We start from the raw sequence: 72,089 nt of genomic DNA, 5'->3' as shown, positions 1-72,089 counted from the left end.
ATTCGAAGTTTCTTGGGATTGGCCAGCTATTATCGTAGGTTCATCGAAAACTTTTTTCGAATTGCTGTTCCCTTAACTTCTTTAACTCGTAAAAACATTAAGTATGAATGGGGAACGAAACAACAAGAGGCGTTCGAAATACTCAAACAAAGGCTTACCCAAGCTCCTATACTGGCTTTGCCAGAAGGTACTGAAGATTTCGTTGTCTTTAGTGATGCATCTCATTTCGGCTTGGGATGTGTACTTATGCAACGAAAGAAAGTAATCGCTTACGCCTCTCGTCAACTCAAGGTGCACGAAAAGAACTATACGACTCACGATCTAGAGTTAGGCGCCATAATATTTGCACTTATGATATGGAGGCACTATCTTTATGGAGTAAGATTTATCATGTACACTGATCATAAAAGCTTGAAACACATATTTGAGCAAAAAGAGCTTAATATGCGCCAACGACGCTGGATGGAAACTCTCAATGACTACGACTGTGAGATCGTTTATCACGAAGGTAAGGCCAACGTTGTGGATGATGCCTTAAGTCGTAAAGAACACGAAAAGCCAAAAAGAGTCCGAGCGTTAAGGCTAGAACTTCAAATAGATCTTATCGACCAAATCAAATATGCTCAAGCTCAAGAAATAAATGAAAACAAGATCTCGGATGAAAAACGTAACGGCACCATTGACTCGCTACTCAAAGGTGACGATGGTATCTTTAGAATGGGAAACCGAATTTGTGTACCAATCACTGGGGACTTGCGTGAAAAGATTATGAACGAAGCCCATAAGTCCAAATACATGATGCACCCCGGTAGTGACAAAATGTATTAAAACCTCAAGCCAAACTACTGGTGGAATGGAATGAAAAAGGACATCGCTTCGCACGTTGCGAAATGTCTAACTTGTTTAAAGGTTAAGGCTGAACACCAAAAGCCTTCGGGATTGCTACAGCAATCCGAACTTCCCGTATGGAAGTGGGAGTTAATAACCATGGATTTCATAACTAAACTCCCGAAGACGACTCGACAACACAAGCAATTTGGGTGATCGTCGATAGATTAACCAAATCCGCACATTTCATACCTATCAATGAGTCGTACTCAATGGATAGATTAGCGCATATATATGTGAATAACATTGTTGCTTTGCATGGAGTACCGCTATCTATAATTTTTAATCGAGACAATCGCTTTACGTCTTACTTTTGGAAAAGCTTCCAACAAGCGTTAGGCACAAAGTTAAACCTTAGCACCGCCTATCATCCACAAACTGATGGGCAAAGCGAAAAGACAATTCAAACGTTGGAAGATATGCTCCGCGCTTGTTTGATAGACTTAGGTGGAATTTGGGACGACCACTTACCCCTAATGGAATTTTCATATAACAATAGTTATCACACGAGTATTCAAGCCGCACCATTCGAGGCGTTATATGGTCGAAAATGTAGGACGCCCGTGTGATGGTCTAAAACTGGAGATAATCAGTTGTCTGGACCCGAAATAGTCCAAGAAACCACCGACAAAGTTCTTCAAATTCGAGATCGACTTAAAACGACACGTGATCGCCAAAAGAGTTACGCCGATGTCCGTCGTAAGCCATTAGAATTTGTTGTTGGTGACAAAGTTCTGTTGAAAGTCTCTCCATGGAAAGGTGTAGTTCGCTTCGGCAAGAAAGGAAAGCTAAGTCCTCGATTCGTTGGACCCTTTGAGGTACTTAAACGAATCGGCACTGTTGCATATCGTTTGCGACTACCCGAGGAAATGCAAGGGATACACGACGTATTCCATGTTTCGAATATGCGTAAGTGTTTAGCCGACGAATCTCTTTCGATGCCATTAAAAGATGTAGAAATTAATGAAAACTTAAAATTCATTGAAAGACCAATTCAAATCGATGATTCGAAAACAAAGAAACTTAAAAGACGAACATTGAAAATTGTGAACGTGAGATGGGACTCACGAAGAGGGACTGAGTATACTTGGGAACTCGAGTCCGAAATGAGAAAGAAATACCCCCACTTGTTCTCGTAAGCAATCTCGAGGACGAGATTTATTTCAAGGTGGGGAGGATGTAACATCGCGTAAATTTCGGGCCAAAAATGTCAAGAATCAAGGTCAAGGGACCAAAATTGTCAATTTCCAAACTACAAGGGCTAAAATGAAAATTCTGAATTTTCCTGACCCATCGCGCTACGCGATGGATCAGAAGAGAGCCCCATCGCGTACCGCGATGGGGTATCTAACACAACGTGACACGTGTGCCACGTGGCACACGGTGGCAACGTCTGCCGCCACGTGTGTCGCCACGTGGCGCGGCGCCTACCACGTGTCGCCACGTGGCAGGTCTAGTGTATGACTGGCCAGGCCTACGCCGCGGTACGCGATGGGCTTGCCAAGGGACCCATCGCGCGATGGGGTCCAAAATGGGCTCTATAAATAGCAGCCACGGGATTCATTCCCAACACACCAAATTTCACACTTTACTCTCTCTCTAACTTCTCTCTAAAACCCCGAGAACCCAACCCTCGATCCACCTCGAAATCCGTGCCTGATTCCTCATTTCCGTACCAAATACCTCGATAATCGTGCCACTCCCAACGATGTCATAAGCAAGGAAATAATATTGGTGTGACGTCCCGACGACTATCTCGAAGCACGTGCCGTGAAGAGTTGGTGTCTCGATAAGCGTGTCAAAGGGTGGATCAAGCGTGTGTTGATAAGGAGGATAGAGTCGAAGTGCTGCCCGAGTGAGTAGGGAGTATTGAGCCAAGAAAGGTAGGCATAATGCGCCCCACTTTTATAAACTTGTTATCAAACAATCAAACGTGTTATGTGTAAAAAATTTACATGAGGCTACGTGTCTCTAAAAACATTGTAAATAAGAGTATAAGCCTAGCCCTCAGGCTGTGGTATACGTTTGTTTGGATCCTTACATATGTGGTAAAATGCGGTGGGCACATCGCACCACGCTTGGTCACGACATCCAGTCACGATGGGCCGGACCTAAGTTACGTCCGAGTGAGACTGACCATGTGTATATTTATGGTACCTAAGTTATGTCGAAACGCTGCGGTGTTTTGCTGAGGTGACCTAGTGTAGAGACTCGAGTTTATAATGATTGTTTAACTTGATTATTCCTAAGCCATGATGGGCCGAGGCTTACGTGGTCTCGAGGGGTGATTAAGAAAGAAAATATTTTTGCGTCAGCATATTCACCAGCATTCGTTGCTGACGTATTTTATAACATTTTGCAGGTAATCATGATTAGAGCTTGTGAAGACGAAGAAGCTCAAGAATCCGATGGCTCAGAAAATTTTGTTTAAATATTAAAATATAATAGTTTTGTAAACTTATATACATGTAAATACTAAACGAGACTTTCGTCTCGTCCTTTTGTAATGTAAATATTTATAATATCGATCCTTATGTTTTTATAAGATTTCCGCATTAACCCGCTACCCTGATTTATTTACAAACTTGGTACCAACTGTCGATCACACTCCTAGGCCTGAGATGAGGGTGTGAAAGCCTGGATCCTTACATATGTGGTAGTACGCGGTGGGCACATCACACCACACCTGGTCGTAGGACGCTTTCCTATAGGAAGCACGACCATGTGTATACATACGGGTACTTAACTAAGTCGAACGCTGCGGTGTTTGGTGAGGTGACCTAGTGTAGAGCTCGAGTTTATAAATGTGTTATTTAACTTTGTTATTCCAAAACCACGATGGGCCGAGGCAGGCGTAGTCTCGAGGGGTAATAAAGTAAAAGACAATATTTTAGCGTCAGCGTGTTCACCAGCATTCGTTGCTGACGTATTTTATTTACATTTTGCAGGTGAACAAAGATAGAACTTGGAGTGACGAAGTGCTATGAATATCCGATGGCTCGGATTTGTTTTGTATAAACTTAATTTATTAAATGGTGGTTTTGTAATTAATAAACAAGTAATCTTTTATACTTAATCGGGAATCTTTAAAATCCCGACTTTTGTGAATGTAAATATTTACAACTTAAATCCACATGTTTATAAGTCTTCCGCTAATTGAACGTAACTCAGATTTATTTACAAATGTGGTACCAACATATGTGTCACACTCCTAGGCCGTGGTTTGGGGCGTGACACAACCCATGTTATATCTCATTCTCCACAATTATATTATTTAATAAGAAAAAAATGAAAAATAAAAGGAAAAAAACAAAAAAATTGATTGGAGGATGGACCAAAGGATGAGAATGCCCGTGGTCGTGCGCATCCCGTCATGCGTGGTCATCTGGTAGGCAGCTAGGCATTTCTTAGTAATCCTTGCGTGACGAGCAGGCCACGCAAGACCCTTGAAGGGTGTTGAAGGATGTAAACCCAGTGTTGCAAAAATCCCGACTAGGCACCAATTAATCCCCGATTAATCGCTAGTATCCCCATCACTGATTAAGTTTGGGCTAGTCGGCCAATTAATCGGTCAATGGTCAATTCCGGCCAAAATCGATGGTTTTCGACGATATTCCGACCAAAATTAGTGGTTTCCGGCGAGATTCCGACCCAAATCAACTATTTTCGACGATATTGTAGCAAAAACTAGCGGTTCCCAGCGAGATTCCAATCAACTTCCGGTCAAAATATGTTTGTGTATGTCTAAAACTGAAAATTACAGATAAAAATGTGTGTATGTATAAAATTGAAAAATATACATTAAAGTCCGATCTGATTAATCCCGATTAATCTCGACTAATCCCGATTAATCGCTAGTCCCCACACCACCGACCGACTAGCGACTTTTGCACCACTGTGTGTACCACATAGCTTAATGAAAAAGAGGAAACGTGATGGACGAGGAATGGACAAGGGAATTAAATGCATCATTACCATTCCATTGTTTTATTTGATTAACATGTAGGAATAAAATAACTCATTATCTTGTGTTGTTTGGTAGGCAAGAAAAAAAAAATGAACGAATGCATTACAAATGAACAAATACCCCTACCTCAAAATATATATATATAACAAAATTAAAAAAGGTAACGGTAGGTCGTGAGGGAAATGGTGGTGTAGAGTTGACGATGGTGGTGGTGGTGGCAAAAGCATTGTCAACAATGGTGGTGGCGAAGGCGCTGGTGGTAGTGGTGACAATATTGGTGGCAGCGCTGACGACATTGATGGTGGTGGTGGCAGCGGCTGTGACGCTGAAATGGATGTTGTTAGCGTGACGACGCTTGCCATGTGGTGGTGGTGTTGAGAAGATAGGATGAATGTGGAATAGAATGAAAAAATCAAACAAAATAGGTGTGGATAAATGATTTCGAAGGAATGAGATTCCTTGTGTAATTGGTTATACCATTCAATTGACCGATCAAACATTTTTTTCTCATTTTCTCATAATGGTACATTCCATTCCACTTTTCATTTCTACTATCAAACACTACCTAAAAATGCTGATGATGTTGAAAAAGTGACATTGGCAACGACTTTGATGAATGTATTGATAACCACACAGTTGCAAATTATGTGATTTTGGACGATAATTTTAGCGGAATTTGAACAAACCTTTGGTGTAACAAATTGCATGGAACATCAAATCAATTCAAAGAGGAGGCATTTGAAACCCAATGTTACCAAATTGAACGAACTTTTTAACCACACACTTGAAGGACAGACGAAGGTTAAGGCCATTCGCGTGTACAGAACACTACCATAGACATGGATGCAATCACTTGGCCTCGTGGGATGTTCTAAAAAATCATCCCATCATCTAAGTAGTTTTGTTGCAGCGTGACAGTTCTAACACTGGCTCTACCGATATTAACTATTATCATTATTTTTTTTTTGTAATTTTAATATTTTTTTTATGTTTGGAAAAATTTTGATTTGAGTTCTTAAGCTTAATGGCCAATGCACTATTAGAGGCTGTTTGGCAAGTGCTGAATCATTAAGTGCTGAATGATTAAGAGGTCTGAATGATTAAATGGATCTGAGCCAGTAAGTGCTGAACCAGTAAGTGTTGTTTGGTTGGACGTCTGAATGGCTATGCAGAATGACTATTATACCCCTCTGAACTATTTCGTGCAAAATAAACTATCAGATTTTTTTGTTTTTATTTTTATTGAAACTCAATATACAAAACCCAATATATGCAAATATATATACCTAAAAATGAAATCAATATACAAAGATGTTTCAAATATACCAAAAAAATCACAGTAACACAAATATATATGTTTAAAAATGAAAGTTATATACAACAGCTAAACCAACGTCTTCATTCCGAACCAATGTCTTCAACTCTTCATACATGCAACCTGAACCGAGATCTTCACCCGAACCGTAGAAATTTCCTAACAAAACACAGTTACATTAATAAATGGGTTCGACCCGTGAAACCGTCCCGCGCGAAACCCATGAACCCCATCCGTGAAACCGTCCCGCGAAACATAGTTACATTAATAAAATGAACCTTAACAACTATATCAAAAACCCGCAAACCCGTGATATAATGTTCCCACCCCGTGTAGAGCCGGAACCAGCCCTTTATTAACGGTCCGATTTACAGGTACGACATTTGCCCTTTTAAGATTTCGGTCCAGTCCACTTATATATATGCATTATTATATATTTTTTATACAACATACACATATATATACATATATTTACACTACATACTCGTATATAAGCGAGTTTTTAGTTGGCCCATTAGATATAAATAAACATTGAATGGTTGAATTTGAGCGAACCTTGAGACGCTTTTATAGAGTTCAAGTTCAGGCCTCAAACATCAATGTACATGCCTCTTGACCAATCGTTGCCTACGGTTCATAGAAGGCGATCCGGCCCGGTGTTTGGGCCAATCATCTTTGCTTCATAGTTGGCTATGAATCGCCCAAAAGTGTCTGTTGTGTTTTCAGATTATACCTGCAATTCATGAGACTCCACGTGTGGTTTCAGTCAACAAAATATTCGATTGAAATTCACTGATTTTATAACAGAGTTCGTGTAAAGAAAATGTTGTTTATTAAGGTTTCGAATGAATTCAACCCCAGTTCTGTAATCGAGTTTTCTGCAATTTTAGTAGCATTTGACATTTTCGCATAAAGAATACCATCTTAATAGTTTCCATGGCCCATAGTTGGAGCACCACCAAAAGTTGCTACACAACTGATCACTCCATGACCCATAAACTGCCTTTGTAAACTTCTTGCAATCCAACTGATCACACCACAACCAAACTGTTTTTTTATATCACTTTCTTTTTCTTGAATTAAAAAACCAAATTCTTTTTCAAACATGTCATCTTGATTAGGAGTGTTCGCGGTCCGTTTTTCACGGTTTTTATGTTAAATCGCGAACCAAAGCGTTCGTAACGATTTTTGGTTTTTGCAAACCAAAACCAAACTGCAGAATTTTGAAACCAAACCACTAAAATGCTATGCATAAACACAAAATATATGCATAAACACAAAATATAAGTTGCCGAAGTGGTAGGATTGAAAAGGGTTTTTAGGTTTTTAATTTGAAATCACAAAAAGTTGGATTGAGATGTTCTGCAATTGTGTTTAGCCCATTTTGTATGAATACAAGTATTTTTACAATTCATACAATTTTAACTTTAATTATGTCTAATAATAACATGTGCATATATATAATATCAAATATTTTTAGAAAAAATATATGATTAATTTATACAGTCCGGTTCGGTTTTATACGATTGGTTTTTTGTATAAACCATAAACCGAATCGTTTGCTATGGTTTAAAATTTTTGAAACCGAACGACTAAAAGATAAGAAAAAAAACCAACCGTTGTACGGTTCGGGCGGTTTCACGGTTTCAAACCGAACCGTGAACACCCCTAATCTTGATCACAACTCTCTTGAGATTGGGTTTCCGATTCATATTCGTGATCAATGGATTCTTGAATTGATTATGAACGTAATTAGACGGATTTCACGAATTAGAGTTTGAAACCAAGAACTTCTGTGGGAAAAAAAAGTGGTGAATATGGGTAGTGAATATTGATGGTGGGGTTGAAGAACGGTGGTGAAGAAAGAGGAGGAGGGTATATTTGTCTACTGAACGATCTGAATCATTCAGCAAGAATTTGGAGCTGAATGATTAAGAGCTGTATTGAACCATTCAGATGTGTGGATATTAACGCGACGACGACGGGTGGGGGTGGGTGTGTGATGGTGATGGTGACGGTGACGGAATGTGCATTGGGTTTGGGTGGGTATTTAAGGCATATGAAGTTGATTAGAATAAGCAGGTAAATGGGAAAGAATATGAGTGGAAGAAGAGTACAAAATAATAGGGGAAGAAAATGTGTGAACTAGATTGATTAAATTTACATTTCAAAAATCGAGGTTGGTACTTGTACGTTTGAACTTAACTACTAGAAGTACTAGCACCTCTTATCCACTATATAATTATGAAAAGTCAAAAATACTCCTCATTTTTATGGTGGATAACTGACGAAGGGACTAAGGATCCCGCCTGAAAAGTACCAAGACTAATACTACAGATTTTAGCTTTCAGTGAGTAAATCATGCATTCACTCATTAATCACAAGGACTCAAATAAGAATTTTTCCTTTATGTTTTGATGAATTTAGTATTTTATTTCATCCTTTTATTAACTTTTAATGGATTTGTATTTATTTATTAATGATTTCGTAAGTTAAAAGAAGAAAAATAAAATGATTTTAGATACTTGAAAAAAGTGACATCATCAATTTGGTACTTTAAGGTAAAAATAAGATGATAGTACAAGATTGGTAAGGTGTTAGAGTACATCAGGGCACTATAAAGAAGCGTCTCTACCTCCCTTAGTGTGTGTCTTTGATCCCATTTAGTTGGAGGGAAACTCGATCCATGACTTTTCTCAAAGATTATTTTAAGTAAAACTAGAACGAGACATTGGTTAAAAGAGACATTTAATTGAGTTGTTACGTAAGTGGAAATTTTGGATATGATTAGCCTATAATTTACAAGATCTTCTTGGGTTGCGAATTCTCCATTTTATGGATAATTAAGTGATCACTTCGGACTTAAATGCTATTTGGGGTTACACAAATTAGGTCAGTGCTAACAATGTTCATTGATTTATCTGCTTAGAATGGACACTTTGTTAGTGATTTTAGTGTAATTAAGGATTAACTTGTTGATCAAGTTAATTGTAATACGAATCTAAATAAGTCGGGTGCGGAGTGCACACTTATTTGATCTTATTATAATTTATAATTCTATTGGTACTTCGCCCTTAAGTCATGGGGGTGGCGGGGGTCCGGGGGCAGCGCCCCTGGTGGCGGGGTGCGAGGGGCGGTAACCCCTGGTAGGTCCAAGGGACAGCGCCCCTGGCTGGAGTCGAGCTGACAAGTCAGCTTGGAAATTTCTTTTTTTGTGACATATATTGTTATATTAAAAAACATATCAGAAATTTAATTTAATTTAATTTTGTATACTTTATTGTCACAAAATCCAGTAGCGTATTTTGATATTTAAAATTCAAAATTCAAGATAACTGCAAAGACAATTACAGCTGCCCAACCCTAATTAAAACTGCTTTTGATCATACGATAATTCTTCTAGTTCTATAAAACTCTCTCAATCACCATATAGATTCTTGCACTCAATCTGAGTTTTATCCGGTCAAAACATTTGGGAACCAACAAATATTTTCCTAAAATATACGATTACAGAAATACCCAAAACACTTAATACCCCTAACCGCAACTCTTCTAACAAAGAGGGCCCTTGCTTTTAGAGGAATGAACTTTCTTGATATCTTTTGTCTTGTTTGTGCTTATGAGGAGAACAGAACACAGCACAGACCACTTGGTGTGCTGCCCCTTCTTAATTGGTAGCTTTATGGGAAGAGGTTTGTGTAGGTGGTTTAAAATTCCTAAACAAAGGGAACACTACGAATGTCAAAATTTTTGTGCTCTTTTGGAAAGATTGGAGTTCTAATAAGACAGAGAAGAAACATGTTGATAACGTACTATTTATTTCGCCTATTGTGGAGCCTATGGTGTACAAGAAACGAGATGATTTTCAATGGCAAAGCTATTTAGTTTTATAAACATTTGGGTGATATTAAAGAACTAGCTTTCTTGTGGCTCTCGATTCGGTCCAAGACGTATTTAAGGGAGTGGAAGGTGTAGCATGATTTTAGTTTGGATGACGTTATGTAATTGATGTCTTGTTTATATGTTTTTGCTTTGCATGGTTCTGGTTTTCAGCTTCTTGTTGACCCAGTTTGTACTCTTTTTTTTTCCTAAGTAATAAAAACCTTTGTCGTTCAAATATAGATAAATACAAAATAAAATACTGCAACTCTTCCAAATACACATAACAAAAAATAATATAATACTTACATTTTAGATTATCAAAATAATAAGAATTAAATATTAGTGGGAAAAATAAATACTTGATGTATTAAAACATTCCGAACACTAGTAAAATGTGGTCGGCACAACTTATATATTTTGTATTAAACGTCTGCACGATCAATTCACTTTTCCAATTTCATGGACCCGTATCACTTTGTCTTGCTTTAGCCTAAGTAATGATAGTTTTAACGTAGCACTTTTTTTTATTATTATTACATTTAAAATAATACACGTTTATGTCGTGTGTGGAATTCACTACTTATATATATGTGATGTTTACATATACATAACAGATTCTAGAAAAAAGAAGCATTGTTATTATTCAAAACATAAATACTTCTATGTAAAAACATTTAAAAAATTGTAAAATATATATTATGTATGCCGATTATATCATATCTAACCTACATAAAAACCTCATAAGATGATTACACAAAACACTCTTTTTTAGTAAACACAACAAAAAATATTGCAATATTTTAAACAATACGTATATATAAGTGTTTTTCTTTTTTATTTTTCATTAATGACTATTTTGGATCACGTATTGTCGGCCACTGACTCATCCGATCATCTTCCTTCCACCTTCTAAACAAGAAATAAAAACAACCAAATATGTTTCAGTTTTTTTTTAATTTGATTCAAGTTAACAAAATTTTGGTATATGCAAATTTCAGTTTCTACATTATTGCTTTTTCTTTCAAAACCCTGGCTAGTTAAACAACTAACCTAAATTAATTACAATCTACCATAAATTAATAAGATTTTCTAAGATACTTAAAGTGTCCAGAATCAAAACATTCCAACTTATTCTTGTATTGATTCATCAACTTCAACAACTCAGTAGCCTTCACCTTTGTCTCTTCACCACAGTTGACTTGCAACATGAGCAACAGCTTCTGAAAAGCACCAACATGAAGAGCCTCCACCAATGCACCTCCATCACTATTCTTGTTAAGCTTCCATAACATTGAGATACAGAAATCAGTAGCTAAAGAAGACACTCTAAGTATCTTTTTGACTATCAATGGCACACTCAATGCATGTTTTTGCACTCTTTCCCTTCCTTCTCTTGAGTCCGAAACGCGATCCAAAACGCCTAGCACCGTCTCGCTTAATCCCTTATCGGCTTCCACAAGAGCTTCTAAACTCAATTCAACAACACCCAACTCCAAGAATTTTGATGAGAGCTTTTTGTGGCCAATTTGTGTTGAAAGTATGTGATATATGACTGAAAAAGAAGATTTTTTAATCGAAAGGCTATCGGGTACGTTTATAAGGTTGATCAAGACTTCCGCAAGGCCAACGATGTTGATTAGGGTTTGTACATGGGCTTGATCGGTGGAAACAAGCTCTTTTAGGGTTAGAGCACAACTCTTTTTGAGTAACAAATCATCTACTGATAATAACCATGTCATGCAACGTAAAGATTGCGTCGATCCAAGCTTAGATCGCCCTTCAACCCCTAAAGGAAACATCCATGTTAACAATAACAAAATCTCCTTTAGAAGATCTTTATGTTTTTCTAAAGAAAGACCCGAAAAGGCCTCGAATGTAGCTGCTAACACGAACCCGAGCCCATTATCTTTAATGAGACTCTTGTTTTGTTCACTTTCTTTAGCCCAGACATCTATCTTCTCCACCAAATCAAGACACCTTTTCCCATCCCCTTTCGAAGCCGAATCCATCATTTTTGAACAAAATTCCATGATATCGTAAGATGTTATCGGTGTTCGAGGAGTGGGTATCCTCTCAACACCATGAGCCTGATTCTCCACACACCAATGTTGGATCATTCTCCGGAGCATGTGATTTGGTATTTGATCAAAATTTGTTAGGACTTGATTCGTGACCGGGCACGTTTGATTCCCGTCGTGAATCCACTTCTCGATGCTTTCTCGATCATACGTGATACCCGTGGACAAAGTCACCGGGTCCTTCATAAGATCAAGAGATATCGGGCACCGAAAATGTGTCGGAATGGTGAGTTCTATTTGAGAATTTTGCTTTGAAAGAAGTTTCTTGCCAGCCAAACGGCTAGCTCTTGGTTTTTTCCAAAAAAATGCCATTTTATGCACTTTTTGGATGCAAAAATAATATTAGATGAATTGGGTATGAATATTATTGTGAGAGTTTAATGGGTTTTAAAAATCTTGATGATTAAAAGTGTTTATATATTGGTATTGATTTGGTTCAAAGGTAGGGGCGAATGGAATGAAATGAAATGTTAGTTAAAGGTGACGGTGGAAGGTTTGGGATTTGAATATTGACCGTTGAAAGTGAGGGGTCAAATATTGGGATGATAATAATGCCATAATGCAAACGTTGTGTAATACTAATTTATTAGTTCTAGTAGTTATTGACTTGTAGTAAGCTAATCGGCGCAGCTCTAGCCGGAAAAGTTGGACCAATAAAGATGGGCTCATGTGGTCAAAGGTCAATCTAGTTGTTCGGGATGACCCGTTGTCAGTTTTCCATATATGGGATTCGACCCGACTACTATTGTCCAATCATTCGTGTGTAACTTTATACCAGAAATGCTAAACCTTTTCAATAGATATTTAAGAAAAAAGTTATACAACAAAGTGTTATCCCCCTACTCGTATATAACTTTATACCAGAAATGTTAAACATTTTTAATATGGAAAAAGAACAAAATAATCCATTTGACCAACCGCATATTTAACTAATACTTCAATTCTACAAATACCTAAAATGACCATTCAAAAAACACTCGAACCGGCCGTTTAAATCTGTCATCCGATAGTTTATGAAACTGACAAGATTTCGACGTGTGTCCTAAAAACAACAGGACTTACCTTCCTATTAATCTATTATGTCGGCCGACTGATCTATTCCATCGATCAACTGATCTATTATGTTGGCCAGTTGATCTGTTCGGCCGGATATATTAAAAAATAATTAATTTTCTCAGTTGACTGTCATTTTTATATTCACGGGGGTCAGTCGAATATTTTACAATGTAAAAACACAAGAAAATCTTTTTTTTTTTTCACAAAGAACTACCTACCCCCATATCACGAGGGTAGGGAAATAGATTACCTTTATTTACATTTTACATATTGACGTTCAAAGTTGATATTCGGTGTTTCGAATATCTGAACGTTTCGAATGAAGGATTTCATCATCCGAACCGTATATGAAATTTCGGATATTCGAAATTTCTGATTTGGATATCAGAATGAAAAAAAATTATAAAAAAGATTTAAATAACTACTTTTAAAAATACTCCGGATATATGAAATACCCAAAAAACTATCATAAGTATCCAAAAGTTATCTGAATATCCAAAAATTATCCAAAATATTCAAAATTTGTAAATAATATTTATTATTCAATAAAAATTTTTTTTCCGAATATCTCGGATATGCGAACTATTCAAAAATGTTCAAAATCACTATTCAAATCCGAATTTTTGGATCATTCGAATACGGATTCGTATTTTTTTGAACCCGCCTAGTTTTGCCTTACTAAGACGAGGTACATCTAAAAGTGGCATAAATGGGATGAGTATTCATAGAGCGTGGGGAGTTTGAAGATATCAGATGCTGATTAGATCACTTAGTATTCGTGGTATAGCGTAGTGGGTGGTCAGGCCAGTCCATGAAAGATCGATTACATTACGTTCTTTTTGGACCTATTTTATTTTGACCCGTGTTTCCGTGTATTTTGATATGTAATCTTGTTGTCATTTTTGTAAGTCTCTTGCAATGGGCTGTGTTTCGTTATCTCTTATTCCTAAGTGCGAAGGTTTTTAATATCGTTTGTCATTCAAATTTTCTTTTAGAAAAAATTACAATTTTTGTCCTTTTGAATATGCAAAATTATGGATTGGGTCCTTTTTGAAAATGAGTTTCACTCTTTATCCTTTATTTGCATATTTCACTCGGTTTTGGTCCTTTAAACTAACGACCATCCAAAAACTCGGTTAATGTCACACCCCGACCAAAGGCGGCGGAACATGCCGAGGTGTAACGATTGCACATAAGCGCATAACACTATTTAAAGCGACAATATTTAACAAACTCATTTCATTTCACAACATCGAAAATGTCACATAACCAAATATTCATAAGTCAAATACAACAAAATATAGCAAAATATAGCAAATCAAATATTGTTCATTTTTGCTAATATCCTAACGGTATTTGTGTCATTTTCTTCACCGAACTCCATAATCAACCTAAATGCAAACCTGTAACATTTCATAAAATAAAGTTGTCAACACAAAGGTTGGTGAGCAATTCATAAGTTTGAACAATAGATATATAGTATGAAAAGCCACAAAACTAGTATACAAAACCATAAATAATAGCTATAAACTTAGATAAACTGACAATCGCTAATAGAATTACGTTAGCGCCACCTAGCTACAAGAGATTGCCAAGTAGTCTAGGATTTAATAGAATATCGTTAATTGCATTACGTTAACGACACCTTGCTACAAGGGGATGCCAAGCAGTCTAGGATTTATAGATTCCACCAACCGAAAGCGATAAACACATAGGCATATAAGCATAGAACACCAAATCGAGCAATTATTCAAGTAAAGTATACAACAACGTTTGTGGTTTAAGACTCAAGTATAAAGCATTTGATTTGAATAAGTATGAAATGTCACCCCAAAACAAAAGATAGAAAACGGGGTATGAAGTTACTCACATTCAAGTATAAAACTTGATCGGTAAAAGATGAATAACCGGATGGATGAAGTTTAACGAGCAAGGCCTAAATGACAATAAAATCTTGAATTTAGAATGGTTGTCTTGAAGATCTTTAAATAAAACAATTGTTGCAAAAAGTAAACAATTAAAGTTCAAGGTTTAAAATGTAACTATTTAAGAATTTATAATAACAATCCTTTAAAAATGTAAGTTTGCTCGAAACCGGGTTAAAGTATCTAACCTTAATATTTACTTAACCAATGTTAAGTAATAAGGTGGGAAAAATGCTAAAATGCAAGTTTCTTTGGGACAAAGATACTAAAACGGGTTTTTAACGAGTGTTCGGGTTGTCGATTCGGGTCTTGACAAATGGTCAAACCCAAAGTCAACTTTCCAACATATTAATTGTTATGAGATAACTCATTAAAATATACCAACACTTAACCAAGTATGTAGATCTATTGTTTATAACTAACAACGCACGTTAAGCGAGTGTTCGGTTTTGTCGGTCCAAACTATGTGATGAGATCAAGTTGGATCCAACAATTCCAAGTACTTAAGAAAATAATTAAAATCAGTTTGTAAACTATTTTTAAAGAAATATACAAGTCTTGATAGCTAAAAACACACTTGTGTGTCTTAAGCGAGTAAAATTCGGTATAGTTCGGTTTGGTTCGGTCTCCATCTCACAAATAGTTCATAGATGGTTTCTACATGCCCAAATATCATAGAACTTGTATATTGGTTTATAAATGAAGAAAACTTAAATTTTACAACTAAAAAGTTAACTACAAGTCTTTTAAGCAAAAGTTTCGGTTTAGTTCGGTTTCCATCTCCCAACGAGTTCATAGATGGATTCCATATGCTTAATATCAAAGAACTTGTAAAAATGATTTTTGAAACTCAAATCTAGCAATAAACATGTTTAAACAACTATTTTAACAAAACTAGTAAACAAAAGTTCGGTTTCCGGTTTGGACTAGTTTCGGTTACCGAGGTTAGTCTTATACAAACCCACACCATGGAACTTGTAAATAAGATGAACAAACTAAAAAGGGTTAGAAGTTAGTCATAAGTGATATGTATAATAAGTTATGTGTGTGTAAATATATATCAAGAACACGAAGTCCTCCATGAAGCCTTGCCTTATGACATTCGAAACCTAACCAACCGGAGTCGGTGAAGTAACAAATAAAGGAAACAAGGGGTGTGTATTATATATATGTTGTACCACCATATTCAAGTGTTAGTAATATTATATGAACAAGTTAAAATGAAAGACTATAGTTAGTTGATCTTAAGAAATCAAAGTAACAAAATGTTGAAGATGAATACTTGGATTTGAGAGAGATTTTGGAGAAGATGAACAACCAAAATGGTGTATGGAGCCTTGCTTTTATAATGGTAAGAGTATGGTTCATACAAATAGGGTAAAGATGCATGTGATGGTTGAAATGGTCAAGCAAGTTTTTAGTAAATGACAATAATAGTCCCCAAAGTTTGGTTTAAGTCATTTTAAGGAGTTTTAAGGAACAAAAAGAATGTTTTCAAGACCCAACAAGTGTAAAACAATATTGTAACATAAAATCCATCATTTTGATTATATCATATGCTTTGGTTTACAAAATGGGTCGGTTTACATGATAAATGAATACAAAAACGAATACAAACGAGACCCGAAATTGACGAATGTCACAGTTAAGTGTTGGCATGTGTCAAACATATGAGGGCAAAAAGGTAATTTCAATCTATATTATAATAAAAAGAATAAATAATATATTTTAGGGGTTGTGAACTTGTGCCCCAGATCTTCTCTCATATATTTAACAAATCTTCATCTTCATCAAACCATCTTCAACCCTAATCCACCGCCGCCACCACTCCAACCACCATTGACACAACCTGCAACTGCCTCTTGCACCACTCCAATAGCGATCTTCATCTTCATCTTCATCAAAAACCCCTCTTCTTCTTTCACCATTTAACCCTAACCCACCACCGCTACTACTAGCTGCCATTAACAGCCACCAGTGGCAGGCGCCGGTAACACAAATACAAAAAAATGGATAGTTCCGAAGGTGCTTTCGTTGACTTCATACAGGTCATGGTGGAGCCAGTGGACAATGACAATCGTAGAGGTGGTTGTCGGTAGCTTCTAAAAGCTCGATTGAGGATCCTATTCCGTTGAGGATTTGAATTTGCGTGGATGTGAAGCAAGGATGTGGAACAGTTGAGGCCGTTGGATATCGTTTATGATGTCCAGATCTATTATATGAAATTATGAACAGTTGATTCATGTTATATGCTTGGATAATTGTTCAATTCTGGTTAGTTGAATCAAATCAAGGATAGGCTAACAATTTGTATATCATTAAATCTTTCAGTTTAACGATTCATCTTTTTCTTAGAACTTTCTTGTTTGTGTGAGACAATAATGAAGATAATGATCTGATAGGCTCACAACCCCTAAAATATACTATTTGTTCATTTTATTATAATATAGACTGAAATTACCTTTTTGCCTTCACATGTTTGGCATATGCTAACACTTAACTGAGTTTTTGGATGGTCGTTAGTTCAAATGACAAAAACCAAGCAAATTATGCATATAAAGGATAAAGAGTGAAATTCATTTTTAAAAAGGACACAATCCATAATTTTAAATATTCAAAATGACAAAAATTGTAATTTTTTCTTTCTTTTAAAAAAGAAAAAAAAAATCTAATGTTACCCTACAGTTGGTTATGGTGTACTGTGTACGCTGAAAAGTTGAAACTGAATTTTAATATTTTATTTACTTTTCCTTTAAAATCTCATTTATATGAAAGTCAAAAAGAAAAAGAAAAAAGAAGTAAAAGTAGTTTAGTTTTAAATTAGTTATATCTATACTATATGTAATACATCAAACAAGGGTAAATTAAAACATCAATTTTTAAGTAATTTACAACACTTAAAGCATGAAGTATATGCGTTAGTAAGGGTAAACTTGTCTTTTAAACACAATCCATTCAACTTACAAGTTTGGTCCCTCATCTTTAACCATATTATGTTTTTAATTTAAGTTGTAAACTAACTTCCCACCCATGAATTTTAAACGACTATAGCCTTTTTAAACGTTAATATTTTAATAAAAAAATTACACCATAAAAACGAGCATTTTATTCTCTTTAATTTGGATATGATATTGTTATAATTTTTTTCATTTTAAATAAATTAATATGTTACGTAGGGGGTGTTTCAGTGTCGATTTTGATGGTTTTTAAGTTAAACTTGTGAGTCCAACCGTTAATACTGATTTTTTTGTCGTCCAAAACCAAACTCAACCATTGAAAGTTGAAAACAAATCGTTACTAACGGTCTGGTTCCAGTTTGGTTTTACAGTTTAACCTTTAATAATAAATTTAGTTTAAAATAATTATTAATTTAAATGCACCATCAATTTTAACTAAACACCAACATAATATACTTGAGAGGATTATAAATAAAAAATGATAATTTTAGCCACATAAATGGTAAATAATAATAGAAGATCTAGGACGTGAAATAATAACAACAAAGATCACAAAATGAATCATACTGCCAATTAGGTTAATTTGAAGTTGTACAGCCAAGTTATTTGTAATAAAAAGATTATGTTCAATTAAATTTTAACTATATCTAATATATATTACAAAACATATCTAATAATTAATAATAAAAAAACATTAAAATGCATTCAACATTTACAGTCTGGTCTGGTTTCATATGACCGGTGCCAGTATAAAGCGCGAACCAACCGTTCACTACGTTTTGAAAACTTTGAAATCGACCAACAAACCGAAAGTAAAAAAAAGAAAAAGGAAAAAGAAGTCAAACCAATGACCGGTTTAAACGATTTCAAGGTTTTAACCGAACCATAAGCACTTATATTTGTTACGTGATTAACAAGTTCAAACACCCGCTGCATCGCGCGGGCACCCGTCTAGTATATATATATATGTGTGTGTGTGTGCGTGTGTAATTAGTTATATATTTTTAGGTAGCATTTGATATGCAATAAAAAGATGTGAAAGAAAACGAGTATCAACAAACGGGTTTCACTCGAGGTATTAATTGTCTTTAACACCTTAGTTAAACGGGTTTCTGTCTCAACTTACCGACCTTCAGAGAAAACGAGTATCGACAAACTTGTTGCTAAACATTTTATAGAGCCGCGGGTGAGTTCTAATGCATCCTTCGGACCAGGTTGAACATAAGCCTCTGATCACTCGAACAAACTTTTAAAAATATCAAAGCGTCTCTCATTGCGAAGTGCAAAGTGTGTAATTCGCCCACACAACATGGATGTGTGCGAGTCAAGTTGCGTGACAACCTTGAAGTCCTCACTTGTTTCTTTGTCTATGGAGACAATCTCTAAGGAAGATTTACCCTTACAAACCAACCCAAGGTTTCTCACGCCTCTCTTTAAACAAATTCTCACTTATTTTCCTTTCATTTTTCAGAGTTTCGTAATTTCAAACATACAACCTTGAGCATTATTGATACCTTATTCCCCATTATGGTTACAATTTGGTTTATTGAGAAGCCATCACATAATACGGCACTAAGTATATATCAATTACAATAATCACAATTACATAATAATTATTTGTGTTTAACATTAGTTAAAAATGTATTTTCTACTTCATGTCTCACTTCTTATGTCTATATATGAAAAATATACACTACAAGTTACAAGTACAATGTTCTCATCACACACTAGTTTTAATTTATGATCGATCTTCAAGTCACGGATTGATAATCAAGCATGATGTAAATGAATAAATTTCGTTTATATTAATAAGAAAATATTACTCAAAAAACTGATTACAATATCTCAAACCCTAACTTGGTTTGACTTTTGATGAACCCTAACTCGGTTACATCATGTTCACCTCTACATGAACCCTAACTCGGTTGCATCTCTCACATTCTATAATTTCTAACCATAACCTGGTTTATATAGACTAACTTTGCTTTCTAGCTAAGACATTACCAATTATAATCACAATACAATTAGGAAACATAAGGTAACTATGATTTATAACCAACTATGACTGACTTGTCACCGACTTGTGACTTGGAGTCCGAAATTACTTCCAACAATCACCCCCTAACTTTTGACTCAAAATAGGCAGATCTTTGTCTCCACACCTGGCTCTTATGACTCGTCTGATTTGACCCACAATCTTGACCTTCTCGGCTTTCACAACCAACTTGGTCATGATCTCCCGGAACTCCTCTTGATCCATGACTATGTTCTTCCGGCTCTCCCGAACTCGACTACCTCCATGACCCGGTTCCCGACCATTCCCTCGGTCGTATGAATTCGCATAACCACTCCTTTGGTTTGCAATCCCGGTCATCTAATCGAGGGAACATCAGTCTTCTTGATCTTCTTTGTGAGCACCCGGTTCGATCCAACAAATCAAACCCTTAGATCAGAACATAACTCGTTCAACCCGTAAAAAAATGCACTTTGAATTGAACCAGCTTGTTCAATCCCCTTACTCCAACCCTTGGAACAATACGATCAATCTGTCCCAAACTAGTTACTCGCGGAAACCCAATCACAAAAATACCTTTTGAAACAATATGAACCAACCAATCAATTGATTCAAGAACTCCTTTTTTTTTCTTTTAGTTGAATAACAATTGAAGTTCTTTGTTTGTGACCACTACAGATTGCCAAATTCTCTCTTTGGCCTTCGGGACATGTAATTATTTAATCACAAAACCAATGTTACGCCTTCACTATTGAAATAATCACAACAACTTCAGAATTGAACCTCGCTTGTTCAATCAGAACACATCACGACCAGAAAGTAATTCAAACCTTCTTGAACCAAAAACCAAACCGGCTTATTTCGTTTTTAATCATGGCAAACAAGAAAACAAACAAAACCCTTTTTGCCTTTAATCAAATCTTGTCACTGCAGGTTCTCAACGATTTCCGACCTCGTCTCAATTATTCGATCACAACACGTTAGAACTTAGTTGTAACTCTGATCACGACTTAACCAAACCTGTCGTATCAATCACGACTTTGATTGATGTCTTGAGCTTCAGTCTCTTACTTATCAATCACGACTTTGATCGAAAAACTCTAAGAGTGTAACCGCTCTGATACCATTTCAAGTCTCGGATCGATAATCAAACACGATGTAAACGAATAACTCTCGTTTATATTAATAAGGAAATATTACTCAAAAAACTGATTACAATATCTCCAACCTTAACTTGGTTTGACTATTGATGAACCCTAACTCGGTGACATCATGTTCAACTTTAGATGACCATAACTAGGTTGCATCTCCCACATTCTGTAATGTCTAACCATAACTCGGTTTATATAAACTGACTTAACTTACTAGCTAAGACATTACCAATTATAATCACAATACAATTAAGAAACATAGTGTAACTAGGATTCATAACCAACTATGACCGACTTATCATTATTAGTCCCTCAAGTTTACCGACTTGTGACTTGGAGTCCGAAATTACTTCCAACAGATCTTATTCTAATTATATCTTATATCGACCTAGGATCGAACTCGTGGGAAAGAACAAGACCTCCGAAATCGAAATACTTAGTCCCTTTGTGTCACACCCCCATCTTAGGCCTAGGGGTATGATCAATAGTTGGTACCATGTTTGTAAATATATCAGAGTAGTGGGTTAATGCGGAAGACTTTATAAAAACATATGGATTAATATATATATATATAAATATTTACAACAAAGAGACGAGACGAAAGTCTCGTTTAGTTTTACTTGTTTATATGTTTTACAAAACCACCATATTTTAATATTTACACAAAATTATCCGAGCCATCGGATTCTTGAGCTTCTTCGTCTTTCAAGCTCTATTCCTGATTACTTGCAAAATGTTATAAAAATACGTCAGCAATGAATGCTGGTGAATATGCCGACGCTAAAAATATTTTCTTTACTTAATTACCCCTCGAGACCACGTAAGCCTCGGCCCATTGGCTTAAGAATAATCAAGTTAAACAATCATTATAAACTCAAGTCTCTACACTAGATCACCTCAGCAAAACACCGCAGCGTTTCGACGTACTTATGTAACATCCCGAATTTTATATTAATAAATAGAAGAAGTCCATGATTTAAAAACGAGTGTTAATATTTAATTAATATTAAATATAGAAAGAATCATGGACTTGGGTAATTACATGGATTAAGATGGTGGGATGGGTCTTAGGTCCATGGGCTTTAAGGGACATAAATACCCCTTAAACCATCCTAAAACCCTAACTTCCCATTCCATCTTTTCATAATCCCTACACACACCCAAAACACACACACAACCCGAACCAAGATCCGGAGACGAGAACCCGAGCTTGTTGGTGCTAGATCGTCGTGACGGACCAAAGCAACATCAAAGACCAGCTCGTGTTCGTGTTCGACTCGTTTAAGGTACGTTTAGGATCGGAAATCATTTAATTAGGTTCGGATTCATCTTGAAATCATAGATCTGTCTTAGTATGGTAAAAAAACGAATCCAACGAGGCCAAACTTACTGAAATTGATTACAGATTGATAGGTTAATCGTTAGCATGAAAAACCCGTATGTATATACATGAATCGCAGCCTGTAAACCCGATGTTTTGAACGATTGAATGGTTAGGGTTTGTAGGCGCTGATTAGACGATTACGTTGATACCTAAATCGATTTGTTTGGTTAAGAAACGATGATGATTTTGTGGATTAAGGACGAACAGCGGCGGCTGCTGCACAACTTCGCCTAAGCTAAGTTCGCCTGATGAGAACTTCGCCTAAGCTAAGTTCGCCTGATGAGAACTTCGCCTAAGCTAAGTTCGCCTGATGAGAACTTCGCCTATGCTAAGTTCGCCTGATGAGAACTTCACCTATGCTTAAGTTCGCCTGATGAGAACTTCGCCTATGCTTAAGTTCGCCTGATGAGAACTTCGCCTATGCTTAAGTTCGCCTGATGAGAACTTCGCCTATGCTTAAGTTCGCTTGATGACAACTTCGCCTATGCTAAGTTCGCTTATTGTTAAGTTTGCTTAATGATAAGTTCGTTGGAATTAGCAAATTAGAAAATAAATTAAAAACCTAATGAAAAATATGTTAAGACAGTTAATGGAAATAAAATTTTTCCAGCTCGACCCCAGCCAGGGGCTCTGCCCCTTGGACCCTGCTAGGGGCTGCCGCCCCTAGAACCCGCTGCCAGGGGCGCTGCCCCCGGACCCCCGTTCGTTGTGGGTTATATAAAGATAAAAATACAACATGAGTAGTAATAGTTAATTGATACGTGTAACCTATATACAGTTAGTAGAACACAGTTAAAGAGAGGAACCACGATAAACGGAGAAAGGAACCGTATTCAGGTGAGTTTCTAGCCCCATTCCTTGTTATGTTTTTCGGGGCTGTGTGCATACTCGATGTGATTAGTTAATACACTTACCTTAAGTGGTAAGTGTATGCCATATATGATATATGTGATAGATATGAATGATTGATTGTCGGTACGCGAACGATCTTCGGATATTGCGCGTACTGTCAGGTTGTAAACAAAGATATGAATGTTATAAATGGATGATGTATGATCGTTATGAATGAATGCTTGTCGGGGCGTGAACGATCTTCGGATATTGCACGGACCGACAAGAAGTACGATAAATGAATGAGGTGAAGAACGCCTAGAGTGTTCTTATGTTATAATGTAATTATTGTATATATGAAGTATGTGTATACAGGTACACGAATAGTATGTGAGTTCTACGTTCGACATAGTAAGTTAGGACGGCAAATCCCTCTAGCTTTTGTTGGACATAGACTTGGCAGGTGAGGGCGTAGTTGAGGACTGCGGGCCTTATACGTGATATAGGTGATAGATGTAAACGTAGATAGGGATGGTGGGCCTTATACGTGTTACAGATAATAGAAGACAACGTAGTTAAGGACTGCGGACCTTATACGTATATAGATAGGCATCAGCATAGGAAAGGACTGCGGACCTTATACGTGCTGTAATTGTATTGTGGTAGCATAGGGGAGGACTGTGGACCTCGTACGTGCTATGAATTAGGTTGCAACATAGGGAAGGACTGTGGACCTTGTACGTGTTGTGGATGTAGGATGGTATAGGGAAGGACTGCGGACCTTGCACGTACCATGAATGGTGAACATAGGTAAGGACTGCGGACCTTTTACGTGTTCACGACCCTGAGTACAGGTATAGACGGCGGACTATGAACGTACTCTCGGTAGACTGAGGTTAGTGATTGTGGATATGTATGTATGTACAGTAGTAGGGTAACGGATTGAGTATGGCTATGTATCTTCGGATATGTATGTATGTGTATGTATTGTGTGGCGTCCGATTAACTAGAACTCACTCAGCGTAGCTGACTTTTAGTATGCACGCAGGTGAGTGGAATGAGATAGCTAGCTTGAGCGGGCACATGGTGGGCGAATAGGAGACTGGCATCTGAAGACTCAAAATGTTTTAATGTTAATTGACGTTTATTTTGAAAGACAAGAATGTTTAATTAAGTCAAGTTTTGGATTTCTGTAATGTTTTATGAAAGTTTTTATATTCCGCGAAAGTTTAAATTAACTCTGATTTGTAAGAACTGTGTTTATGAGTAAATCCGACGCTAAAGTAGGGCTACCGGGTTTGGGGCCTTACAACTTAGGTACCATAAATATACACAAGGTCATTCTCACTCGGACATACTTTGGTCCGGCCCATCGTGGCTGGAGGTCGTGACCAGGCGTGGTGCGATGTGCCCACCGCATACCACATATGTAAGGATCCAGACAAACGTATACCACAGCCTGAGGGCTAGGCTTATACTCTTATTTACAATGTTTTAGAGACACTTAGTCTCATGTAAAGTTTTACACATAACACGTTTGATTTTTTTTTAAAACAAGTTTTATAAAAGTGGGGCGTATTCACCTTTCAAATGGGATCGGCTTCCAACACCGTCCGTTGAGTCTTTCTTGCTATCTCGCACCTATAGTACGAGTATAACCTTTGTTAGTCGGATACACGATCCGGCTTAAGACCTTTAGTCTTATTTATCTCGATGAACCTTTAGTTCATTATTTCTTTTTACTTTAAAACCTTTAGTTAAAAAGTAATATTTATAAACCTTTAGTTTATTCATAAAACCCGACGTTTCTTCTTCATTAAGAAACGTATTTCTTTCTTTATTATTTAAGTATACTTATTACACTTAAATAATATATTTCATAACAAAGAATAATCTTTTATACTTATATATTTATATATATTTTATCGTTCTTTTCTTTATTTTCTTTGTTATATTTTCCTTTGTTTATCGAGAATAACATCGACTTGGGTATTAAGCCTTTATAATATTTTATTATTATTTTGGTCGGGCATTATGCCTACCTTGCTTGGCTTTAGAAATACCCTTTATACTTGGGCAGCACTTCGACTCCGCTTGATCATTCACCTTTTCCACACTTGGCACGCAAATCGAGACACTCTTCTACGTCGGGACGCACTTCGAGACAAACGTAGGGATGTCGGGGCAGCACCTTCTGTTTGCTTGGAACGTCGTAGGTAAGTGGTATGTATATCGAGATAATGGGCACGGTAAACGAGGTAACGGGGCACGTAAAACGAAGTGGATCGATGGCACGTACTTCGAGGTCTAGAGAGAGGTTAGAGAGAGAGAGAGTAATGTGTGTGAAATTTGGTGTGTTGGGAATGAATCCCGTGGCTGCTATTTATAGAGCCAATTTTGGACCCCATCGCGGTACGCGATGGGTCACTTGGCAAGCCCGTCGCGTACCGCGACGTAGGCTTGATGAGTCAGTGTATAGACCTGCCACGTGGCGACACGTGGCGGCAGACGTTGCCACCGTGTGCCACATGGCACACGTGTCGTTATCTGTCAGACACACCATCGCGGTACGCGATGGGTGTCCCTCTTGGCCTGTCGCGTAGCGCGATAGGTCAAGAAAACAGATTTTTCATTTTAGTCCCTGGAGTTTGGATTTTGGCAAATCTGGTCCCTTGACTTTGGAAACTTGACATTTTTGGCCCGATATTTACATGATGTTACATCCTCCCCACCTTGAAATAAATCTCGTTCTCGAGATTGCTTACGAGAACAAGTGGGGATATTTCTTTATCATTTCGGATTCGAGTTCCCAAGTATACTCAGGCCCTCTTCGTGAGTCCCATCTTACTTTCACGATTTTCAATGTTCGTCTTTTAAGTTTCTTAGTTTTCGAATCTTCTATTTGTATTGGTCTTTCAATGAATTTTAAATTTTCGTTAATTTCTACATCCTTTAAGGGCATTGAAAGAGATTCGTCGGCTAAACATTTACGCATATTCGAAACATGGAATACGTCGTGTATCCCTTGCATTTCCTCGGGCAGTCGTAATCGGTATGCGACGGTACCAATTCGTTCGAATATCTCGAAGGGTCCAACGAATCGAGGACTTAGTTTGCCTTTCTTGCCGAAGCGGACTACGCCCTTCCATGGCGATACTTTCAAAAGAACTTTGTCACCAACGTTAAATTCTAACGGCTTACGACGGACATCGGCGTAACTCTTTTAGTGGTCACGTGCCGTCTTAAGTCGTTCTCAGATTTGTAGAACTTTGTCGGTGGTTTCTTGGACTATCTCGGGTCCAGACAATTGATTATCTCTGGTTTCAGACCTGCACACGGGCGTTCTACACTTTCGACCATACAACGCCTCGAATGGTGCAGCTTGAATGATCGCGTGATAACTATTGTTGTATGAAAATTCCATTAGGGGTAAGTGGTCATCCCAACTTCCACCTAAGTCTATCACACAAGCTCAGAGCATATCTTGCAACGTTTGGATTGTCCTTTCGCTTTGCCCATCGTTTTGTGGATGATAGGCGGTGCTAAGATTAAGCTTTGTGCCTAAGGCTTGTTGGAAGCTTTTCCAAAAGTGAGACGTAAAACGACTGTCTCGATCAGAAATTATAGATAGCGGTACTCCATGTAAAGCAACGATGTTGTTTACATAAATACGCGCTAATCTATCCATTGAATACGACTCGTTGATTGGAATAAAGTGTGCGGATTTTGTTAAGCGATCCACAATCACCCATATATCGTTATGTTTTCGAGTCGTCTTTGGGAGTTTGGTTATAAAGTCCATGGTTATTAACTCCCACTTCCATACAGGAAGTTCGAGTTGCTGAAGCAATCCCGAAGGCTTTTGATCTTCAGCCTTGACTTTCAAACATGTAAAACATTTCGCAACGTACGAAGCGATGTCCTTTTTTATCCCATTCCACCAGTAGTTCGACTTAAGGTTTTGATACATTTTGTCACTACCGGGGTGCATCATGTATTTAGACTTATGGGCTTCATTCATTATTTTCTCACGCAAGTCCCCAATGATTGGTACCCAAATTCGGTTTCTCATTCTAAGGATACCATCGTCACCTTTGACTAACGAGTCAATGGCGCCGTTACGTTTTTCATCGGAGATCTTGTTTTCATTGATCGCTTGAGTTTAAGCAGATTTGATTTGATCAATAAGATTGATTTGAAGTTCTAGCCTTAACGCTCGGACTCTTTTTGGCTTTTCGTGCTCTTTACGACTCAAGGCGTCGGCCACAACGTTGGCTTTACCTTCGTGATAAACGATCTCACAGTCGTAGTCGTTAAGAGTTTCCATCCAGCGTCTTTGGCGCATATTAAGCTCTTTTTGCTCAAAGATGTGTTTCAAACTTTTGTGATCAGTGCACACGATAAATTTAACTCCATAGAGATAGTGCCTCCATATCTTAAGTGCAAAGATTATGGCACCTAGCTCTAAATCGTGAGTTGTATAATTCTTCTCATGCACCTTGAGTTGACGAGAGGCATAAGTGATTACTTTCTTTCGTTGCATTAGTACACATCCCAAACCGGAATGAGATGCATCACTAAAGACAACAAAGTCTTCAGTACCTTCTGGCAAGGCCAGTATAGGAGCTTGGGTAAGCTTTTGTTTAAGTATATCTAATGCCTCTTGTTGCTTTGTTCCCCATTCGTACTTGATGTTCTTACGTGTTAAAGAAGTTAAGGGAACAGCGATTCGTGAAAATTTCTCGATGAACCTACGGTAGTAGCCGGCCAATCCCAAGAAACTTCGAATCTCGGTTGGCGATTTTGGGACCTCCCACTTAGAAATAGCTTCAATCTTAGCGGGGTCCACTTGTATACCATTGACATTGATAATATGACCAAGAAATTGTACCTCGTGTAACCAGAACTCGCATTTCGAGAACTTAGCGTACAACTTCTCGGTTCTGAGGATTTCAAGTAAGATTCGAAGGTGATTTTCATGATCGTCCTTAGACTTAGAATAAATGAGTATGTCGTCGATGAAGACGATAACAAATTTATCCAAGTAAGGCTTACAGATTCGGTTCATCATGTCCATGAACGCGTCTGGCGCATTAGTAAGTCCGAATGGCATAACAGTGAACTCATAATGGCCATACCTTGTTCGGAAAGCCGTTTTTGGAATGTCTTCAGTTTGAACCTTGAGTTGGTGATAGCCGGAACGAAGATCGATTTAGAAAAATAGCTAGCACCCTGAAGTTGGTCAAAAAGATCGTCGATTCGAGGGAGTGGATATCGATTCTTGATTGTGACTTTGTTGAGGGCTCGGTAGTCAATGCATATGCGCATAGATCCATCCTTCTTCTTGAAGAATAGTATTGGCGCTCCCCATGGTGATGAACTTGGTCGTATAAAGCCTTTCTCGAGAAGTTCGTCCAATTGTTTCTTCAATTCTTTCATCTTGGTTGGCGCGAGGCGATACTGAGCTTTGGCGATCGGAGCAATGCCAGGGATAAGGTCGATCCTAAACTCTACTTCACGATCGGGAGGAATGCCGGGAAGTTCGTCAGGAAATACATCGGTATAATCGGAAACAACATGAACGTCTTTGATTTCTTTGGGTTTTGATTCTTCAGTGACGTAGGCCATAAATGCTAAGCATCCTTGATTTAAACATTTGTTAGCCCTTATCATTGAGATTAGGGTAACTTGGCCAGCGTCTTTATCCCCTTCAATTCGAATAGTTCGTTTATCCGGGGCTTGAAGTTCAACGGTCTTGCTATTGCAAAGGATACGTGCATGGTTGTTGGATAACCAATCCATACCCAATACAACATCAAAACCAGCAAGAGTCATGGGTAACAATTGAATAGGCAAAACATAACCAGCTAATAAGATTTTTCCGTTTTCTAAGGCTTCGGAGATTTTTATTGTTTCGTCATTAGCGGTCTCGACGCATAGAGTTTTATTTAGTTTGATTAAAGGTTCGTTTAATAGACTACAAAACTTAAGTTGGCTCCTGAATCAAACAAAACTCTAGCATAAGCGTTGTTAACAAGGAACGTACCGGTGATAGTTTCCGGCATGTCGGCCGCTTTCTTCGTATCAAGGACGAAGTCTCTTGCATTGCCCTTCTTGGGCTCGTTCTTCTGACCGCTACCACCCGCACCACCAGTCGCGGGCTTGTTCTTGGGACACTCGAAGCTAAGATGTCCCATCTCTTTGCAGTTATAGCAGGTCATCTTCTTTTTCCAACAATCGATCGTGGCGTGACCGGGTTTGTGACATGACTCACAAAGACGTGGAGTTAAATGGCATCTACCCCTATGATAATTCTTACATATCTTGCATTGTGGGATGCCGGGGTTGAAGCCTGACCTTAGTTGGTCAACTTCCTTACCCTTGAAAAGGGTATTTCCTTCCTTCCTCGAGTCTTGCGTCGTCACGACTTTCTTATCTTCTTCTTTGTTGCGGATCATTCCGCCCATCAGATATCCAGCCAACTCCATTGCTGAGTCGGCGGTTTGTGGCAAGTGCGATCTCACCATGTCATTAATCTCTCGTGGCAGTCCCCAAATGTAACGAGTAACTTTGCTGGATTCGGGGGTAACCAGCTGGGGAACCAAACGACAGTACTCGTAAAATTTCGTGTTGTACTCACGAAGGTTTGTTCCAACAACCTTGTGAGCCAAGAACTTGGTTTGTATCTGGTCCGTCTCATGCATCGGACAGAACTTCGACATTAACAACTCTTTGAATTCGTTCCAGGTCAATTTGTACATCACCTCCCTTCCTCTACTCATCATCAGTGTGTTCCATCACTCCAGTGCTTCGCCTTTGAACATCAAGGCAGAGAATTGAATCTTCTCTTCATCAGAACACTTGCTCGTAATCACAATCGTCTCCATCTCTTCGAGCCACCTCACGGTTGTGATGGCCCCCTTGTCACCATGGAATTCTTTCGGCCCAAAGTACTTAAATTCTTTAAATGAGCATCCACCAATCTTGAGTTTCTTAAATTCTTTTCTAACGCCTCCATCGGCATTCGACTCATGCTCGCTTTCTTTCTCACGTGAAGGTCGAGTATGAGGTTTAGAAACAGATTTTCGGGAAGGATTTTCAGATTGAGTATGTTTTGTTTGTCTAGATTGGGATCGAAATTCAGTTTCGGCTATTACAGCATCTTTTACTAGTTTTTGAATTTGTCTCATGTATTTATCGGGAATCGGTTCCTCTTGTTCCTTCTCGGGTTTTTCTTTTCATTTCTCGGCTTCCTTTCGGGAAACCTCTCGATTATCACTTTGTCTAGACATTCTTTTTCTTTTATTCTTTTTATCTGAAATTTAACAGATTTCTTTTCTTAATATACAAGTTTATTTATTTCACATACATATACATATGATAAACGATATGTATATTATTTTACAATACACTTATATATCTTTTAAGCGATATATAAAGTCCTATCCTTATTACATATGATACATATATCACACATAACATACAAACAATTTTTAACACATAACTTCTTTTCTTGAAAACGCACCACCATCATCATTCTTAATCTTTCATGAATTTCTTCACTACTTTCGTAAAATTGTTGCATTTTCGAAGAAGCTTGTCTCCTATCTTCTTTTTATTATTCTCATCAACCGCAATCTTCTTTCTAAGGTCATCAGTTTCGTGCAAGGCTCGGTCCAAATGCTCCTCCTGGGACTGAGGCATGTCAGTCGGATACCCGTATCTTGGAGGTGGGTCGCGGTAACCCATCATCACAACGTCGTAGTGGTTCTTGGGATCAGGGTATGGAGTTGCAGTCTCTTCAGGGAGAAAATTGAAGAATGCATCGGCTGCTTTATTTTGCTCACGAATTTCATTAGCCTGTTCTTCAATGGATGGAATCTCGCCTTGGTATGGTGGAAAAGTTGATGACGCCTTTCCCTTGAGTTCGTGGAGAAACTTCATGTATGGATCGACAGAACCATAGCTTGGGGTGGAGTGTTGTTCTTCTTCCGGTGTGGTTAGCTCATTTGGATTGTCTGGATATTCTTCCTCGGGGTCGGTTTCCTCTTCTGGTTCCTCTTCCGATTCTTCTTCTGGTTCCTCCTCGGGTTCCTCTTCAGTCATTGCCGGCATGTGTATCTTCTCGTATGGCATTGTCACTCTCATCTTGGGTTTGCGAGAGGGTCCTTCCTTGTTAACATGGGAATTAGCAGTATCCATAGTTGAAGTGCCGGTATGCCACCTTCGTTGATCGGAGTGGCATTGCATTCAGTCGGATGAAGAAGATTTCCGTTCCTCCTTGATTGGTAAGTTGGAGAGAAAAGCATATGAAGGATGTGGATTTGGTGGGTAATGTGTTGAATCTCTGGATGGCTGATAAGTCGGAATCTCGGTAGGATGATATGTCGGTATTTCGGATGGTTGGTACATTGAAAGGCTTGTTGGATGATAGCTGGAGTGCCTTGGTGCTTGGTATGTTTGATGTGGGGTATTATCTAGATGGTAGATTGGACTTGGATTGGGGTTTTGGTTATGTTCTTCGTTGAAGAATGATTCAAAGTAATTCTTGCTCATGATGTCCCTTGGAAACTTGTAGTATTTCCTCGCTCTTCTTACTTCATTATCATAATACTCCATTAAATTCTCGTAAGACATCTTGATAGGTGGTTTAGAATGTAGAGAGGGAAAGAAAAGGTTACCAACCAATCTTATCCCTATTCAAATAAACAAATAATTATTTTCTACGCTTGGATCGAAGCTTGGGTATTGTTTTATGATACCCAATTCGCTAAGATCGATGGCTCTGATACCAACCTGTCACACCTCCATCTTAGGCCTAGGGGTATGATCAATAGTTGGTACCATGTTTGTAAATATATCAGAGTAGCGGGTTAATGCGGAAGACTTTATAAAAACATATGGATTAATATATAAAAATATTTACAACAAAAGAGACGAGACGAAAGTCTCGTTTAGTTTTACTTGTTTATATGTTTTACAAAACCACCATATTTTAATATTTACACAAAATTATCTGAGCTATCGGATTTTTGAGCTTCTTCGTCTTTCAAGCTCTATTCCTGATTACCTGCAAAATGTTATAAAAATACGTCAGCAACGAATGCTGGTGAATATGCTGACGCTAAAAATATTTTCTTTACTTAATTACCCCTCGAGACCACGTAAGCCTCGGCCCATCTTGGCTTAGGAATAATCAAGTTAAACAATCATTATAAACTCGAGTCTCTACACTAGATCACCTCAGCAAAACACCGCAGCATTTCGACGTACTTAGGTACCGTAAATATACACAAGGTCATTCTCACTCGGACATACTTTGGTCCGGCCCATCGTGGCTGGAGGTCGTGACCAGGCGTGGTGCGATGTGCCCACCGCATACCACATATTTAAGGATCCAGACAAACGTATACCACAGCCTGAGGGCTAGGCTTATACTCTTATTTACAATGTTTTTAGAGACACTTAGTCTCATGTAAAGTTTTACACATAACACGTTTGATTATTTTTTTTTTGAAAACAAGTTTTATAAAAGTGGGGCGTATTCACCTTTCAAATGGGATCGGCTTCCAACACCGTCCGTTGAGTCTTTCTTGCTATTTCGCACCTATAGTATGAGTATAACCTTTGTTAGTCGGATACACGATCCGGCTTAAGACCTTTAGTCTTATTTATCTCGATGAACCTTTAGTTCATTATTTCTTTTTACTTTAAAACCTTTAGTTAAAAAGTAATATTTATAAACCTTTAGTTTATTCATAAAACCCGACGTTTCTTCTTCATTAAGAAACGTATTTCTTTCTTTATTATTTAAGTATACTTATTACACTTAAATAATATATTTCATAACAAAGAATAATCTTTTATACTTATATATTTATATATATTTTATCGTTCTTTTCTTTATTTTCTTTGTTATATTTTCCTTTGTTTATCGAGAATAACATCGACTTGGGTATTAAGCCTTTATAATATTTTATTATTATTTTGGTCGGGCATTATGCCTACCTTGCTTGGCTTTAGAAATACCCTTTATACTTGGGCAGCACTTCGACTCCGCTTGATCATTCACCTTTTCCACACTTGGCACGCAAATCGAGACACTCTTCTACGTCGGGACGCACTTCGAGACAAACGTAGGGATGTCGGGGCAGCACCTTCTGTTTGCTTGGAACGTCGTCGGTAAGTGGTATGTATATCGAGATAATGGGCACGGTAAACGAGGTAACGGGGCACGTAAAACGAAGTGGATCGATGGCACGTACTTCGAGGTCTAGAGAGAGGTTAGAGAGAGAGTAATGTGTGTGAAATTTGGTGTGTTGGGAATGAATCCCGTGGCTGCTATTTATAGAGCCAATTTTGGACCCCATCGCGGTACGCGATGGGTCACTTGGCAAGCTCGTCGCGTACCGCGACGTAGGCTTGATGAGTCAGTGTATATACCTGCCACGTGGCGACACGTGGCAGGCGCCGCGCCACGTGGCGGCACATGGTGACACGTGGCAGACGTGTTGCCAGGTGGTGACACGTGGCGGCAGACGTTGCCACCGTGTGCCACGTGGCACACGTGTCGTTATTTGTCAGACACCCCATCGCAGTACGCGATGGGTGTCCCTCTTGGCCTGTCGCATAGCGCGATAGGTCAAGAAAACAGATTTTTCATTTTAGTCCCTGGAATTTGGATTTTGGCAAATCTGGTCCCTTGACTTTGGAAACTTGACATTTTTGGCCCGGTATTTACGTGATGTTACACTTTGATCCAAAGACGGTATTGGTCCAAGTACAATTAGTAAATAACGGTTGTATATATTATGATGACATGATGTCGCTAGAAGATTACCTTTAATTTTAAGTTGCTTGATCCGTCCAGGAAAAAACATTTATCATATACTTTGTATGTTTATTTTTTTCTATAAAAATAGGATGGTATTGGTTGGCCATGGCTTACGTTTAAGGTAGTTGAGCTAAGAGCATCATCAGTGACGCAGGATGGTAGGGCCCGATGATGATTCCTCAATGCATGCCCCCACTTTTTGCCTTATGTAGACAACAATCGAATTTGTATAGTAGTGAAAAAGTTGATTTCCCTAGTTGCCTTGACAAAAAAATCTTATTATTATTATTATTAATGTTAAGGATGTGAATAAATTCATGCATATGATTATTGCTTTATTTGTTAATCTAAAGTAGAATCAAATTGAAAGAGTATATTGGACCATGCATGAATATAGCTTAATGAATCACCAAGATTATTTCTTGATGTTCTTTATATGAGCCTTTTCAAACATGGCTTATTACTATTGATTCAATGATTCTTGTAGGATGCAGTCAACAGAAACTAATTGTTGAAGAAAGACAAACCGGTAAAACAATAGTAGCATAGATACAATTCTAAATTCCATAATGTAATATGCGTTTATATATGTAACTATTGGTCAAAAAGCATCTTCTGTGGTTCGGGTAGTTACTATATTCCATGATGGACTCTGTAGGGGTATGGTACTAAAACCCGGTTCTACGACCCTAAATCTATTATGTTTGGCCTATTTTATCGCATGGACTAATACAATGTTATTGGGCCGAGGGGGTTTTGTGGAGGTAACCCTAACTGGGCTAGGCCCATTAGGGTACCATGATGGTGGCCATGAGACTCTATATAAGGAGGTCTCCACCTCCTTATCATGGGTCATGCTCAGTAAGAGCCACCACCACTTTTTGTGTCTGTGAACAAGAAATCCTCAGGATATCTTAGCAGTCGCCTCCACACCCCCGAAACCATTGCAGGTCTCGACATTGCAGGTCGCCGGCGCAGCCGCAGAAGAAGAAGAAGAAGATCAAGACGTGGTTCGTTCATCTCGAAAATCCGTGGAAACATCGTCATGGATCAGGTAAGATTCATTTCGTGCTTCGACATTGGCGCCATCCGTGGGACGGCAACGAACTGCCCTTCGATCTTCATCTCGGCTGTCAGATCTCTCCCAAGAAAAACGCAGATCTGGAAGTTTACAGAAAAAGGCTTCAAAGCTTGTTCTATTTAAAGCTCAAAAAGATCCATAGATCTAAAAAGAGGCTTCCAGATCTTGGCAAGAAGGAAAATCCGTGATTCGAATGATCAGATCTCCGAATCTGTGAATCTGTGATTCAGGATCTCCGAATCTGTGATGGTTTTAAATCTGCTCTGAATCTTCAGATCTGTCGAGATCTGATTTACAGATCTAGGTCTAGATTACAGACCTGGATTTTAGGTCTAAAGTTGCAGATCTGACTCTTAAATTGCAGATCCAGAAGTTACTAGACTTCCGCCGCCATGTACGCACGCCCGGGGGTTCTCACTCCGCAGCCGTGCATGTGCCGCCGCGGAAACCACCATCTGGGTTTTGCGCAAGAGACCTCCGCCATGCACACGCACTTGCGAGTCACCACTCTATCGCCGTGCATGCGCGCATCAGGCTACGCGCCAAAACTTCAAGGTTGGGAATCCTCCTAATATCCCATATGGCTACGCGCCAAACTTCAAGGTTGGGAATCCTCCTAATATCCCATATGGCTACGCGCCAAACTTCAAGGTTGGGAATCCTCCTAATATCCCATATGGCTACGCGCCAAGGTTGGGAATCCTCCTAATATCCCATATGGCTACGCGCCAAACTTCAAGGTTGGGAATCCTCCTAATATCCCATATGGCTACGCGCCAAACTTCAAGGTTGGGAATCCTCCTAATATCCCATATGGCTACGCGCCAAACTTCAAGGTTGGGAATCCTCCTAATATCCCATATGGCTACGCGCCAAACTTCAAGGTTGGGAATCCTCCTAATATCCCATATGGCTACGCGCCAAACTTCAAGGTTGGGAATCCTCCTAATATCCCATATGGCTACGTGCCAAACTTCAAGGTTGGGAATCCTCCTAATATCCCATATGGCTACGCGCCAAACTTCAAGGTTGGGAATCTTCCTAATATCCCATACGGCTACGTGCCAAACTTCAAGGTTGGGAATCCTCCTAATATCCCATATGGCTACGCGCCAAACTTCAAGGTTGGGAATCCTCCTAAGATCCCATATGGCTACACGCCAAACTTAGGGGTTGGGAATCCTCATACCATGTGTTCACGCATCACATATGCTCACGCATATTACACATGCCAAACTGCAAGGTTGGGAATCCTCCTAAGATCCCATATGGCTACACGCCAAACTTAGGGGTTGGGAATCCTCATACCATGTGTTCACGCATCACATATGCTCACGCATATTACACATGCCAAACTGCAAGGTTGGGAATCCTCCTAAGATCCCATATGGCTACACGCCAAACTTAGGGGTTGGGAATCCTCACCATGTGTTCATGCATCACATATGCTCACGCATATTACACATGCTTACGCATCACATGCTTACGCATCACATGCTCGCACATGTCACAATCTACACGCATGCGCACGCAACATCTGCGCGTGGCGCATAACACAAAACCAAAGTCTACGCGCACGTGCATGCAACATCTGCACGGGGCGCGTGACATAAAGCAGCCCGTAAGTCGCCTCACGCGCTGGCTTTATTACTCACACAGCTCATAAGACGCCTCGCGCGCAAGCTGTTATTATTCTTACAGCCCGTAAGTTGCCTCACGCGCAGGCTTTATTATTCACACAGCTCATAAGACGCCTCGCGCGCAAGCTGTTATTATTCTTACAGCCCGTAAGCCGCCTCACGCGCAGGCTTTATTATTCACACAGCTCATAAGACGCCTCGCGCGCAAGCTATTATTATTCTTACAGCCCGTAAGTCGCCTCACGCGCAGGCTTTATTATTCACACAGCTCATAAGACGCCTCGCGCGCAAGCTGTTATTATTCTTACAGCCCGTAAGTCGCCTCACGCGCAGGCTTTATTATTCACACAGCTCATAAGACGCCTCGCGCGCAAGCTGTTATTCTTACAGCCCGTAAGTCGCCTCACGCGCAGGCTTTATTATTCACACAGCTCATAAGACGCCTCGCGCGCAAGCTGTTATTATTCTTACAGCCCGTAAGTCGCCTCACGCGCAGGCTTTATTATTCACACAGCTCATAAGACGCCTCGCGCGCAAGCTGTTATTCGTACAGCCCGTAAGTCGCCTCACCCGCTCGCTTTATTATTCACAGCTCATAAGGCGCCTCGCGCGCAGACATTATTATTCTCAAAGCTCGTAAGACGCCTCTCGCGCGCAGGCTTTATTATTCTTAGCTCGTAAGTCGCCACTCGCGCAGGCTCTATTATTATAGCTCGTAAGTCGCCTTGCGCGCCAGCTTCATTATTCTACAAGCTCGTAAGCCGCCTCACGCGCCAGCTTCATTATTCTACAAGCTCGTAAGTCGCCTTGCGCGCCAGCTTCATTATTCTACAAGCTCGTAAGTCGCCTCGCGCGCCAGCTTCTTTATTATTTTACAGCTTGTAAGCCGCCTCGCGCGCCAGCTTCTTTATTATTTTACAGCTTGTAAGCCGCCTCACGCGCCAGCTTCATTATTCTACAAGCTCGTAAGTCGCCTCGCGCGCCAGCTTCTTTATTATTACAGCTCGTAAGTCGCCTCGCGCGCCAGCTTCTTTATTATTCTTAGCTCGTAAGACGCCTCACGCGCAGGCTTTATTATGCTACAGCTCGTAAGACGCCTCTCGCGCGCAGGCATTATTATTATTTTAGCTCGTAAGTCGCTTCTCGCGCCGGCTTCATTATTATTATAGCTCGTAAGTCGCCTCACGCGCGAGCTTCATTATTATTATAGCTCGTAAGTCGCCTCGCGCGCAGGCTTTTATTACAACATGTCACCATCATGAAGAAAGCCTCTCAAAACTCAAACAATAAAGACAAGGCCAAAGAAAAGGAAAAAAAAAAAACCGCCTCACACCTTATAAAGTCCAGCGCTCCACCTAGACGCTTGCGCGCCCAGGAGCAACACTGGACTTGGGGGGGCTTGTAGGGGTATGGTACTAAAACCCGGTTCTACGACCCTAAATCTATTATGTTTGGCCTATTTTATCGCATGGACTAATACAATGTTATTGGGCCGCTGGGCTAGGCCCATTAGGGTACCATGATGGTGGCCATGAGACTCTATATAAGGAGGTCTCCACCTCCTTATCATGGGTCATGCTCAGTAAGAGCCACCACCACTTTTTGTGTCTGTGAACAAGAAATCCTCAGGATATCTTAGCAGTCGCCTCCACACCCCCGAAACCATTGCAGGTCTCGACATTGCAGGTCGCCGGCGCAGCCGCAGAAGAAGAAGAAGATCAAGACGTTGTTCGTTCATCTCGAAAATCCGTGGAAACATCGTCATGGATCAGGTAAGATTCATTTCGTGCTTCGACAGACTCGATGAAATATATTATTGTGGTAGTTGAAACGACGAATTACTCTGCTATGAGAGAAATGTTTTAATAATCTATTAAGGTAGAATCAAATATATTACATGACTAGAAAGTAATTTATTCACTTCATTGCTTAATTGCTTTCATTTGAATATATCCTTAACAAAAATATATAAAAAGTAAAATTTCGTTTTTGTACGTATTTTCTAGAACATTATGAGCATGTTCAAGGTTATATGTATGATCATTGTTTGGTAGGTTGTTTTTTTTTTTGGGGAGTTTTGGCTTTTGTTTGGTTCAATTCTTTTTGTATCATGTGGTACACATATGGTCTAAATTAGTCCAACATTGTGTTTTATTTATTTGTTCACTTGTTATATTCTTATAACTCGCCATCTTGAGTTGATATACCATTCTGGACATAACTATAGGTGCATGGGTTCATTGACACTCCCATCCAAATTTTTACTCTTATTGTTTTTCTTGTTGTCTGATTTTAAAATTGTTGCAGGTAAATTAGCTAAATCGAATATAAGAGAACTATTGTGACACTTCAACTAAAATTTTTATATACGCCAGTGTATCGATATAATGTCACTTTGCGTAATATGTCTAATAAGCTTGGTTTTAATCAATAATAATGTTTTCATTTTTCGATTACTGTTTTTTTTGTTAGAGAATATCATGAAAATAAGCGTTTTGATCAGACATTTTATAAAAATTTATAGAATATGCATATTGAAAAGTACCAATCATAAAAAAAAATTACATAAGCTGACAAGCATGATCGGCTAAAAAGGCTTAAATGTATCCTCCACAAGAGGCTTTGAAAACTATAATCGGTTCAACTAATAAATCAATAACAGCATAACACGTATAAAACGCTCACAAAATTATAGTTGGGGTCAGAAAAGTTTCAGCTAAAATCGAGGCTTCTATGTACGTTTGAAATTACTACATGGATATATGCAAAAAAGTCAATAAGCTTTTATAAACGTCTCAAATACAAATAAATTGATGTTAGCAGCCAAATTTGAAAATAATAAATGAGTGAAAGCAACTACTTGATTGGAACATCTTGAAACTTTTTCTTCTTTTTAGAACGGCTTATAGGACCATATTGATATAATCACAATTAATTATGTTATGACTCGACTAGACGTTCTTAAACAGAGGTACGAAATGAGCCTACAATGACCCAAGATCTCCCTAACAAAAACGATTTCATAGTTGACAAAACCACCTAGCTATGCAATGCGCCATTTTCCATTCCAATCCGCGACTTGAGTGAAACAGGCTCGTCGGTAATTTCAAATATTCTAACACCCGAGCCAGTATGTGTTGCATAACACAGTCACATCTTCTCGTATAGGCAGCACCAATCGAGCCCATGGTTGCGAGCCACAAATATTGCCTAATAGTGCAATCACAAAAATCAATTATACTTCACTTAAGATTGGTATTTGAACTAGAAAATCATTTTCGCCACATGAATCAATATCGCAAATTAATGGAGTACTAAATTTTACTTTCAACGAAGGCCTTTCTTTGAGTAGCTTCATCATTCCCATTTCGGCATCTTGGGGCGCCACGCCTTCCTCAAACATAGAACCCACGCACTGTGTCAGTCCTGCTTCAACTTGCTTGGCCACCTTCTGGTAGGCTTTACTCGGTATATGCCAAAATACTGTTGATCAATTCCTCACGGTGATAATGTAAAACATGATAATATGATAAACCCATTAATCATATGCGTACCTGTTATAGCATGAAGAGTAGTAACCGTATCGGAGAAGGATGTACACAGCATAGTTGTCAGCTTGATCGAGTTTCCCTTTAGGATGTATACTTAAGGATGGTGTTAGGGATTTTTAGAGGAACCCGGTTTAGGAGAGAGGGGGCACACAAAATTGTATCTGTGTGAAAATTAGGTTATGATGTTAATATTCTCTCTATATATATACACCCAAGAAGCAACCCTTTATTAGTTAATTATAGGTAATATGACCCATCAACAATTACTATACTAATATATAATAAGTTATAGTTAATATTTTGATCTATTATAATATAAATGATTATAATTGCCATATATAAATATATACTATTAAATATTTTTCTTACAAATACTATCCCCGGGGTGCTATTATGCAATATCACATAAAGTTAAAGAAATACAAACCAGATAAGCTATAAAGTGAGATTAAAGAATAACTCATTTATATGTAAATTGGTTACAACGGTCACATATACTACTTACCTTGAATAAGGGTTCAGTTCTTGAGATTTGTTACGAAACCATTCGGACTTGATAGCTGAGATAATCCCCGGGTATGATCCACCACCCTAATCCAAAATGTACATGAACATTGCAGGCAATTTGTGATCACTTTTCGTCGACACAATGGTAAGAACATAATTAGATACACTTGGCCAAAAATTTTGAGGACCAAAGCGCGTGTACGACAATGAATTACACTGATCTCATTGTTCAATAACTCCAAACGTGTTGGAGTGTTGTCCCTTTAAACCCACATTTGTCTCCCCCTGGAAACAAAACAAAACAAAACCATCAAAACAAATATTTCATTTTGCAACTCGCCAAAAAGGCAGAGTAATTGAGGTATTCTAGAAGATGAAAGCCACTCGATACTCGATAGGCCACTCGAACCATGCATCCTCATTGTTACCAAACAAGCCCATGGTATGTTCTTGGTTCGTGTTGGGGATATTGCTTGGTCCCAGTAGAAACTAGCATTATGAACTAGGAAATTGTTTGCTGTAACCACATCTCCAAGGGTCCAAGATATACCACAAAATCTGTTAAATGAATGTAAATGGTTAACTTTAGACTTTAGACCCAGGGTTGTCCCCGATAATTGTTAAAAAATTTTGGGCCGAAGGCGGGAGAAAATTTGAACCTTTAGTATAAAAAAGAAACTATTGACTTTAAAAAATTATATGTTTAAATGGACTTATTTGTTATGATTTGGGTTGTGAAAACAATTTTAATGAGTTTAAATAAATTGAGTAATTGAGTTTACTCATTAAAAATATATATATATTTTTTAAATTATAGAAAAATTTTAAAACAATTCGGGCCGGGACCACCCTGCCCTCCTTCAAAACTGGCCTTGTTGGACACAAAGTACCACTATAAAAAAAGCATGTATGCAACCAGGCCTTTCAACATCTAGAACGGTGGACATGACTTTGATGAAGCTCAAATCATGTTGCGGACCCCAATCACTCGGCATTCTCTCCAAAATGAAGATCAGCAAATAGAGCCACCTTAAATGATGAACCCTTGCTTCCACGGCAAATCGTAGATAAACTAAAGTCACATCATCTTCTGGTTGGACCATGACAGCGTTTCAGTTGATGATTTCATTCACACATGTGGTTAACAAGCAGATAAGATTATTTTAATTAATGCAGGTAAAATTGTAATGTAAATTGTAATGTTGCTAGAAGATCATGACCACTATTTTGAAGTTGTGTGATGGGTCCAAAAAGAAGTGCCTTTTGGTGGTCACTGGGCCACTGGCTAGAATAAAGGTGGTTTGAGTTAGAGCATGAGCATCATCAGTGACGCTGGTGTTTCTTCATGTTCATGGCCCCCACTCTTTGCAATAGTGCGGATGTATCAAATTTTGTAGTGACTATGAAAAGTTAATTTGCCTACCACGACCAAAAAAAACATTTTAAAAGTGTTGTTAAACTGTTATGATTATTAATGAAGATACTCAAAATAATTAGGCATTGCTTTTGCTGAAAATTTTGTTTCTAGAATCAAACAAGTATATTAAACTTTGTTTCTAGAATCAAACAAGTATATTAAACTTTTATGGAGTACATTCTACGTTGTTAGGATAAAATAGGAAGTGTGTGTTTTTCTTTTTTTGTAAAGAATAAGAGTGTAATCCTAGCCATTAAATTTTATAATAAGTAGCTAAGTTTAAATAGGTGGAATTTATCAACACAAAATGATGTTAGGCTTATAATGGTCCATAATGTTTTTTCTTCATCATGTTTTATCAAATTGCGTTGTTCATAATTGTGGTTTAGCATAGTGTTTTTACCATATTGTGGTTTTACTACCACAACCACCATCACTTACCACCAGCGTTCACCACCACAACCGACCATCTTACATAACAAGCATTGTGAAAATTTCAATTGTGTTTTACAATTCTAAATTTCCAAACAAAAAACCAATATGGCTAGTTATCAATTACAAAAACACAATATAACACACCACACCTTGTAGTGAAATTAACTTGAATATGACAGATACTAGCACCTTGTTTTATACTAAACACTGATCCACTCCTAAAACACCTAATAACTGGGATTATTTAGCCCTTAAAGGATAAATATAACAAACCTATGTTTATCACATGTATTTAGCCAATTTCAAACAATTATGTCCACTTCATAGCTTTTCACATGTGAACCTAAACGATTGAGTTTAAGCACAAAGACACTCAAAATTACAATTATGGCATTGCATTCGGCCTTAAACAGGAGGTGCAAAACAGGGCGAGAGTGACCCGATCGGTTTCAAGTCCTAAACCTTCCTTAAAACATTAGACATAATGGATATATTAAATCATCTATTTGACTATTTCCTTCAAATGTATAATTATAATGTTACCAGGAAAAAATATTTACTTGCATATAACATATACACTTTGGGCACATTTACTCTTCATGTTTCCTAACAAAAAAAAAAACTGTAACTAAGTGGATAAAAGGACCTCGCTATGCAACGTCCCGTTTTCCATTCTAATCCAAGACTTGAGTGAAAATGGCTCATCGGTAATTTCCAAAATTCTAGCACCTCGAGCCCAGGTTCCGTAGCCACCATACCCAGTATGCCTAGCATAACATAACCACATATTCTCATATGGGCAGCACCAATCAAGCCCATGGTTGTGACCCACAAATATCGCCTGCCAGCCAGTGCTATAATCAAAATCAGTTATATTTGACTTCATTTAGGTATTGTTGAGCAAGAAAATCAGTTTATCCATCGGAATTAACATTGTAAATCTTACTTTCACTGAAGGCCTTTCTTTAAGAAGCTTCATCATTCCCATTTCGGCATCTTGGGGCGCCACCGCTTCCTGGAACATAGACCCCACGCATCGTGTCCTTCTGGCTGCAGCTTTCTTGGCCACCTTCTTGTAGGCTATACTCGGTATATGCCAAAATACTATCTCTGGTATGCTATTTATTATACAATGCCACTTATTGTTAAAAAAATATATATGAACCAAATAATCTACACCGTGTCTGAATAAAGGGGTCGTAATTGTGACTTCTACATGCAATACTCACCTTGAATCAGGGTTCAACTCTTGAGATTTGTTGCGGAACCATTCAGACTGGATTGTAGATATAACCTCAGGGTATGATCCACCACCCGAATCCAAGAAGTACATGAGCATTACAGGCGATTTGTAATCGCTCTTCGAGGATACAATGGTAAGAACATAATTAGATACACTTGGCCATAGATTTTGAGGGCCAAATCCTGTGTACGACAACGTATTATGCCTTATCTCATTTTTCATCAACTCTAAACGCGTTGGCCCTTTAAAGCTACACTTGTCTCCCCCTAAAACAAATCCACTCAATTCAATTCTAATTCATCCAAAACCATCAGAGCAAATATCTTATTTTGCCACTCACCGGAAGCATTTGTGGAAGGACAGAGTATTTGAGGTATCCCAGAAGATGAAAACCAGTCGATAGGCCACTCAAATGGCGCATCGTCATGGTTACCAAACAAGCTAGCCCATGGTATGTTCCGGTCTCGTGTTGGAGATGTTGCTTGATTCCAATACAAGCTTGCATTATGAATTGGTAGATTGTTTGCGGTAACCACATCTCCAAGATATACTACGAAATCTGTCACAAATTTGAAATTTGGCCAATTTATATTGTAGACACGTAACATAGTTGTGGTCCTAGTTCAACCGGTTTTAAACTGTAAAAATAAATGTAAAAATGTGAAAAATAAATCAAACAGTAGTAAAACCGCCAAACCTAACCCTTGACCACATTTTAAACTGGCTAAACCGACCGACTTGTTTCAGTTTAGACAGTAACCTGGACTTTCAACGTCGAGAACGTTAGACATGACTTTGACCGAGTTCAAATCTTGTTGTGGGCCCCAATCAGTCCATGCATTCTCTCCAAAATGTAGATCAGCAAATAGAGCCACCTTAAACGTCGATGAGCCCTTGCTGCCACCAGCAAAACGTAGACAACCATCGCTAATCGACGTTTGCCGTAAAGTGATGTCATCATCTGGCTGGACTATAACAAAGTTTTGGCAGATAATAAGAAAGAGAAGGGTGATTGTACACCAGCCGTTTGGTAATTTGGCCATTGAATAATTGTTGAAAAAAGTTATATGATTCACGGGTGTGTGGTTAACAAGCAATTTGTTGATCAGATAAGATGATTTGAATTTTGGAGGATATGCCGATTGTTTATAGGAATATCCAACAAAAAACAGTTCGTGTCACTAGCTCACTGTCCACTTTATCCCTGCCAACATTGTATCCTAACGTGTCGTGTTTCACAATTTGATTGATCCTTTGTTTGTTTTTCTCTTGTTACTTTAAAAAAATAATAAGAAGAAAATTACCAAAATAGCTTTATTCCCACCCCACCCCCTTTTTTAAGTGCTTATTTTGATATTAAATCAAAGATGGGCAACACTTTTTTTTTTTTTTGTTATAGACGAGGGTTATCGAACCCTCACTTCTGGCTTAATGATAAGAGGCTTGCGTTCTTCGGTGGAGACCCAAGTTCGATCCCCAGTGTCACTTTTCGTGGATTATGTCAATGAAGGATTTGAGCTAGGTATTGCGATGTGGTATGTTCGAATACCGAGTCCACCCGGAATTTTGTCCCACCATGTGTTACGCCAGAGAGTTATGCTCATGTGGCGTGGTACAACGATTGTCAAGTGACAGTCATCGGTATGGTTAATGGGGACGCCAAAGCCAAACTCTAAAAGCTAGCGTGAACTTGGTTAAGACAACATAGTCTGGCAAGAGTAGAGGAGTGGTGCTCTCCAAAACTTAAGAATCGAATGACCTAACACACAACAAAATTGTCGTTCCAAGAAAATAAAAGGGGAGGGCGATGTGTCTAATGATTTATAGACATGTCAGCCTTTATAAAAAAATGTAAGCTAATTATGTGCATGTACAAGGTAAAAGATCCCCACTAATGGCGATGAGGTTCTAGGTAGCATGTCACGTTACTACAAATAGCTCTCTACTAGAAATGACGAGCACTATGACACAATTATGTTATTGGTGGCAAGGAGTATGAGACCTTTCCATTTGTAGTGGTGAAGAGAGAATGGTGGGTCAAATCAACTTACACATTCTGCAAGGATTACAAACATGACACATTCATGTGAGAGTAAGAATAGAGTTAAATTAAATAGTGTGGTTATATCACTTACAAACAAATATATGCCATTTGTAGTGGCAATTCGTGTTCAGAGATTTCCGCAAAAATTCATATGAAAACGATGATGTTTTATTTTAAGTAATAAACCTATAGTTATAGATACCATCATTTCGTATGGTGAAGTTAATGTTTCCTCAGAATTGTATTCAGTTATATTGGGGTGATGCATATGAAAACAGGGTCGGTGGCTTTCACCCCCACCCCCTATATAAAAGTCCACCACTGATGACATCCATATACTTACACGTATGAACAACAATACATGATACGCCCAACTTAATGTTGACGCCTCAATATGAGAGGATGGAACAAGTTAAGCAACGAGTCAAACAGAATGCGGGTCATATATTACACCCAATAGCAATTCATACAAGTTTTTAAGTTAACTAAAAAACAAAATATGGGTAGGCAGGCTAGCTTGTAGTTTGAAACTTCAAAATAACCCACAACGAAACTGCTTCAAAAATCTCGAATCCAATGAGGTCTTAATAAAAACATGAATCACAAATTATTAACTTAACATATCCAAACAAAAAAATAAAATACAAAGCAATTGGACTGTATCAAAAACCAAATGTGCATCATTTCTACACCATAAATGAGTGTTCTTACAACAATCGTTTACCTCAAATATCTTTCAGCATCCGTTGATGATATCCAGAATCATCTTTAACATGATGAAACTGAATTCACACAGTAGAAGGTGTAGTGCGTGTTTGCAAGGCTTCCTGTAAGCACTTAACCGCACCATCATAGTTCAAAAATCCCATGTACCAAAACTCATGACCATCAACCGATATTACCTGAATGTATTTCTCACCAGACTTAGCTCTACTAGCAGACGGCTTAACTGCTTTTAACTGATGCAACGGAATGATCACCTACAGTTCAAGGACCAGTTTGTTACAGTCAGGAAAATTCAGGGGCTTCTTTGACCAGTTAGATACAAACAATGACATACCTTATAATAGCTCCACTCAGTTTTGTCATCGGTTTTATATGACAATGGGTTGTCACTACAATATGCAAGCTTAGCTGTAGATACATATATAACTCCCAAAACGGGGCCTGCTGAAGTTGATAGGTAACATGCATACGAGTTTACAAGAAGCTCTTCGGGAACGGTCTCAAATGTTTGTCTGAATATCTTTTCATAACCGCCTTCTGCTAGAACTTTAGTACTCTGTGCAATTCTTCCCAGAGCACCATCCGTGAGACTAGGAGCCGTTTTCACTGGTTTAAACATAAAAGAATATTTGATTATGTTTTCAATTCTTTTTCAGTAGTTTGAAATTTACTTTTGGTTCATTTTCAGTTTATGTTTGATTGAATTCTTTATAATATAAGAATCTCATACACAACTTAAATTGAAACTCTTATAACTATCTTTGTTTGAGAAGTTTATAGTTTTATACTATGCAGTTCTTAATTCCTATGGCTTTAAATGAAGGAAACGTTCAGCAAAACGTTTGTAAACCGTGCGACAAAAAGCTCGCTTATTTATGAAACAAATGAACATGAACATGATTTTATGTTTATTGGTTAAAATGTTAAATGAACAAATATGAACAAGCTTCTCGTTTGTGAGCGGGCACTAAATTGTTTGTTCATGTATGTTTGTTTAAACACACACACACACACACGCACGCACGCACGTGCATATATATACACATATTATAGAATTTTAGTTATATATGCATATACCTTAAGGAACAATTATATAAAAATGAATAATATGTACATTTTAACTTTGATATTTGGTGTGATAGACTACATTTATAGATGATTCCTCTCTTTTCATGTATGTTCGTTTATCTATTAAATTAAAAGATACAAATATATTTTCTAAACAAACAAGCATGAACAAATATCCGCTCATTTAACTGTTTTTCAGCTTGTTTACTGCCCTAATAATCCCCAATCAAGTATGCAGCTTGTTTCTACAGCTGCAGGGTCGCATAATAAGAGCCTAGTTCTGTAGTTCATTTCCTATATATGATCTTAGATCCACATTTGCTAAACTTAGTTCACCTTATAGATTAAAAAAGAGTTATTCTTCTAAATCAACTGTCAATACATATTATCATAGACTCATAGGTAAGTTTGATTTGACAAAGTGACGAAACAGTAGCATTGGTTGTGCTGGTAACAGTTCCCAAATGCACTACAACAAAGGCCATGTTTATTTTGCTTTTTAGTCAACCACATTTAAGAGCAACTAAGTGTTAGTTACATCTAATACCAACTTCCACCCTTTCATCCTTCAATTCAACACCAACACAAGCTAGACAAAGTCACAAAACCATAAGTTAACTAACTTACAAACGAGCATGAACAAAAAAATCCGTTCATTTAAGTGTTTATCAGTTTGTTTACAGCTCTAACAATCCCCAATCAAGTACGCAGCCTAATTCTACAGCTGCAAGGCAGCATAATAGCATCCTAGTTCATTTCCCATATATGATCTTAGATCTGCATTATCTAAAACCAGCTCAGCATATAGTTTAAAAAATAGTTGGTATCATAGATTCATAGGCGAGTTTGATTTGACAAAGTGACGAAACAGTAATGTTAGTTGTACTGGTAACAATCTCAAATGCACTACAACAAAGGTCATGCTTAATTTGATCAACCACATTTACGAGTAACTGACTGTTAGTTACAACCAATACTAGCTTTCACCCTTTAATGCTTCAAGTTCCTATCTCAATTTCTAGGAATAATCATCAATTGATCAACAACAGAAGCTAGAAAAGACGATCAGTTAAGTAACTTACAATGGTGCCAAGTATTTCCAGCAAGGTCTTCAGCTTTCTTTGTAGCTTCTCCAACCTTCTTTCTCCATCTACCAAATGCACCTTTAATATTCTCCATAGAATCTGTAATTTCGGATTAAGTTATTCTACACAGTTTCCTAAATCTAGGAAGGATACAAAGACACAACGGATAGCAAAATATAACACAATGCCGAGCAATATATAACACTGTTGAGTAATATAACACAATGTCAAGAAAAAAAGGCACGATGACGAAAATAAACAAAAACACAACGATAAATAAAAAGACACAATGATCTGAACAAAAATCCTAAATCCTAAAATCTACAAGCTAGTTATCAAAAAGCGAAAACCTAAAATCTAATATTGTAGAGTTCGACTAGACGTTCCAATGCCGTTAGTTTGAGTTCAATCAGAGTCCGTTTGATAACCTCATATTTTTAGAAGACTATGCAATTTAACTTAACCATTGAACAATAAACTAATATAAGAGTAATAATAAAAAGCCCTAACTGTTGAAATTAAACGCCTGAGAATCATCAGTCGATCCACGAGAATTAGACAATCCGTAATCATCAGCATCGGTCTTCTCCAACGGCGGCAACGTCCTCTCCTCTACCAAATCCTGACTCCACCGGACCGATTTCTTCGAATGGTTAGCCGGCGAGTAAGCTCCCGGTGTTGTTGTTGTTGTTGTTGTTGTTGACGAAGAACGATCGTCACTTATCTCAACATTGCCTGTTTCAACGGCCGCCAGACCGGTTTTCGGATTCGGATCCGGTTTATTGTGATCTGGTGCGTCTGATTTGTTCGTTAAGTTGACTTCTGTTAAAGTACCGTTAGCCGATTCCATTATTTGGATAGGCTTTCGATTGAGTTGTAATTTGAAAAGAAGTCAGAGATTACGGTGGCGCGTGGAATATTGGGTTGCGACGCGTGAAGCGAATTGAATCGGGTTTTTCTATCGATTTTTGGGTCCGACATTTTCAATATATTTGGCAAACGGATTCCTACTTTGGGAAAAGAGATTCGATCTTCGACTATTGCTTAATGACTATTTTACCCTATGGTATTTTAACTTTTGTTAATTCTAACCCTTAAGTGTATTTTAACTTATTATTTTCGGGAGACGTTTGTCGCAGTGGCAACGCTGTGGTCATAACGATGTGATGTTGTCCATATTATAGAGCGCACACATAAGCCAGAATTTGAACGTGAGATCTCCAGAAAGAAACTCTAAGAAAAACTTTCTGACCAGCCCACTAAAGAAATAACTTAAGATTATTCTAGCTAAACTCATATATAGTTGTTTGAGAGTACTGCAAGATGACAGTCCTAACTCCTAACGTATTTAGGCCAATCACCCAACTTTTGCAACGTGATGTTTAGATGAAACTAGATTGAAAAAGTTGAAATATAAAGAAACATAAATATAATCCGAGATGTCAGCATATCGTTGACGTAACTGGAAATTAAAATTGATTAACGTTTATAAGAGAATTAATTCAAGGATTGTGGTTGAACATGCAGACAAGACCGCTTGTAAACAATACAAGCATTTGAATTAAACATGAAGAGTTGCAAAGTATTATGAGAGACAAGAGTTGTGGAAATAACGTATAAATTAATGTTATTCTCATCCATCAAAACATGTGAAAAAACAAGTTCATTAGATTTGGCTGAAATTATGGTGAAGTGATGTATCATATGTCTTCGTTCTAGGAACATATATTAAGATAGATATGCCATCATGCTAACCAATGAGCAATAGAAGTTTCTAATAGTATTTTCAAATAATTGATTTATGTACTTTGCGCTTCTTATTTAGTATCACACGGTGTTCCTTACTCGTACGTGATTGCAAGATTTTACAAGTTATTTTACTAGAAATAAGTGTACTAAGTTTTAGTCATGTTCTTAGCCATCTATGGTTTTTACAAAATTTGGTTTTTATAGACTTGTAGATTGATGTTCATAAAAAGGTGATATTTTTGTTGGTAATTCTTTCATCTGTGTGTGAGAATATTGGTTGATGGAAAGAAATTATTTAGTTCCAAATCCTTTATACTCAATTTGTTAAATATGATACTTAGGCTCTTATCTTTAACTCAAGTAACTTTTAAAAATTTCATGTGATGTAGAAGCATTCATGTATCATCAGGTTATGTTCTTGTTTTAGTGGCCCTTTGATCTTAGTATTGGGTTAATAGTCATATTAGTCTCGAGGAGTAGCAATGTGGGCCGAAGGAAAGGGAATTAACGATGTGGGACTACGGAAAGGATCAAGATGGAGACAGAATCCGAAGGAAAAGTGTTACATAGTTGTTTAGTTTTACAATTGATTACGTTTTGATAAATAAATTGTAAGCTTTAAGTTTGCAGGCATAATCATTTGATCCATTTGAAAAAACTCATCTACTTGTTTAAGCCATTTGTATAAGCTCATGCGTTATGCGTATGCATCAAATGAAATAAGAACTTTGGTTCTTCAAATGGCTTGTGGAAATAACAAAATCATAAGCCGTAGATTCGCGGGACAAGGAAGTGGTCATGTCGTGTTCCAATCAAAAGGTTGTGAGGTTCAACTTTCAAGAAACTGGCTCAAGATCGATTATCCGAGAGGTGGATCATGGGAAGGAGTGGATATTTACCCGGATGAAGAGGTAACTGAAGAAGATTTGTGGTCGGTCATGAAGGCTTGAAGTATACACAATCAATGTTTAAGATCTTAAGCCAAGTATACAACTTATGAAATAAAACTCATCAAATGACTTTTAATGTTATTTTATGTTAATATTGAATAAGTTTTGGGGTTAATTAGTGCGAGAAAGGGAATGGTAACTTCCACTTGACCATTTCTTCTCAAATACACCCCTCAATTTTGACTTGTGTTGGTCAACAAAAGAGGGAACTAACTCCATTTGATTTTATCCGGGTTTTATGAAGTTTAAATCTTACTACAATTAGGTCTTCAAGTCTTAAAATATTTAGTTTTAGCCACAAAAGTTTATATTTACACTTTTGACTGAAAAACTGTCGTTTAACGTCATTTTAATACAATTTACATGAAAATTAAAATGAACAACTAGCAACACTTTATAAACGAGTAAACAATAATTTGATATTAAAATTAATATGAAACACAATATCTAAAATATATTACACCAAAAATGGAATATATATCATGTTTAGTTTAATATGTATAACCTTAATACATTCTGACCCGGATAAACACTAATAGTCTAATTTCTAGATTAGTATTAGTTGACACTTTCATACATATAAGATTTCAAAGTTCAAATCCAATTATTTGTTAATTTTTTTATCATAAAAGCATTTAAAGAGATGCGTAATATATTATTTAATTTAGATATCAAGAGACAATATTAACATCTTTCTATATTAGTTGATAAACATTCTTTCATGTATAATGGTTGGGAACAGAACCGATGAAATATTTTAAACCTGAAATGTTCGAAACTGTAATGAGATGGAAATTCGGCATGGACGAGCAAAAGGGTTTGGGACGATTACAATATTAGATGATATATGTATGTTACCCAAACTTGTTTAATTACCTGAATCAAAAAGTAGTATATTAGTATATTATGTAATCTTAAAAAATATAATAAGCAAGTGTTTGATATTTCTTATTTTTACCTCCTTATAACTTACGATTAATTTAAAAAAATGTTTAGGTTTTCTTATTATATGAGAGGAAATATTGATAAGTTACACATATGACTTATGATTTCTCCGTGTTAGAAACCTGAAATTACTAAAATCAAGAACGATTAAACGTGTAATTGAGTATATGGTTTAAATTTAGCATAGCTCTTTTTAAGCAATACAAAATTCGAAGTTTTAAATTTCCCACAACAAGACCGGAAGTTTTAAGTAATACAAAACTGGATTTAGTAAAATAAAATGTCCACAATTAGGTCACAAAATCTAACCAATGAAAGAAAGCGTTAATGTGATATTTTCGGGCAACCTTTTGTATTTCTTTACCAGCGTTTGAAACTATCCTCAATGCTTGAACGAATCTTCTTGAGACGAGATGTCAACCGTCCATGCTAATTTTGACGCTTCGAGTTTCCAACTTGAGACATTAAAGATCTCATCTCTTAACCATCACCTTTATGCTATTGGACTAGAAGACCAATTGTATTTTCGGTCAACGTTAGTAGTGAGTACGTAGTCACCGACTCACTCCAACTCATAGAGTCAAATATACATTTTTTTGCTCTATGGTCTTTTAACAAGTAACAACTATATATACTAAGTAGCATTGTTTACACAAATATGAACACACGCCTCATTCAATCTAAATTTGAATATATAATTCGCTTAATATAGTTGCTTTAAATTTGATTTATGCTCAATAATATCTCCTCTTAACAAAGCCAAGAAAGCCGAGGCGAGAATTATAAACCGATCAAACTAATCCTTCTTATTCTGGGGAAGTCTAACAGCTTGTCAAAGGCATTAAGGTAGATCTTGAACTTTGGCAATGAAGTTGCAGAACATCTCCAAGCTTTTATCATCTATGCCATGCACCGATAACATGAGTTATTTATCAAAGCTTTTCGTGACAAAAACGAATTAAATACCATTTGAAAACAAACTTTTCTTTTTGATATATTTATGAAAAATCGAAACAAATTTACTTGATTGATCATAGGTATATACATAAAATCTGAGTAAAAATCTAAAATTGAACATGCATGCATCATGCATGGTTAAGTATAAGTTTACACACCTAGATATGTGAAGAGGTAGGTCCCAGCAGCCCAGTTGGACCCGCAAGACTCACCTTCAACAGGGACGTCTGCGCGGTTGGACCCGCAAGACTCACCTTAAACACGGACGTCTGCGCAGTTGGACCCGCAAGACTCCTCGAAGAGGGACGTCTGCGCAGTTGAACTCGTAAGACCTTAGAGGGACGTCTGCGCAAAGACCAACTGGATCCGCAGGACCAACCATGCTCAGAGACGTGACGTCCTTACGCGCAGTACGCAAGCTGTTCCAGCAGGAAAAGCCTCCCAATGGTCGACGTACTCCGCCTGTTCCCGCAGCTGCGGATACTAGCCATCAGGGAAGGCTACCAGCGCAGCAAGGCTACACGCACAAGGCACTAACTCTTAAATAATTCAGTAATGTCACCTGAAGAAGGAATGAGCAAGCCGGGAATACTCCCGCCCAAAGCCGGGAACTCTCCCGCCCAAATGAGCCAGTCCGTACGCTACTGGAGGACCTTTTGTACTACACCTGCCAAGGTATGGACAAAAGATCTGACCAAAGCTGCGACAGCTCACTGACAACAGTACGACGAGCAGCACGCTCTACTACTTAATGTCACTATCAGCCGCTGCCTACTCACCAACCCCTGTCGGGGCACGTCCATAGCCTGCAGTTGGTGGAAAAGGAATAGTACACAGCCGGCCTGGTCACTATCAGCCGCTGCCTACCCACCAACCATCAGCATGGCACATGCGTAGCCCACAGTTGGTAGAACAGGAATACTATTCAGCCGGCTGTACCTGCTTGGAAACCTACCTTCGGCTATAAATACTCCAACACCTTGGAACGGTATCATATCTTAATATCATATCTTCTCTCTAGCTATTTCTCTTAATATACACTTATATTCAAGAGCAATCTAGTCTGATTCTCACGCCGGAGGGTGGTCACAAGGAGGTACCCCCCCCCCCTTCTCAGTGACGAGCTCACGGTGTCTGTTTTGCAGGTCATCAGAACAACCATCTTTGCCGGAACTAACCCTCGTGGGAAACATCTATTTAACCCCCAGATTATCCGTAATCTGCCCGGGGTCGATTAGAGTTTCTTCATTGGCGCCATCCGTGCATAAAAACTAGAACTTATTCTTTTTCAGTTTTTTCAAACTTCTGGAAAGATGGTTAACGTTACTCCGGTCCCAAGGCCAGCGAGTGACCAAGAAACCCCGGTAATCACAACCCCAGCTACTGGGAGGAACACCGGCAAGTACACAAATTTTACGAACACTACCCCGGTTACTCAAGCCGGGGCAAGTGCAGTAAATTTTACGAACACTACCCCGGTTACCCAAGCCGGGGCAAGTGCAGTAAACAATCATCCCCTGGGATTCATTGATACCCAGGTGGAAAGACAACAGACGAGGCTCCCCCGCCAAACACTTGAACAAGTTAAAGCGTGGGCGGAAGCACGTCAGAAGGAATTCCAAGCTGAGTTGGATGAACGCTTACGTTCCATCCAACAGGCTGACGAATTTGGAAGCACTCGACAACAACTCAAAATGAGCAGTGAGTGCGAGTACTCGGACGATGATCGGGAGGAATCCGACACCGACGCAAACCCTTGCCATAGGGCGAAAGGGAAGCGTAAGGAAACGGACTTCCAACCGAGAAGGAATTTCGAAGAAACCTTAAAACCAAGGAACGCGGGGGGAAACCCACGCGACTTCTCCAAAACCTTTAGACCAACTGCTGCAAATGCGGGAACATCCAAGTTTGCAAGGGACACTGCGGAAGCAATCGCCCCGAGAAGTGCCAAACAGATGTCCAACATCGGCACTTATGATGGTATATCTGACCCAGACGATCATTTGAACAGATTCATAGCGGGGGCAACCGTCAGCAACTGGACGGAACCCACGTGGTGTTATATGTTCCAGATGACGCTGGTTGGAGCGGCTAGAGCGTGGTTTGACCGTCTACCGGTCCACCATATCTACGATTGGGCAGACTTCCAACAGAAGTTCAGCCAACACTTCAGTCAACAAAGAAAGTACACTGAAGAATAATGGACGATCCTCAACTGCATCCAAGAGGAAGATGAATCTTTGCTAGACTTCATCAGTCGCTTCAACTCAAAGAAGCTGAGTCTGGGCGCTATTAGCGAAGATCTTGTTCGCGCTGCTTTCATCCAGGGCGCGAAAGATCCAGAGCTCATCCGCACCTTAACGGGTAAAGACGGCATGCCATCCACATGGAATGCCATCATGACAGCAGCTAAACGCTTCGCGGAAACGGAAAAGCAACTGGGTAGAGATCTTCCCCAAAGCACAAACCTCTACACCCAGAAAACAAGAGAAAATGTCCTTACCGCCCGACTAAACAAAAAGAGGAAGCTAGGAATTTGGCAGTCAAGGGTAAACTTTGACACCTCATCCGGCTCGCACCCTCGGTTAGGCGAAAAGGACAACATGCAGTCGTCGAACCGGAACTCCAGATGGACGCCACTTTACCAAAAGCGTCACCGACATATTCGTCGCCGAGAGGCTCCCATGGCCAGAGGCTCCAATTATCCGACAGCGTCCAAACGCTGATCAAAGCAAATTCTGTGACTTCCACAGGACAAGAGGCCACACCACCGAGGAATGCTTAGACTTGAAGGACATCGTCGAAGCATTTGTCAGAGATGGGACGCTTACGCACCTCGTGGCGTAATGAACGCTGAGCAGGCTAATGCGTGTTGAACCCCAGTTGGGAAAAACACGAATGAAGCTGCAGCTTCAATGTTGGAGACTACATACTACGTAAACAACGAGATTCCGAACCAAGTGAATATCGGCTCGAAAGGCTCGATGACACTCCCATCCCAAGAACATGGAAGGGAGCTCAATTACACAGGCTGAATGTAGATCAATTCCAAACTTGTAAAGAAAAGGCCCAGAGCCACTTCTAATGGAAATGATTCTCCTTATCACATTGACGCTGATGATCTTACATTTATACTTATAAACTTTCCACACTGATATGCCGGTATTCACCGCATAAATAAGTGGGGAAGTAAGTCGTTGCGTGTGGACGGCGGAAAAACCCGCATAAACACAAAACGACAAACCTTCACGCAGGTCAGTTATAGGTAAAGTTTGGTCATCCCACTAAATGAAAGTGCCGGTCTTATCCGCACAATCATGATAGAGGAAACTGAACTTTAACCTATTGACAGCCGCGCGTCGAAAGGTTTAACTTATCCAACACTGATATGCCGGTTTTCACCGCATAAATAAGTGGGGAAGTAAGTCGTTGCGTGTGGACGGCGGCAAAACCCGCATAAACACAAAACGGCAAACCTTCACGCAGGTCAGTTATAGGTAAAGTTTGGTCATCCCACTAAATGAAAGTGACGGTCCTACCCGCACAATCATGATAGAGGAAACTGAACACTAACCTATTGACAACCGCTCGTCGAACGGTTAACTTATTCAAAACACTGATGCCGGTATTCACCGCATAAATAAGTGGAGACGTCGTTGCGTGTGGACGGCGGCAAAACCAGCATAAACACAAAAAACGGCAAACCTTCACGCAGGTCAGTTATAGGTAAAGTTTGGTCATCCCACTAAATGAAAGTGATGGTCCTACCCGCACAATCATGATAGAGGAAACTGAACATTAACCTATTGACAACCGTGCGTCGAACGGTTAACTTACTCAAAACACTGATATGCCGGTATTCACCGCATAAATAAGTGGAGACGTCGTTGCGTGTGGACGGCGGCAAAACCCGCATAAACACAAAAAACGACAAACCTTCACGCAGGTCAGTTATAGGTGAAGACTGGTCATCCCACTAAATGAAAGTGACGGTCCTACCCGCACAATCATGATAGAGGAAACTGAACACTAACCTATTGACAACCGCGCGTCGAACGGTTAACTTTTTCAAAACACTTGGAAAATTGCTGTTAAACTAACGTATGCACGAGCGATTCATATATTGTTTATGCGGCAAAACAAGTGCCAAATTTAGCTATAATATGCATGAGCAAGTCATAAAACGTTTATAAAGCAAGTCATCCAGTGAAATTGGCGGTCCTACCCGCACAAACATTTATATTTCATAAAAAATTCAAACATTACAAGAATGGCCGGGTATCTACCCGCCTACAGAAATATAAATCTATCCTAACGGTGGGAAGGGATCTCAAGGTTCAAACTTCAGGACCACTACCTCCAAACCCACTTGTACCCGCACCATCAGTTGGCTGTGGCGGTTCAAGGAAAGTCTTGAGAATGGTTAGCCCATCATCAGCAGCAGCAATCTCGTTCACCTTCTCCACCACCGGATGCGGGAAGGCAGCATACAGGTTCACTGCTTGGTCATAAGCAGCTTCAGTATCCACATCATATAGAGGGAAGTTGGAAGGCGGGATGCCCTTCTCAACAAACCCTAGACCAAGCAGGAAGCCAGCCTTTTCCCCATCCTCATGAGAAGCGTTGAGAGCTGCGCTCATGGCATCGTCATAAGATGTATTCGTGAAGACTCGATGCACAACCTACAACAAGAAAAAATACAAGTATCAAAACCTTTTCTAAGCACAAAGAAAAGCGTAAAGATATTATGAAGCTACGCATACATGCGACAACGCTTCTCGTAGAAGCCATTCCTTGGTAATCAGAGCTTCTTGGAGGACAGCCTGAGCTAGGTCACGGGCGCGTTCGGCTTCATTCTTGTTAAGGTTGGCAAGCAACACTTCCTTAGCAGCAGCCTCTTCAACGCCCTTCAGCTTACGCTCAGTATGGTCAAGCATACCCCTCTGATCCAAGATTTCTTGAAGCTTCTTGGCGTCTTCCATTGCCAAAGCATCATGAGCCTGCTGAAGCCTCTCTAGTTTGGCTTTAAGCTCCTCATTTTCTGCGCGCAGAGGTTCAGCAACGGCTTCAGCCTTGGTGGCCCTCTCGGTCGCGTTCCGCGCAGTTTCCTTAGCCAACCGAAGCTGTTCGTTAACAGCTTGGGTAGCCTTGGAACGGGCCTCGAGCCGGGCCTGCACTTCAACCTCGAGGGCCTTGAAGGCCTTTTCCTTCTCCGCAGCAATTGCGGAAAGTCTCCTGTTCTCCTCCCGGATAGCCCGCGCCTGAGCCACTTCTTGGATACGCGCAGCCTTTAACTTGTCGTTTTCACGACAAAGCAACTCGACGCGCGGCTGCATCCGGGCAAGAAGAATCCGAAGCTCATTTGTCAGCCTACCCTCCTGGTAGCTAGACATGGCTTCCCCCAACGTGCCACTTGGGGCCGCGTGACGCGCCCACTCGACGCAGTCCACAGCCGTCCGAAGGGTTATTCCCCGGCGGATGTTCCACCGTGGAACATACACCTCATTCGAATCCGACACTGCAAAAACAAAAAGCAGTTAGGAAAAGATGATAAAAATATAAAAAGGCCAAAATAACCCTACGCACCTGTAGGGTCGACAACAGGCCGATAGCCGCCAAACCCATCACCCGAACCTAACGGATAACCATCCAAGAGGTCAGGCAGATGGGAAGGAGGCAGAGATTGGCTAGAAGCCCTAAACATACCTGCTGAACCGGCCGGGGACGAGGTAGTCGCCGGTGCCGGAGGCACGGTTGAAGCCGCAGCGGTAGAAACCATCGGTGGTGAACTCACTGGAGGTGAACTCACAACCGTGGCCGCCGCTGCGGAGGAGCCCGCAGAAAGAATCACCGTCGGCTCAGTGAAGGATTCCGTGAAGATCGCACTGACAGCCGGAGGGGATGATGTTACAGTTGGAACAGTTGCCTCAACAGGATGAGCAACTGAACCAATACTGCAAACAGGCGTAGTCGCCTGGGTCATCGCCTCGGGTAGGTTGACCAAACCTATCGTCATGGGTCCAGAACTGCTCCTCCCTGCATCACTTTGGAATGCAGTAGCATCCACGCCTGCATGAAGACAAGGTATTAAAGACAATGGCGGAAAGAATTGCGGGTAAGATTAATTTACACTTACGAGTTCTCTTGAGCTTGAAGGTCCTGACAGGCGGGGACGAACCCGATGGAGCCGGCCTCTTCACGCCGGTCACCGTCGTCGCACTGGGCTGCCCGGAGGTGATAGCTGTCTCAACCTCCGGAACAGTGGTCTTACCACCACCAGGGTTCCCCGCCGCCTCCTCGCTCTCGGTCTCCGAGTCAGACCGGTTGCCCTGATCGGCGGAGGCAACCTTCGCCTTGCCTTTCCCGCCAGCAGCCTTCTTCTTCCTCGCGAAGAAAGGACCATCTACGGATTCCTCATCAGAAGATGACAAAATTAGAGGAATTCCAGCAGAGGTTTGAGCATTGAGTGGGCGATGGTTAAATAATCCCTTACCTGGTCGCGTGGCGCTTAGAATCTCGTGGCCTGGCGGGTAGACCTCCACGAACCTATCCGCCGTTTGCTCAAGGATGGGCAACTCGTTCTCGTCTAGAGCACGAGTACCCAGCCGAGCGGGACCACCGCTCTCACGCGGTTGCAGAAGCGACTGCAAATTGTTCCCCTCTGAAAATAAACAGAAAAACAGTTAGAAGAAAAACCCTAAATCAGCAAAAAGATATGAAGCATACCGTAAGGGATAGAGTTCAAACCGTATTCGAGGACGATGGGAATCTGTGGCGCCTCTGCCCCAGCATCCTTCCATACCCGGCTCATCCCAAGCATCACCATCCCAGACTCCGCAAAGCGGTAAACCGGAGTCTGGATCTGGGAGATCTTGGCGAACCATTCCGCCTCTTGGTAATTGGAGGCGTGAAGGCTAGGGAGCGCCCTCCCGTTCTTGAATGTCATCGCAATAGGGACGACACGGGCAGAGATATAGAAGAACTCCCACTTCCAAGACCGAAGACTGCGCTCGGTAGCACAGATCTTCAAACCCTTGATCCGGGTGACCAAGGTGTACCAGCCTTGGATGCACCTCCAGGAGTAGAAGGTCATCAGGCGGTCGACATGGGGCTCCACACCCAGAATGAGGCACACCCATTCAAAATGGCGGATCTTGGCGATCGCCATTGGATGTACCTCCGTCAGGTGCACACCGTGTCTCTCCAGAACACGGTATACAAACTTCGTCAATGGGAACCTGAGATTCCCATAGATGAAGAATGCAGCATACACCCTATTTTGCCCTTGGGGACATCGTACACCGTCTGGTGAGGCTCAGGAAACTCAGGCTCGAAAGGCTCGAGCATGAACTTCCTGACGATGTACTGATACTGGTCGACGGTAAGAGCACACTGGCACTCGCCAGCAGTACTCTTATCGTCCTTATCAGAAGTGGACGTCGGGTTCTCGGAATACACGTCCGACTCTTCAGCAGTAACTTCAAGATCATGAGTAGAAGACATGTTTTGGAGGATGGAAAGAAGAACGATTTCAGGAGAATGCTCGACGGAAAAGTTAGAGTATTCGCCGGAAATCTCTTAGAAGTGAAACTGTGAGTTGAGATGCATCCTCTCCTCCCTTTATATACTCATCGCAATGAATGCGATGAATTTAATGCAGAAGAGAGAGGAAAACGCAGGTGCAATGAAACTATGACACGTGGAAAAAACAAGCTGACAACAGCTGTCGACAGGACGTGCGCCGTAAACTTCGAGGCCACGCGACCAAAAACTCGTGCCCACGCGCCTAAAAGAGCGTCTGGAATGACCATATACTGTCACGTCGCTATAACTTCCTGCACGTCCTGAAACTGTCAGAAGAAACTGTCGGACGACGCAACCGTCCCTTCAACAGTTTGGACTGTTCTTATCCTTTCACCAACTCTTCGAATTTCAAAAAGATTCAAAAGTAAGCGGGACTATACCCCCTTACCTTGGCAACCAAGTAACTATAAGACAGGTGCGGGTACAATGTCAAGGCAAATCCCTTCACATACTTAGCACCTGCAGGGAATTGAAGCCAAGAATACCTCGGCAACCAAGTAACTATAAGACGGGTGCGGGTACAGTGTCAAGGCAAAACCCTTCACATACTTAGCACCTGCAGGGAATTGACGCCAGGAATACCTTGGAAGTAAAGTAACTATAAGACGAGTGCGGGTACAGTGTCAAGGCAAAACCCTTCACATACTTAGCACCTGCAGGGAATTGACGCCAGGAATACCTTGGAAGTAAAGTAACTATAAGACGAGTGCGAGTACAGTGTCAAGGCAAAACCCTTCACATACTTAGCACTCCGCAGGGAATTGAAACCAAGAAGGATCTTCTGGGCCATGCTTGCGGAAACGGAAATAACATCCCCGCATAGCGGGAACGTTGAGAACTAGATTGTTTGAAGCTCCAAGATGGAATTGGTTGTTTAACATAATTGATCACTATGTTTAAAACTACCAAAACCTCATGGAGAATCTACACAAGTGGAACTCAACGCTCCTGACTTGCGAGGAGGTTACAGACCTACCCGCATCATACCCAAAGATCAAGCAGAAAAGTCGGGAATTTCTGCACGTGACATTAGGACTTCCGCGGGAAGAATCCCCATGGAAAACCTTAAAACTAAACCCTTTTCAAAACCCCTTGCTTAAGTCCAAAAGTTCACCTCACTTATTAACAATTCATGAGAAGAACATTGGACTGGGGGGACTTGAAGAGGTAGGTCCCAGCAGAGCCCAGTTGGACCCGCAAGACTCACCTTCAACAGGGACGTCTGCGCGGTTGGACCCGCAAGACTCACCTTAAACAGGGACGTCTGCGCAGTTGGACCCGCAAGACTCCTCGAAGAGGGACGTCTGCGCAGTTGAACTCGCAAGACCTTAGAGGGACGTCTGCGCAAAGACCAACTGAATCCGCAGGACCAACCATGCTCAGAGACGTGACGTCCTTACGCGCAGTACGCAAGCTGTTCCAGCAGGAAAAGCCTCCCAATGGTCGACGTACTCCGCCTGTTCCCGCAGCTGCGGATACTAGCCATCAGGGAAGGCTACCAGCGCAGCAAGACTACACGCACAAGGCACTAACTCTTAAATAATTCAGTAATGTCACCTGAAGAAGGAATGAGCAAGCCGGGAATACTCCCGCCCAAAGCCGGGAACTCTCCCGCCCAAATGAGCCAGTCTGTACGCTACTGGAGGACCTTTTGTACTATACCTGCCAAGGTATGGACAAAAGATCTGACCAAAGCTGCGACAGCTCACTGACAACAGTACGACGAGCAGCACGCTCTACTACTTAATGTCACTATCAGCCGCTGCCTACTCACCAACCCCTGTCGGGGCACGTCCATAGCCTGCAGTTGGTGGAAAAGGAATAGTACACAGCCAGCCTGGTCACTATCAGCCGCTGCCTACCCACCAACCATCAGCATGGCACGTGCGTAGCCCACAGTTGGTAGAACATGAATACTATTCAGCTGGCTGTACCTGCTTGGAAACCTACCTTCGGCTATAAATACTCCAACACCTTGGAACGGTATCATATCTTAATATCATATATTCTTTCTAGCTATTTCTCTTAATATACACTTATATTTAAGAGCAATCTAGTCTGATTCTCACGCCGGAGGGTGGTCACAAGGAGGTACCCCCCCCCCCCTTCTCAGTGACGAGCTCACGGTGTCTGTTTTGCAGGTCATCAGAACAACCATCTTTGCCGGAACTAACCCTCGTGGGAAACATATTTAACCCCCAGATTATCCGTAATCTGCCCGGGGTCGATTAGTGTTTATTCAATATGGTATGGTGTGTCCACTGGGATGATGGATGACAACGGGATCCACGAAACATTCTAGTAAATCTATACTGTCCTCCTTTACGATATCTGTCTCTCCTTCGTTTTCATAAAAAATATTGTACTAAATTTTTATAAGTTTGGTGATCATTCGATATGTTAAGTAAACGGGTCGAACTAAACCATAATTTACTTATATTTATGTATCCTTAGTTAAGTTTGGGATTAAGAGTTGAGAATACCAATAAAATGTAGAGATGGAGTAGTGATGGGAGTCGAGAAGGAAGCAGATGCAAGTTTTGGAATCCCAACTATCTTCGAACCACCAAATTTAGCCCCAGATGCTATTATTAGAAACTTCACCTTTGGAACCTTCGTTAGGGCCACCCCTTGTCTTTAAATCCCTGGTATTGCTGACGCCAACATCGCCCCCTTGATTTTTTTATTTGTGTTCATGCAACAATAAGTTAAAACATCTATCAATACTTATATTATATAAAAAAACGAGCAAGTGTAGGAAGAATCCACTATGAACACATATATTTTAGGGGAAAGCCATATGCTTGATCAATTACAAGTGGTCTAAGATGCACCACCATGATCACCCTCACTTTTCATGCAATTTCAGCCAACCAGCCGCCTTAGATGTGTCATTGTAATTTAGATACCTTGTTGTAACTGATCTACAGCTAAAAAACAACTCATTTTCTTATGAAAATTCCTACAAATTGTAAGTCCAATAAAACCAAAAAAAAACTAGTCGTGATTTTGCTACAATATTGTAAAAAAGTAGCAAAAATACGATTTTTCATTGAAAATTGTTGCTAACTCGCCAATAAAAAATATATATTTGTCAATTATGTTTATTATTTTCATTGGAAAACATTATAAATAAAATTATTTTTGTTATATGTAGTATTATACTTTTCTTGGTAAATTGTAGCAAATTAGAAAAATTAATTATATAAGTTGTAGGAACTTCGTGAGAACATAATTTTGGAACAACATTTTAGAAAAAGTTGTTGAAAAAATGATAGAAATTCTTTTGCAATGTGTTTTTCTCACACAACTTTTTGTAAAAAAATTATTGAAAGATAGGTTTTCCAACCGTTGTAACTTCGTATTATTTATTGTATTCTCGTCATCACAATTTTTTAATCATTAAAATAATGAAGTCTTAACACAAAAAAAATGATATTTTTAAACAACCAAATAAATACTGTATACTAATGGATCGAATCATCAAATTCACACTTAAACCACCTTACCATCTCACCAAAATTCTGATTTCTAAAACGCCCATAGCAACACAATAAGAAGAATATAATTAACAACCTCCAGAAATATGAGAACTAACCTGGGAAAAACCAAGAACACCATCAAAAGGTCCATGAGTCAGCATAAACTCTTGAATTTTTTCTAGACATTCTTCGAAGTTGTAGAACTCTTTATATTCCTACAACAATATATATATTTAACAAATGATATTTTATATACAACCAGCGACATAATTTTTCTTTTTAACGGTCGATTTTATTAGAAACCGACAAAAAACTTGACTAGCAAGATACTAGACAAGAACACCATCAAACCAAGAACACCATCAAAAGGTCCATGAGTCAGCATAAACTCTTGAATTTTTTCTAGACATTCTTCGAAGTTGTAGAACTCTTTATATTCCTACAACAATATATATATTTAACAAATGATATTTTATATACAACCAGCGACATAATTTTTCTTTTTAACGGTCGATTTTATTAGAAACCGACAAAAAACTTGACTAGCAAGATACTAGACAAGAACAATCACACCAGCGATATATATTATATATCTAACAAGACTTAATGATTATATCAAAAGAAAGTAAAAAGAGAAAAAAATTATGAAGACCTGATCAGATTGGAACCATTCGTAAAAAGGAGGTTCATAGATGCCATCAACTCCGGACTTGCCTTGAGCCAGGTACGGACCATCCATGAAAACCATGTCCAGTTTCTGCAACAGTGGTTGGGGCCATCTTTCTACTTCATTTTGAAGTATCGCACCGCTTGTTCTGAACCCATGAAGACACAAAATTTTGAGTTTCTTGATTTGCTGCTCATTAATCTCCATTGCTAATTTTTATCCAAAAACTTATTGTATCGTAATCAGAGTTGAATTATAATCAAATTTAAAATGTGTGAAGCAGCTTATTTCTATACGGCAGTCGGCACGTATAAAATAATGACACATACACCGACGTTTTGACAGATGAACAAATAAAGACTTTCTTTATTTGTATTTACGTAACTAAAATATTAACTAGAGGGAAGTATATTATAAATCAGATTTGGTGCTTTGGATAAACAAGTGTTTAATTTAGTTACTTTTATAAACAAAAAGTTAAGACGAACCGGTTCTAAAGTCACTTGTCGTAGTTCGTTTGAGCCGTTCCTACTGTTCGACACTTTTTTGAACTATGTTGCCTCTATGTATGTATGTGTGTATAAATATAACAAAATAATACGCATGAACCAAGTTCGGATGTTGAATCGAATCGAATCAGAAATACCAAATTTGTGTTCGATACGAAATTCAATTAATGAATTCAAATATTGAAAAACCGAAATCGAATATAGAATTTGAATTCCATTTGAATCCTTGATTTTGTCCCATTCTCGGTTTATATTCAGACATTAGGAAACACCCATATATCTCAAACTACGTGACTCTGATACCAACTTCTAATACCCTATGGTTGGGTTTACACATGCAACATAGTTCTTAAATTTAACAACCATCGTAAACTACATCGGATTATAGGTATATACAAAAACTTTGTCCATCAATGGATCAATGATCCTCCGCTATGACCTACACTTCAGTTGACGTGCACACTAAAAGTTAGTGCCTCTAAGTGAGTTTTTTTAATTATAATTTCTCACTATCCATATAAAAGATATACATTCAACTATAATACAAAAATAAAAGTTAAACCTTAGAACATCAAACTAGAAAAGGGAAAACCTCACAAAATTCAGGGGACCTAGCTTTCATAACTTAAAATGAATTTAACATAAAACATGTCTTTCAACTATCGCACTTTCCTTTTCAAGTTATCGTTATTCACACAAGGCAAGACAATTATGAAAATTATGAAGTCTAAGTTTGCAACTATCGAAAATATTAGGTTTGATCATCATCAGTCCAACTATCAACTTGTTGTGCACCTGTGGCAAACCACAAAGGCACTACTCTGTCACTATGGATATGTAGGTTACTGCCCATCTTAGACTCTTCTCGGAGGAAGCTATGTAGTGTCTGTCTGTCTGATATCATATTTGGATTATCCCTGAAAGGAGCCATGTAATGTTCACTATCAAATTCATCCCCAAAGAACAAACTTTGACACTATACTATCATTATGAAAATTGTTACCCTTTTTATTCTATTTCAAATTATCGTTTTATATTGTTTATTTATGCTATCAAAATTTATTCTTACTTTAAAACACATCTCATTATCACGTACTTTATCAAATATACACACCACCCTAAAAGCATGTAGAAGAGGGTTTCTAAAACTCACATGTTAGTATAACTAAGCACACTATGTTATTATTGTACTACTCTCAAATTTGTGCAAAGTTCACAGTCAAATTACTATTTGTGAATATTATGCCATTCTGCACATTATTTCAAGTCGTCACACATTTTGCGCATATTATAAGACTCTTGCGCATACCCAAAGTACATGTCGAGTATAAGTGCGACTAACTAGCATGCGAATACAAATAGGGCGGATTCTATACTATAGGCATGAGCAAATACTACTGAAGCGAGTGCTATAATATATGAATACTTTAGTGTTAGATTACATTACTGTGCGAGTACTTTCTATGCACATACTCATGGTCTGCGAATACTTACCTACTTCTTTTGAAAACCCTAATCTCGACTTTAATGGCGGTTGCAATGATGGAATCCTGAAAACAAATCAAGTTTGGGACTTTATGAATCCACGAGGTTCGATTTACACGTTGTGAAGTCCTATGCAAAACTTTTAAAAGAAACTTGATATATTTCTTGAAAATGCACCTTAAACTGATCAACTTCACAATCGCGATTTGGAGATTTTGGGGCCGCTTCTAATGATTTCCACCTATAAATCTTCCTTACATATATTCCAAAACTTTACACTCGAATCCAACTCGAAATCAAGCACCCTAGCTCTACCTTCTATCTCTCTCTAAACTTGAAAAATAAGCTTGCACATGACAATGTAATGGTGGGTGCTCCTTTTTTATTATCATTAACTCTTGGGGAATATACCATTTGAGTTCTCAAATTTCATTTAACCCTCAAAACTTATTTTTATCATCAACATGCCAAATGACCGGAATAGTCATTTTGACCAACTCTCCAATAATATTTATTTGTGTCAAAGAATAACCAAAATAGTCACGTAAACCATCACCGCTGACGGAACTAATAATAATTCCATGAGATTCTTCTGCGGCTGTCGGATCCATCATCAGTTTTGTCTTTGGCGGATAAAAATTTGTCGGATCCATTATCAGTTCCATCAGCGGTGAAGGTTTAGGTAGCTACTTTGGGTATTAGTTGCATGACTATTTTGTTCATTTTTCCCAAAATAAATAATCAATAGTTATTCAAAAATTTCATTAAAGTTGTTACAAATCTCATCATTTACTATTCAGCCCAAAAAAAGTTGGTAATATAGTATTTCATATGAGAACAGAACAAAATATAATGATATAGGTTTGCCTAAAGTGATACAATCAACATCAAAATCTTATTTATCATAGCACATTTTAGACCCCCTTAGCTTAGCTATGAAGTTCTAATAAAAGATATAACAAATTCATTATTTAATAATTATATGGATACAAAATATCTACAATTATTTGAAGCGAGGCGAGAATTACAAACCAATAAATATTTTTATTTTGGGGGACTGAAGACGTTCTAGTATAATCTTTGTCAGAGGCATTAAGCCAGATCTTGAATTTTGGCAATGAAGTTACAGAAGATCTCCATGCTTTTATCATCTGTGCCATAGCCAATAACTTGAGTTACTAATGAAAGCTTATTGCTACAAAAACAAATTAATTAAATTCCATATAAACTCCGAATCGTTTTATCTCGGTAGACATTAAAACATAGAAACATTGTGACAGTGATAGAAAGACAACTTAGATTTGAATAAATCCCACTGATTATTAGCAAGTGAGTAACAATAATTATTAATTACACAAATACCACACATGGCCATCGAATTACTTTAAAATTTCTCTCTAAAAGAGGTATCCAAGGCTTAGTTTCAAACTATAAAACCGTTCAACCCAGTCAAAATCTAAAATTGAATCCAGTTATACTTATTAAACATACCTAGCCTTGGTATGGTATGTCCTTTGGGATGATGGACGACAACAGGGTCCACGAACGATTCTCGTAAAGCCATGCTCTCCTCCTTCATGAAATCTGTCTCTCCTGTACGTGTTTTCATCAAAAATGTACACTTCAGTTAATTGAGGATATTATTAATCTAGACTCGAGAAAAACTCGAAGGTGTCAAGTTTCGACCTATTTACTTAAAATGAGTCAGTTATGGATGTGACATGTTTTTCAAATACGTAAGCAGGTTTTTCAGACCTCGCTAACTATGGAATATGTTAAGATGATAGTGATACTAAATACAATGTTGTTGAAACTAGATCAGACTGATACATTTAGTCGGTTCAATTATAAAATCATTGATTAAATACAACATCCAATAACGACATGATATACTATACATATCAATAAGGTGTAGAGATGGTGTAGTGATGGGAGTTGAAAAGGAAGCAGATGCAAGTTTAGGGATCCCAAACTTTGAACCACCAAATTTAGCCCCGGATATTATTATTACAAACTTCACCTTTGGAACCTTTGTTAGGGCCACTCCTTCTCTTTGCGTCCCATGTATTGATGCAGTTAATATTGCCCCCTTGTTTTTTTATTTCACACGCCAATAAAACAAACATCTATAATATATATAATGCATGAGTGAAGGACCTCTTAAATTTTAAGAGGTACAATCACTATTGCTTAAAGTATAATCACTATTGCAATCAATTTTGAAAATCTAAGGGTAGTATAGTCTTTACATACTATGATCATCTACAGTTAACAATTTACTTTCAAGCATACTTACATTTATGGTCCTTAAACTTAAGGGTAAGTTTTGTTAATTTATTAAATAGTTACATGATAACCCCCTTATTCTAAACCAACAACCCCATGGAGTTTTAACGACCATAACTCTTTTACATGTTAATACTTTTTTAAAAAAAATTACACCATAAAAACGAACATTTTATTCTCTTTAATTTGAGTATGATATTGCTATACTTTTTAAAAATTTAAAAATGCAATTAGGGCCGCAACGGGTCTGGTGGGCTTGGGTCATGTTTCAGACCGAGTTACCCGTTCACCGACGAATGGTTACACATCCGACGCCGCATTACATGCATACTATAGTCAGGCTACGTGCGTACTATAGTGAGATCACTGCTTATGCGTTCGGTGTTGTGTTTGAGCGTGTACTCGCCGTATCGCGCGGGCACCAAGCTAGTTTATCAATACGTGTATGCAAATTGGACTTTAGTAATCAAAACTAGAATTCATTGATCGATAATAATCTATACTAGTAATTTGCTTAATCACTCTCATAAAATGTTAACTCCATCTAGACCTGATGAATTGACTTAATTACGTGCTTTTACCATATTAGAATATTGTAAATTGTATCAGGCGTGAATAAAAGTTATGGACATGTTAAGTAGCGTGGGCTTATTTTCACCAACCAAATTGTCTGTCATTAATATTGATTATTATCGATCAAGCATTTAATCCAATTTATCAATACTTATATATTATATAAAAAAACAATAATAACACAAAAAATGAAACAACTTTTAGAAACCTGGGAAAAACCAAGAACACCATGAAAAGGTCCATGAGTAAGCATAAACTCTTGAATTTTTTCTAGACATTCTTCAAAGTTATAGTACTCCTTAAATTCCTACGCCAATATATATTATATCAATCAATGATATTAATTATTTCTAAATAATGGAAATAAAAGTAAAAGTATAACGAAAGAAAACTAGCTAGAAAGACCTGGTCAGACTGGAACCATTCGTAAAACGGAGGTTCAAAGATTCCATCAACATCGGATTCGCCTCGAGCCAGGTACGGACCATCCATGTAAACCAGGTCCAGCTTCTGCAACAATGGTTGGGGCCATCTTTCTACTAGTTTTTGAAGTATCACACCACTTGTTCTGAACCCATGAAGACACAAAACTTTGAGTTTCTTGTTGTTCTCCATTGCTAAATTAGATGTGAAAGCTAAAGATTCATGTATCGTATTCAGAATTGTATCATAATGACGCTATAATGAATCAAGTTGCAATTCATGGGTCCAGCTATTAAAGTTTAAGCATTGAAGACACGTTTTTTCCCCTTCTTTTTAGTGAAGGTAGGTGGGCTAGGGAACGTACATAAATAAGATGTTACGAAACCAGATTCGTCATTGATTCGATAGCACTACACAAAATTTTAAATTTTAAAATATATATATTGCTTGGCTGGTTATATTTAATAGAATTGGTCTTTTAGGAGAACAAAAGTATATAATAGAATAAGAGAAATTTTTACCAATGGAGTGATGATCCATTGCTAAAGGCAAGGCCTTTGATCACTTGGGTTTAAGAGAGGAAGGTCTTGGATTCGAGTTTCACAAACTAGGACTAAAATAAATTTGTCGTTCATAAAACAGGTAGAGAAATTTTTTAGAGGAGAGTTGGTTTAGCCACCTAAAACGCAACATCGATAGGGCAATAGGTGTAACCTAGTGTTAAAAACAATATCCAATCAAGTAACCCAATAACTGATCCAATTGTTACGTAGTCCAATAAAGAAGCCCAAGGAGGAGCTTCCGCCATTTGCTAGCATTGTGGTTTGGAATTGATTCTTAATCGATAGCCCGTTTTTCTTTGGACCTTGTCAATATATGAGAAACCATCTGAAGATTAAAAGAAGTTTAGTTACAAGAAGACTTCAAATGATAAGTGCTATAGATGTGATGATCCAAACCACTTTATGGGTGATTGTTCCAAGCCACCTAGAGACGACGAAAAAAAACCTATTCACTCCCTTTTAGTTTTCTATTATAACATCTTAGGCGAATCCCACATCAGCCATGAACAAAAGAGATTCTTGGTAAATAAGTAAATGTCGTGTCTCTTAAATCATGAATGCATTTTGGGTTTAATGCTAGTGGACGAGAGGAGAGCTTAACAATTAAGCGTACATGCTGGAGTAGTATCAAGATGGGTGACCTCCTGATAAGTCTCCATCTGGGCAACCAAAAACAAATTCATGAGCTCTTCACAGGCATAAAGCGGACAATATTGGTGCTACGAGAGGCCGGACGGTACCTCTACATCTTGGTCGACGGTTTCATTAAATAAGTTTTAATCAAGTCACGGAATAACATTGCCCAATTCATCCTTAACTTTAAAAAAGGGGACAAAA

General features: G+C 38.9%; 3 protein-coding genes and 3 pseudogenes across 4 annotated transcripts; all 6 read right to left on the bottom strand.

Annotated features, from left to right (window-relative positions):
* Positions 1 to 11,109: 11,109 nt before the first annotated feature.
* LOC143537545 (U-box domain-containing protein 21 pseudogene) lies at positions 11,110 to 12,549 on the bottom strand (annotated as a pseudogene).
* A 27,415-nt stretch (positions 12,550 to 39,964) lies between these two features.
* On the bottom strand, positions 39,965 to 42,164 carry LOC143537574 (putative inactive purple acid phosphatase 16; annotated as a pseudogene).
* Positions 42,165 to 43,483: 1,319 nt separating this feature from the next.
* On the bottom strand, positions 43,484 to 45,349 carry LOC143537544 (putative inactive purple acid phosphatase 16). Its single transcript, XM_077031288.1, has 5 exons — positions 44,917 to 45,349; positions 44,497 to 44,715; positions 44,143 to 44,422; positions 43,860 to 44,031; positions 43,484 to 43,754 (listed from the first exon to the last, which is right to left on the bottom strand). Exons 1-5 carry the CDS (start codon positions 45,197 to 45,199, stop codon positions 43,542 to 43,544), a joined length of 1,167 nt encoding a protein of 388 aa, XP_076887403.1. The 5' UTR covers positions 45,200 to 45,349; the 3' UTR covers positions 43,484 to 43,541.
* Positions 45,350 to 46,757: 1,408 nt separating this feature from the next.
* On the bottom strand, positions 46,758 to 50,069 carry LOC143537543 (GLABRA2 expression modulator-like). Its single transcript, XM_077031287.1, has 4 exons — positions 49,590 to 50,069; positions 49,077 to 49,178; positions 47,261 to 47,532; positions 46,758 to 47,180 (listed from the first exon to the last, which is right to left on the bottom strand). The coding sequence occupies exons 1-4, from the start codon at positions 49,927 to 49,929 to the stop codon at positions 46,989 to 46,991; spliced, it is 906 nt and encodes a 301-aa protein (XP_076887402.1). The 5' UTR covers positions 49,930 to 50,069; the 3' UTR covers positions 46,758 to 46,988.
* Positions 50,070 to 63,503: 13,434 nt separating this feature from the next.
* LOC143537573 (uncharacterized) lies at positions 63,504 to 65,682 on the bottom strand (annotated as a pseudogene). The gene is made up of 5 exons (XR_013136080.1): positions 65,399 to 65,682; positions 65,054 to 65,185; positions 64,863 to 64,961; positions 63,748 to 63,937; positions 63,504 to 63,604 (listed from the first exon to the last, which is right to left on the bottom strand). The product of XR_013136080.1 is annotated as an uncharacterized LOC143537573 (transcript).
* A 2,608-nt stretch (positions 65,683 to 68,290) lies between these two features.
* LOC143537542 (uncharacterized) lies at positions 68,291 to 71,040 on the bottom strand. The gene is made up of 5 exons (XM_077031285.1): positions 70,672 to 71,040; positions 70,475 to 70,573; positions 69,311 to 69,496; positions 68,899 to 69,001; positions 68,291 to 68,558 (listed from the first exon to the last, which is right to left on the bottom strand). The coding sequence occupies exons 1-5, from the start codon at positions 70,879 to 70,881 to the stop codon at positions 68,500 to 68,502; spliced, it is 657 nt and encodes a 218-aa protein (XP_076887400.1). The 5' UTR covers positions 70,882 to 71,040; the 3' UTR covers positions 68,291 to 68,499.
* Between the last annotated feature and the right edge of the window lie 1,049 nt (positions 71,041 to 72,089).

The sequence above is a fragment of the Bidens hawaiensis genome, unplaced genomic scaffold, assembly GCF_021521415.1.
Source record: "Bidens hawaiensis isolate Kalapana, Puna unplaced genomic scaffold, B.hawaiensis_p1.1 tig00011228_1, whole genome shotgun sequence".
NCBI lineage: Eukaryota > Viridiplantae > Streptophyta > Magnoliopsida > Asterales > Asteraceae > Bidens > Bidens hawaiensis.
Note: the sequence above shows the minus strand (reverse complement) of the source record. Positions and strands in the feature narration are given on the sequence as shown.

Excerpts from the sequence above, each read along its gene's own strand:
- LOC143537544 (XM_077031288.1), bottom strand. The coding sequence starts at position 45,199 with ATGGCCAAATTACCAAACGGCTGGTGTACAATCACCCTTCTCTTTCTT. Across the intron at positions 44,716-44,916 it reads TCTCGACGTTGAAAGTCCAG|ATTTCGTAGTATATCTTGGA; the intron begins GTTACTGTCTAA and ends AATTTGTGACAG. Across the intron at positions 44,032-44,142 it reads GAGTTGAACCCTGATTCAAG|CATACCAGAGATAGTATTTT; the intron begins GTGAGTATTGCA and ends TATAATAAATAG.
- LOC143537542 (XM_077031285.1), bottom strand. The coding sequence starts at position 70,881 with ATGGAGAACAACAAGAAACTCAAAGTTTTGTGTCTTCATGGGTTCAGA. Across the intron at positions 69,002-69,310 it reads CACCATCTCTACACCTTATT|GGAGAGACAGATTTCATGAA; the intron begins GATATGTATAGT and ends AAAACACGTACA. Across the intron at positions 68,559-68,898 it reads ACATACCATACCAAGGCTAG|ATGATAAAAGCATGGAGATC; the intron begins GTATGTTTAATA and ends GCTATGGCACAG.
- LOC143537543 (XM_077031287.1), bottom strand. The coding sequence starts at position 49,929 with ATGGAATCGGCTAACGGTACTTTAACAGAAGTCAACTTAACGAACAAA. Across the intron at positions 49,179-49,589 it reads TCAGGCGTTTAATTTCAACA|ATTCTATGGAGAATATTAAA; the intron begins GTTAGGGCTTTT and ends CCGAAATTACAG. Across the intron at positions 47,533-49,076 it reads TGGAAATACTTGGCACCATT|TGAAAACGGCTCCTAGTCTC; the intron begins GTAAGTTACTTA and ends TGTTTAAACCAG.